At 41.0% G+C, this 72,089-nt stretch overlaps 3 protein-coding genes across 3 annotated transcripts in view; 1 reads left to right on the top strand and 2 right to left on the bottom strand.

The window, feature by feature from the left end:
- Positions 1-6,761: 6,761 nt before the first annotated feature.
- LOC117509450 (60S ribosomal protein L21) lies at positions 6,762-16,836 on the bottom strand. The gene is made up of 6 exons (XM_034169150.1): positions 16,748-16,836; positions 13,605-13,683; positions 13,410-13,471; positions 11,403-11,515; positions 9,734-9,884; positions 6,762-6,884 (listed from the first exon to the last, which is right to left on the bottom strand). The coding sequence occupies exons 2-6, from the start codon at positions 13,669-13,671 to the stop codon at positions 6,795-6,797; spliced, it is 483 nt and encodes a 160-aa protein (XP_034025041.1). The 5' UTR covers positions 13,672-13,683; positions 16,748-16,836; the 3' UTR covers positions 6,762-6,794.
- A 21,566-nt stretch (positions 16,837-38,402) lies between these two features.
- LOC117509457 (60S ribosomal protein L21-like) lies at positions 38,403-48,424 on the bottom strand. Its single transcript, XM_034169162.1, is given in 7 exon segments — positions 38,403-38,525; positions 41,360-41,415; positions 41,418-41,509; positions 43,023-43,135; positions 45,025-45,086; positions 45,219-45,297; positions 48,350-48,424. Coding segments are annotated over 6 exon segments (480 nt in total). The 5' UTR covers positions 45,286-45,297; positions 48,350-48,424; the 3' UTR covers positions 38,403-38,435.
- Positions 48,425-56,209: 7,785 nt separating this feature from the next.
- The window catches only part of usp12a (ubiquitin specific peptidase 12a), a 54,115-nt gene continuing 38,235 nt past the window's right edge, over positions 56,210-72,089 (top strand). Inside the window, 1 exon segment of the mRNA XM_034169193.1 lies at positions 56,210-56,408. Within this exon segment, the coding sequence (XP_034025084.1) occupies positions 56,361-56,408 (48 nt within the window). The 5' untranslated portion in view covers positions 56,210-56,360.

Here is a 72,089-nt window from a genome sequence, read left to right on the forward strand (position 1 = left end):
TATTTGAAAAATGGATGAAATTAATTTTTCCCTGAAACTTATACACACAATATCCCATAATGACAATGTGAACAAAAAAATTTTGTAGATTTTTTGCAAATTTATCACAAAATAAATAAATAAATAAATAAGAAATCACATATACATAAGTATTCACAGCCTTTGCCATGATGCTCAAAATTGAGCTCAGGTGCATCCTGTTTCCACTGATCATCCTTGAGATGTGTCTATCACTGATAGATTAATTTACTTTTTGTAATGCCATCACGAATTGCCATGAGACTGGGTTGGTAAATTCAGTTGATTGGACATGACTTGGAAAGGCACACACCTGTCTGGATATAAGGTTGACAGTGCATGTCAGAGCACAAATCAAGCATGAAGTCAAAGGAATTGTCTGTAGACCAGCGAGACCCAATTGTCTGGAGGCACAAACTGGGGGACGGGTACAGAAACATTTTTGCTGCTTTGAAGGCCCTAATGAGCACAGTGGCCTCCATCATCTGTAAATGGATAAAGTTCAGATCCACCAGGACTCTTCCTAGAGCTGGTCATCCATCTAAACTGAGTGGTTAGGGGAGAAAGGCCTTAGTCACGGAAGTGACCAAGAACCCGATGGTCACTTTGTCAGAGCTCCAGCATTCCTCTGTGGAGAGGAGAACCTTCCAGAAGGACAACCATGTCTGCAGAAATCCATCAATCCTGTATGATAGATTGGCCAGATGGAAGCCACTCCTTAGTTTCCAAAAGACACTTGAAGGACTTTCAGACCATAAGAAACATGCCAGGCATTATGTTTGCAGGAAACCAGACAACATCCCTACAGTGAAGCATAGTGGTGGCAGCATCATCTGTGGGGATGTTTGTCAGTGGCAGGAACCAGGAAACTAGTCAGGATTGACGGAAAGATGAATGCACAGACTTCCTGGATGAAAACCTGCTCCAGGGCACTCTTGACCTCGACTGGGGTGATGCTTCATCTTTCAGCAGGACAAGCACACAGCCAAGATATGAAAGGAGTGACTTCAGGACAACTCTGTGAATGTGCTTGAGTGGCCCAGCCAGAGCACAGACATGAATCCTATTGAACATCTGTGGAGAGATCTGAAAATGGCTGTGCACCGACGCTCCCCATCCAATCTGATGGAACCTGAGAGGTGCTGCAAAGAAGAATGGGCAAAGCTGCCCAAAGATAGGTGCACCAAGCTTGTGGCATCATATTCAAGAAGACTTGAGGCTGTAATTGCTGCCAAAGGTGCCATCAACAAAGTATTGAGCAAAGGGTGTGAATACAACCCCTGGCAATAATTATGGAATCACCGGCCTCGGAGGATGTTCATTCAGTTGTTTAATTTTGTAGAAAAAAAGCAGATCACAGACATGACACAAAACTAAAGTCATTTCAAATGTCAACTTTCTGGCTTTAAGAAACACTATAAGAAATCAGGAAAAATAATTATGGCAGTCAGTAACGGTTGCTTTTTTAGACCAAGCAGAGGGGAAAAAATACGGACTCACTCAATTCTGAGGAATAAATTATGGAATCACCCTGTAAATTTTCATCCCCAAAACTAACACCTGCATCAAATCAGATCTGCTCATTAGTCTGCATCTAAAAAGGAGTGATCACACCTTGCAGAGCTGTTGCACCAAGTGGACTGACATGAATCATGGCTCCAACACGAGAGATGTCAACTGAAACAAAGGAAATGGGATTTACATACAGAAAAGCTAAACGAAAGCCATCATTAACACCTAAACAGAAAAAACAAGGTTACAATGGGCTAAGGAAAAGCAATCGTAGACTGTGGATGACTGGATGAAAGTCATATTCAGTGATGAATCTCGAATCTGCATTGGGCAAGGTGATGATGCTGGAACTTTTTTTTGGTGCCGTTCCAATGAGATTTATAAAGATGACTGCCTGTAGAGAACATGTAAATTTCCAGTCATTGATGATATGGGGCTGCATGTCAGGTAAAGGCACTGGGGAGATGGCTGTCATTACATCATCAATAAATGCACAAGTTTACGTTGATATTTTGGACACTTTTCTTATCCCATCAAATGAAAGGATGTTTGGGGATGATGAAATCATTTTTCAAGATGATAATGCATCTTGCCATAGAGCAAAAACTGTCAAAACATTCCTTGCAAAAAAGACACATAGGGTCAATGTCATGGCCTGCAAATAGTCCGGATCTTAATCCAATTGAAAATCTTTGGTGAAGTTGAAGAAAATGGTCCATGACAAGGCTCCAACCTGCAAAGCTGATCTGGTAACAGCAATCAGAGAAAGTTGGAGCCAGATTGATGAAGAGTACTGTTTGTCACTCATTAAGTCCATGCCTCAGAGACTGCAAGCTGTTATAAAAGCCAGAGGTGGTGCAACAAAATACTAGTGATGTGTTGGAGCGTTCTTTTGTTTTTCATGATTCCATAATTTTTTCCTCAGAATTGAGTGATTCCATATTTTTTTCCCTCTGCTTGGTCTAAAAAAGTAACCGTTACTGACTGCCACAAATTTTTTTCCTGATTTCTTATAGTGTTTCTTAAAGCCAGAAAGTTGCCATTTGAAATTACTTTAGTTTTGTGTCATGTCTGTCATCTGCTTTTTTTCTACAAAATTAAACAACTGAATGAACATCCTCCGAGGCCGGTGTCATCTGCTTTTTTTCTACAAAATTAAACAACTGAATGAACATCCTCCGAGGCCGGTGATTCCATAATTTTTGCCAGGGGTTGTACTTATGTACATGTGATTTCTTAATTCAGCAAATTAACCAAGCGGGGGGGGGACTTTTGAGGGGAAAAAAGTGACTCCACTTTGGAATACATAAAATGCAGAAAAGGTGAAGTGCTGTGAATACTTTCTGGATGTACTGCAGATCTGAGGAAGCTTTTTCTTATAACTGTTGCCTATGTGCTTACTTGTGGGGTGGGTACACCATATCCATATAAGTGCCTTGAAGAAACTTGTGATTTGCTGTTACATATATAAATGTAATTGATCCTGATTCTGCCTTTGGCAGTTTACTCCTTTGATCCTTTTCAATTTTCCCTTGATCCTGGTGAGGAGGCGGATCCTGCCTTTGACCCCATTTCCTTAGTCTGTAATGACAATTGCTGATCAAAGGGCAGGATTTGATCCTGATACCGCTATCTAGATTCCAGGATCAATGTATAACATGAAAACAGCAGCAAAAACAACTCTTATTGTACAAAATAAGCACTCAGGATAAAGGTGTTCATGACTGAAATTAGGCCTTCAAATCTAAGGCCAGGAACAACAGGTACCACAGTCAATCTAAAGTTAGAAATCAGGGGACGCTAATTGCAGATGCATACCACATTCCGCTAGATGGTTTGCAGTGTTCCCAGATTTGAATCCCAGCCTGGACAGTTTATGCTGCACGCCTCCATGTCTTCCCCTATATTTGATTCAGTTTCCTCTTTACTACTACAAGTAATAAAGGCTGGAAAAATACCTCCCACACACTATATATATATATATATATATATATATATATATATATATATATATATATATATATATATATATATATAAACACTCAACAAAAATAAAAATGCAACACTTTTGGTTTTGCTCCCATTTTGTATGAGATGAACTCAAAGATCTAAAACTTTTTCCACATACACAATATCACCATTTCCCTCAAATATTGTTCACAAACCAGTCTAAATCTGTGATAGTGAGCACTTCTCCTTTGCTGAGATAATCCATCCCACCTCACAGGTGTGCCATATCAAGATGCTGATTAGACACCATGATTAGTGCACAGGTGTGCCTTAGACTGTCCACAATAAAAGGCCACTCTGAAAGGTGCAGTTTTATCACACAGCACAATGCCACAGATGTCGCAAGATTTGAGAGAGTGTGCAATTGGCATGCTGACAGCAGGAATGTCAACCAGAGCTGTTGCAATGTTGTGGATTGAGTGGCCCATGGTGGCGGTGGGGTTATGGTATGGGCAGGCGTCTGTTATGGACGAAGAACACAGGTGCATTTTATTGATGGCATTTTGAATGCACAGAGATACTGTGACGAGATCCTGAGGCCCATTGTTGTGCCATACATCCAAGAACATCACCTCATGTTGCAGCAGGATAATGCACGGCCCCATGTTGCAAGGATCTGTACACAATTCTTGGAAGCTGAAAATGTCCCAGTTCTTGCATGGCCGGCATACTCACTGGACATATCACCCATTGAGCATTTTTGGGATGCTCTGGACCAGCGTATACGACAGCGTGTACCAGTTCCTGCCAATATCCAGCAACTTCGCACAGCCATTGAAGAGGAGTGGACCAACATTCCACAGGCCACAATTGACAACCTGATCAATGTGATGTGTTGCACTGCATGAGGCAAATGGTGGTCACACCAGGTACTGACTGGTATCCCCCCCAATAAAACAAAACTGCACCTTTCAGAGTGGCCTTTTATTGTGGACAGTCTAAGGCACACCTGTGCACTAATCATGGTGTCTAATCAGCATCTTGGTATGGCACACCTGTGAGGTGGGATGGATTATCTCAGCAAAGGAGAAGTGCTCACTATCACAGATTTAGACTGGTTTGTGAACAATATTTGAGGGAAATGGTGATATTGTGAATGTGAAAAAAGTTTTAGATCTTTGAGTTCATCTCATACAAAATGGAAGCAAAACCAAAAGTGTTGCGTTTATATTTTTGTTGTGTATATATATATATATATATATATACACACACACACACACGGTTGGGTAGGATTACTTTAAATGAATACGTGCATTACATGTATGTATGTACATACATTGATCTGATTACTTTTGGATTACATTTCAAAATAATCCTACCCAACCTTGTGTGTGTATATATATATATATATATATATTTGTTTGTTCAACATGTATAGTGCTGAAAATGTGGAGAAACATGTTATAGACATCACTTGTCTTATCTGAATTTCAAGCCAATCCTGATCAATACCAAGAGCTTTGGGTGCCACTCTGTCCATTGATTGATTGCATTTCATTTTGGTTTTTATCTCCTCTGCTTGTTGGATACTTATTACTCTGCACTGATAAGCGCGTCTGAATTCCCTGACCTTATGGCCTACAGGGTTATGCAGGTTAAACCAGTGCACGTTTGTCACTGCGCAAAAAAGCGCTACACTGCCTCCATTTTTCTCCTTAGTTTACGGCATTCACAACATCTATCTTCTGTACAGATATTGTGGGAGAAAGCTGAAGAGATGCACCTAGTTCATTAGTAACTTCCTCCCTCCTGATCACACACACTTCATTCTGTCAGCTGCGGGCATTATCTGTGCAAACGCCCCGTAATGCGTGTCAATATTGGGTAAAGTGCTGAGGTGGACTGAAATAATCAATTTGTCACATTAGCAGCCATCCATTCAGTCTTCACTGATAGCAAATGTCACACGCTTCACGCACACGGTGTCGCAACTTTCAGTGGTGGTATAAAATCAACAAAGTACGATATCTTCAAAAGGAACATCCTCATGAAATGTATTCCCTGATGTCATGACAATGGTAAAAGCTTGCTAATTTGTACTAAAAAAATATGAACTGTCTGGATCCTGTGACCATGAACATAGGGTTCACATCAGTCCACGTCACCTGTGGGCAGTGACTGTTGTCAACCTTCAAAAGCATTTTCATCAATTTGGAAAATTCCTATTTAAAAAAAAAAAAAAAAAAAATCACCTTAATTTGTTTTGACTACGGCAGGCCATGGAATCATCCGTATCAGCAAAAATAATCAAAAGCCTCGTCACTGGCTCTTAAATTTACATTTGGAAGACCTCCTCAAAAATTCTCTGGTAAGTCGACTATTTTGATTAAAGTCAAATGTACGTATATGACTCTACTACCTGCATGTATGATACACTGCTTGGGTTTTGTGATGAAATACCTTGAATTGTTCAACCTCTGTATTCACGAGTCCAACCAGTGTTTATATACACATTTGAAAAATATACAAGACAAAAGTCCAATTATTCTCCTTTGAAGATGTCTGAGCTGAATTATTTTCCTTCATTCACATATTCATATGGTGTATTACCAGTGTGATTTCACTGAAATCCATAAACCGGTTTAGTTGACCTTACTATACTCTTGGACAGACTAGTCCTAACACTGTTAATGTAGTTGTCTTGTGTACCATAACTCCTGTTCGATTGCTGACAAATTAAAAGAAAGCATTGACCTTATTAAGAATTTATGTATTTCAGTTCAACTGCAGACATACGCAGACTTTTTGTTCTAAAGAGTCAGGCTTATCTTTAACTCAAATGACTATAATGCCCAACTACAGCTGGGGTTCTACAACTTATGAGGCTATTAAAATTACTTTTTTTTCCTGCAGCAAAGTTGCACACAAAGCTTAGATTGGTGTGTGTAACTAGGCAAGCACTGCCCCCTACTGGTATAAGAGGAGCACAGCAGAGACTTGCTTTTTGCATCAAATAAATTACTCAGACCACAGTCCTATCCGTTTGTCTTATCTAAAATACGCAGCAAATGACTCCAGCAGGCCCTCAAACAAGATTAAATGTTGACGCTCTAAGGTGTACAGATGCTCATGCCGTGTGCCAGCCACTCTCAGATCGCCGGTGAACGAGAGGGTGCAGTTAATTTCATTTCTGAGCAATCCAAGAATAACAATCATCACTGAGCAACAGCACTTCAGAGCAGATCATACCATCAGATGGATGAACAAACAAGACAACCATGTGTACAAATACTTGTTTTTATTCTGTAAGCACTTTAGGCCATGAACTCGTAGGGAATGGGCTCCAGCAGCTGTGGCTCATTTTTCTTGGTGCTGACAAAGTGAGCCTCACGAGGAGGAGCAGGCTGCAGAAACGAGAAACAAAAGACCTTTACGTGACTGATGAGCACTCAAAGTACAAGTACACAAACCCAAAAGAAAATAAATGTGCCTGTGTGTTTTGGAAAACTGGCACCAGTAATATATGACGGGGGTTAACAATACAGTAGTAATGTGCGGGTTAACCCTAACCCAAATGTTGGGCGGGTGCAGATAAACTTAATCAAAAAATATTGCAGTTGCTGGTGGGGTAAAAAGTGACAAAGCAGAGCTCTTACTAAGCAATAAACATACAACAGGCCCTCTAAATGGCATCATTCTCTGTCCCTCACACGTGTGTCAGAGGATGCGCTCTGCGCTGCTTGAAGTCTGCATTGTGATTACTTCCATCTTCTTTCCTTTCCCCCTTAAACATGTGCACATCAGGGGTGCACTGTGTGATGTTTGTGATAAGTAGCATAACCTACGTGTCACAAATTATGTTCGACCCGCACATCCATCATCACCCACTTTTGCTGCATCGATAACATACAAGTGTATAATATTTATTCCACTCACAGAGCCATGTGCCCCACCACAAAACAGAAAATCAGTATTTTAAATTTTAGCAAAAAGTGTAGCTTCAGCCTGGAATCAACATCTATGGAACAGCCAAATTAGGCTTCAATAAGAAAACACTATACCTCAGAGGTATGATTCCATGTTTTTTAATCCTCTATCGGCTGGGTTTGGCTCGTTAACGACTAGGGATGCATCGATCCACATTTTTTCACTTCCGATCTGATCCCGATACATGAATATGGGTATCTGCCAATACCAATATTTTTCCGATACCAGAGCTCTGTTTGCTTTAAATTATCATCATTATTGTTGAATTTTTTTGAGTATATTTTGTGTTCCCAGTTTTATAGCTTCATGATGAAATGGAATAGAGAAGGATTTTCTTGAAAAGAAGACCTGAAAGTTCAGCTACAATTTGACACAAGGTATATATATCTACAATGCAAACCTAGATATTTATTTATTGTTGGGTCAGTTTCATCTCTTGAACACTAGATGGCACACCCGCTCTGAATACATGAAGCGTTTTCAGGACGGTCACTTTAGAGCAGGGGTGGGCAATCATGTGCCATAAAGGGCTGAGACACTGCAGGTTTTCCATGCAACCAGTCACCTCAGCAGGTGATTTCATTAATGATCAGGTGTCTCAGCAGGTGATTTCATTGACAACCAGGTGTTTATGTTCAGAGGAGAAGCTCATCAGCAACCCACCTGCTGAGGTGAATGGTTGCATGGAAAACCTGCAGTGTCCCGGCCCTCGATGCCCACCCCTGCAGAGCATTACTTCATTTACAAAACAACACGAAACCACCAAATAAATAAATAAATACATAAACATACTTAATTTACTCATATTTGAAGTCAGTCTGGTTAAACTGTCTCATCCTGGCTGATTTTGTGTTTCTGCTCCAGTTAAAAAATCCTTGCGTCATTTTATGTGGCGCTTTCTCAAATGTTTGATTTGGGTCACAATGTATGGTCCACCTCTTGGTTCAACGGCTTTGGCTTTACAAATATTTCACATTGCTGTCTTGCGTCTGCGGTGCTCAGGGGACATGAAAATTCAGTACGGTATATCTTATATATTACATTCCAATTCTAAGGTGGAACTATACTAGTATATAAAGGTATATCTAAATATCTAAAAAGGAAGAGTAAAATAGGAGAGTAGAAAAGAGTAGAGTAGAGCCACTTAGGTGCCTGGTCTTGAGAACCAGGGATGGCAGGTGGTAGATGGTCAATGACAGAACTTCTCAGTGCTTGCCTGTTAGCCGGCTGCTAACCATGGAAAGGACCTCCCAAACAGAGGCATCTCACATACAGCACTCACTCCGCGTCTCAGTAAGAGACGTACCTCCATTCAGAAACCCCCTTCCCTCCCCTGTTCTACAGCAAACAGAGCAGCAAAGGCAGCACCTGTGGTTCACAGACGTTTCAGAGTTTTCCTATATCAGAAAACACCGCAGATTGTATAAAAAATTCCAATCCGTGAATTACGTCGGTATCAGAAGCAGATACTGATAATTGATCGGATCGGACCCTATTAACCACCACCTATTGTTTGTGGATTGTGCAGTTCAGACTGGCTCTCATGATGGGTCAGGTGGGTGCAGATGTTTAAAAACCTGACTCACGCATCATGACTAAAATGTGTAGGTTTTAGGGGGTTTATGCGCACAAACTGAATATAGCATTTACAGACATTTGTATATCACTGTATAATTTACCTGCAACAATAACTCGGTGTTTCCATAAGCTTATTAGGAGCCCTTCCTATCTACACAGGAGCAGACCTTCTCATGGAGGCCATCATGTTGCACCCCCTTGTTTTCAAAAGGGAACCCATGTTCCACATTTTGCAGCACAAAAAGCTTGCTGTCCTATACACAGCCTCGTGGTTTCTAGTGCAGGTTATCAGAGGTGAAATTCTGCTCTCATTTGCACACAACCTATGGCCACTCTTCATGTCCTAACAGCACTGAGAATCACAAAAAGAAAGACATTCTTATGAACTATGCTGCACATGCGTGATCACATGCCAGTCTTTTGGTCAAACATCTTCTGAACCAAATTGGTGGTTTAAATTTTATCCAAAACACATATTTCCCCCACCCCTAATCAGAAACATTTATGGATATATACTTCAAACTTTCAGTTTGATACATCATCTACTAGATAATACAACCAGCACCTGGTACATTTATATTACAACTGAGTTTTTCATGCCAAAAGTGAAAATGGTTACCAAATGATACCATACCAAAAATGAAAATCACTACATTACCAAAACAAGTCATCCAAGGTCAGTTCATACCTGACGCTTCAGTTCCACCCAGGTGCCTTTCTCCTTGGCCTCCAGCTTCTTCTTCTCGTTTTCTTTGACGCGCTGCAAGAAACTGTCTCTGCTCTTTGAGTGCTTCACATGCTCAATGCGCACGTTAATCCTCTTGGCCAGGATCTTGCCCCTGTGGCAGCCAATAATATAAATTTATTTATACCCAGACAGAAGCATGTAGCCAATTTGCACAGTAGCTTTTCCTCAAAAATCTATGAAATTTCAAAGAGCCAGCATCTCCATTTTCCTGCTGTGTCCTCAATATAACCCCAATTCAAACAGGAGTTAGTCTGGGGAGATTAAGGATGAAATATTATTCCCCACATGAATGACCACTGAGGACATAAACAATCCTAGTGGCAAAGTGAAGTGCGGGGTCACATCACGCTTCACAGACTATACATTCAGGCAGCCACATAGAGAGCTGAGGTGAAACTCTGAAGCCTCAAACATTAAAATGCTCTCTCAAGAACAATGACAAAGAATATTTTACATTGGATCGCAAATCTAAAAGTCTGTTGTGTAAGGTAGCCGTGCAAGCTCCTTCAAGAGTTCAAGAGGACTTCAAAGAATTTTTCGTTGTCACAGAATGCGATCACGTAGTTCAAAGGATTTGAGTTCCTCTCCACTCGCCTTATAAGACAGATGTACAGATTTCAGCAGTCTCATAAGTTCACTGCAAACCACACAGTGCTACATGGATTTATTAAAGTTCGGTAAGACTTTAAATTTGCACGCAGTCTGTATGATGCAACACCAGACGCGATGAAGCGTCATCAAGTCAACCCAACAACCAAGACAACAGAAAAAGAATCTTGTGTCGTATTTGCAGAAATGTCACAAAACCCTTTGATCATGCAGAAATCGGAGAGAGCTGACATTTTGCTGTCTCCGTGGAAGCAAGCAACTGAAAATGTTTTGCCTGAACATTTTCTGTGAGTGGACAGTCATGTGCCAAAGTCTCCCCAGTGAGTAGGGTCCGAGGGCATGCCCCCCTGGGAAATTTTGAAAAAATGGTGCAATTTGGTGCATTCTGAGAGAACTTTTGTCAGTTTGTCTTGGTTTAAAGCACAGTGGTATTTGACTCATACTGCAATACTTTACAATCACAAATTTTTGGAATGTGGTACAGACCTTAAATGCAGGAATGGATGTATATTAAGAAATTAAATAAAATCGGCCACACAAAACATGAAATATTGGGTTCATAACATCTATAATAAAACAGAAGTTAAAGAATCACTACTGATTGCGTGTAATTTGTATTTATCATAACGTCCCATTTTTTCTGATTTGGGGTTGTATGAACATACTAACTGCAACCCTGGATGCAAATGAACATGACAAAACGCATATTATACACATGTATAGTATTTGTCAAAATCCAACTCTCTAAATTGTAAGATAAAGCATCTTTTAAAACCCTTGCTTCATGACATTTTAAAGAACTGTGAATATCTTAACATTCAGTGATGCTTTGAGCTTTGGCAGAGGTCTGCAATCCCTTAAATTTTATAATGTGAATAAAATACAATTAAGTTTTGCTAAATGTTTTATAAGCTATTAAGTGCATTCCAGCTTCAAGATGCAGTTGTTTTGTGACTTTTAGACATCGCAATACAAATCAAAAAATGATGCTTCTACTTACTTGACCTGCTTGTTGACAATGATGCCAACAGCATGCTGGGTTACGTTGTAAACACGTCCTGTCTTGCCGTGGTAGCACTTGTGAGGCATACCTTTCTGAATAGTACCTGTGCCCTGTAAAGAAACACACATGAAAATGTTAACATACCATACCAACTTTATTTATAAAGCACCTTAAAACAGCCAGCGTTGACACAAGGTGCTATACACTACAAACATAATACAAGTTAAAACAATAAAATAAAAACAACCACTAAAATGTAATTAAAAATATAAACTAAGCCTCATTGGTGTCAAAAGCCAAGGAAAAAAGGTAAGTTTTTAAACAAACTTTAAAAATGACCAATGAGGGTGCCTTCCTAACACCCAGAGGCAGGCTGTTCCACAGTTTGGAACCGAAAAGGCCCCCTCCTCCCGGGCTTTCTCTTCAACCTAGGCACTTGCAGGTCAGCTGACCTAAGAGACTGACTAGGTACATAGGGCTGAAGAAGCCCAGAGAGGTACGATGGAGCACATAAGAATTTGAAAATGAATCGGCAACCAGTGAAGTACAGCCAGGACAGGAGTCATATGCTCCCACCTCCGAGCTCCTGTCAAAAGCCATGCCGCACCATTCTGGACCAACTGCAGACAGGAGAGAAGTGTCTGATTTACTTCCACATAAAGCAAACTGCAGCAATCCAGACGAGATGATACAAAAGCATGAATGACCAACTTGAAATGTTGCATGGAAAGAAAAGGTTTCAGTGTCACCAAACGCCTCAAATGATAAGAACCAGATTTCACCACTGCTGTAATTTGACTGTCCAATTTAAGATCGCCATCCATTTTAAAACCAAAATTAAGAATAACCGGTTTAAATATGCTTCCAGGGGCCGTTTCAATGACTGACCGTCCCTCTGAGTCACGGGCAAATAAATCTGACAGTCATCTGCATAGCAGTGAAATAAAATCCCATGTCTTCTAAAAGTAGTCCCCAGAGGCAATAAATATAGAGAGAACAACAAAGACCCCAAGATAGAGCCCAGTGGAACACCACATGACAAAGGAACTCCAGCAATTTGAAGCCATCAATATTCACAGAAAATATTCTGTCAGACAGGACTGGAACCACTCAAGCACGGTACCACCAATGCCCACCAAGTGATGTAGTCAAGATAATAAAATACCGTGGTCAACCGTAACAGTAACAAAACAGTCATTTGATTCTTCGACCTACTTCTAACCACTCTATGGAACTTACAGTGTTTAACTGCATCCTATAAAAACACAACACTGTCAGTGAACATGTAAGCAAGGGAACTACAATGTTACAAAAGAGGTAGCCAGGGTTTGCCTTCATGTAGGTTAAAAAGTCATGTTCGCTGCAAGTTCTGTTATCCAGCTGGTGATCAAATACATTTACTGTTTATAAAGCATTAAAATCTACATGGATTGGGTTTCAGCACCTTTTAGCTGAGAGCAGACAATCAAAAGCACTTTACAATGTTGTTGAAAATGAACACAGCACATTGACACTGGGAGCTGCCACATAAAATGCTCAAAGACACAACAAACAACTTTGAGATTCTGTGTGTTGCTCAATGACACACATACAGTCAGGTACATAATTATTTGGACAGTGACAAATTTTGTCATTTTTCCAATGGAGTTGAAATCAAACAAAGAGGTGACTGAAGTACAGCCTTTTTGCTTTAACTCAAAGTCCTATTCATGCGCTGAGGTCCATCGGGCATTGCTTATCCCTGGATTTCATAGTGGTGAAGCACATGAGACTCTCAGACTCCCCTTGAACAGGACGCCATCTCCCATGCACAATACAGGTTCATACCCCCCCCCCCCCCCCCCCCCAAAAAAACAAGCAGGAATTCCCACAAAACTTTCATCAATGTACACTTCTCTATGTTTACCATGAGGGCTACAAGACACGTTTTCTTTAATGGCTCCATATAAAGAAAAAAGCCAACTAAATTATATTAAAGCGTTTATTGTAGTTTAATTGGCTTACCTTTATGTCAACAATATCTCCTTTCTTGTAGATGCGCATGTATGTGGACAAGGGAACTGGGCCTACAAAATAAAAAATGAGTGGTGTTTTGAACAACTTATTAGAGAATAAACAAAATCCTTCCACAACATAAGGAAATGAGCAGTGCACTTATACTATAGACACGCAATAAAGTTAGCTTTTCAAAATACATACCATGCTTACGGAACGGCCTGCTGAACATGTACCTGGTCCCCCTCCTCTTGCCTCTGGTGTTCGTCATGATGCCTGATCACTGGGGGTGGGGATTAAAGTTAGTTAGGGGTATACACATGAGAAGATGCCTGGCAATTTAACGATAATTCTACAGCTATCAAGTTAGTTGAAAATCTGAAAGTAACTTTAAAGTGATTTACTTCTATAAGAAAAATATTTAACAGGTGTTTTGACAAAAATGCAGACCCATGAGGGAAATTTAGCTGTGTATAAACTGAACAGCTTCAGACCTGCGAAGGATTGTGGATTAATAGATATTTAACATTATTTTGTCAGTGTTAGCCTTCAGTGGTATTACTAAAAAAATACTTAGCCTGGTGGGCAGCCTGTAATGAAGGGAAACACTATAATAAATGTGAAAAGCAATGACTTTTTGCTTTCCTCGTCAAATGTGAATACTATTACACTTTTGATGCCTTCAGTTTTTGGGAACTTAATTTCATTAGCACTGGAGACCATCTCTATTGCCTTCATCATTTATTTTTTGTTTTATTTAAGTGGAACAAGATGATGTTACATCACACACAGGTACACAGTTTCTTCCCCGCTCTGCTGCAAACATGAATACATCTCACAAATGTTTATATCATAATAACTGCACAAGCTATGTCTTGTAAAACAGTATGTGTTGAAACCATAATTACCACATGTAACGAGAGTCTACAACGGTAACCTGCCCCATCCTTAAAATTTCTCAATGGATTTGCACTGATCTCAAATGATCTTGTAGGAAGAGAGAAGTCAGAAAAATCTCATGCCTGTACAGGGGTTTTTGCTGGGAAGATTTAGCAAGGACACGATACCAGATGCAAGGGAGTGGAGCAACCGAGTGAGGGGTGCAGGTGCGGCGCTTTAGAAAATTTGAGGTGAAAATGGGGCATTCTGAGGGTCCTGAAGAACTGGAACAACAACAACAGAGGGTGGGAGCTGTGTGAAATCAGACATGTTTAAGCATTCTTACTGTCATTTTACTATGTTTTTAGTATTCTGGAAAATAACATGCAGTTTATTATGACTGGACTTGCTATTTCCTGGCATTAATGTTATTTATTTACTGAAGAATTGATCACAGAGGGGAAAGGCTGTATGCTAGGAATAGCGCAACAAATAAATAAATATTTGGCATTTCAGTAAGGGGGCGTGGCACCCCTATTTCCGGGTTTAGAAAAACCCCTTCCTGTATACTATACAACTGAACATCTCCACGGTGCATTAAGAAATAAAAAGCCCTGCAGTCCAAGGTTAAAAGTTTCAAGTCAAAGTGTGCTCATCTACTGTTCTGTTAACTAAAAGACTAATCTGTAGGGATGAGAATTAAGGATTCTATCAATACTGAAACCATTTTCAATTCTGCTCACTCCTTTAATTCTTAATTCTAAATAAAATTTCTGTGTGGAAAAATGTAGGCCAACACGGGTTTTAAAATGTCCTATGCAGCGGGTTTCCTTGTTGCTCGACGTAGAGTTTGATGTCAAAATGCTAGCCATGACATCATAAAATGTACGTTTGCAACACAGAAGTGTGAAAATAACATGGCAACATTGATAAGAGGAAACGATCACGCCCGAGGCTTACAATTCCAAAGGACTGAAATATTTGGAACCAATGCTCCAGTCCCAATCATCAAATCAGAACAAATTTGATCCTTCCACTGCCGTGCAATTCAATGTGCCAATGCATCCCGCTTTGTCCCACTTGACGAACTCTGCTGATGGAGCCATTCTGTCATCGCTCCCAGAATCACAGAGAAATTATCTACAGCTGCAGGTTGTCTCATGCGCATTGTGTAGTAGAAAATGCCTTTGGAATCTTGTCTCAAAGGTAATTATTGATAATACATTGCAATGGATTGGTAAAACAGTTACATTTCCATTCCTTCTTATAAGTTATATAATGTATCTGTAAATTTACGTTCATTACAGGCAGCACCGTGGCTTAGTGATTAGCACTGTTGCCTCACAGCAAGAAGGTCATGAGATCTAGTCCCACCCGGGGCCTTTCTGTGTGGAGTTTGCATGTTCTCCCCGTGTTTGCGTGGGTTTCCTCCAGGTGCTCCAATTTCCTCCCACATTTAAAAAAAAGACACGCAGGTTAGGTGAATTTGAAACTTTAAAATTGTTCAGGTCTCCCTTGTAAAAGGGGTCTCAATCTCAATGGGACTAACTTGGTAAATAAAGGTTAAATTATAAATGCTACATCTTGTCATAATCTCAACTTGAAGTTCAGATGGCCTGCGTTTTCAAATAGGTTGCACAATGTTTTGCAAAATTAATTAATACACATTAATACATTAATACACCGTGCAGTTTATGACAGATTTACTCGCTGGCACACCAGAAGTGTCAAGGTGCCTTTTGTTGCAGTACTAAAAGCTCACGAATGTCAATGTAGTCTGGCATGCTCAGGTACTTGTGTGTGCTAAAAATAAATGTGCACAAACTGCTGAGAAATAGTCCCAGATTATGCTATAATCACAGGACAAATTGTTTCAAAACAGTCCCAGATTTTATTTTATAAGCACAAAGAAAACCATTGAGAAATATTTCAATTTTGTTTAACAATAATACAAACTATTGAACAATTTTACAATTATTCTATAAGACAAAGTGTTTCAAACAGTTCAAGTTATTTCACAACAAGAAAACTGACAACTGTTTTAGGATTATTTTATATTAGCACACAGTTCTGTCTGAGAAATAACAGCAGATTGTTTTTTAACGTAACGATTACAGGACAAACGATTGACAAATATTTTAGGATTTTTTTAAATAACAGGTCAAGCTATACCGGGTTATTTCATAAGAGGACATTGTATTGCAGACTGTTTTGGTATTACTTTAATAATAACACGATGAATGCTGAGAAATATTTCATCTTGTTATTTAATCCGGTCAGTAAAGGCCCACATGGAAAGAAGCTGTCAGCATTTAACGACCAGTACCAACGCACAGAGCGCGTTTCCAAGATATAACAACTCACATATTGGTAAAGTAAGAACTGTGAACGACGTATAACTTCTAATATGTACAAATAATGACAAAGTAAATAGAAAAAACAATATTTTATCACAGAGCACGTCTTACCCTCGGACTTTACAAGATGGCAGGTACGGCAGAAAAGAGAGATTAAGGACCCCTTAACTCCGCCTTCTGGGAAAAAATTCAGGCAGGCCGCGATGTTGCCTGAATAAAATGTTACAAACAAGGACAAAGTAGCGGCAAAGCCCGTTTTAGACATTAAAATAAATTACATTAACATAATCCCACTTTATCAGATTAATAATATTTTTGATTTACTCTTTTATAATTCCAATTCAACTTTTTTGTTTTGTTATTTCTCATTCAACTAATAAGCAAAGTACTCAAATGCATTTTCTTTTTCATTTAAAGGGAATGTACGTATTAAACATAGATTTCATGGTATCAAAAGAGGAATTTCATATTTAAAAGGGTCTTCCGATAGACTGGCGCCTGCGCTGGAACACTAAATGTCGTCACTCTCAGTATGCAGGCATCTAGAATTCCTTAATTGAGAGAGTAGCGTCAACTCAGAACTAGTGTGCCTTTATTGAGAGAGTAGCGTCAACTTAAATCATGGCGCCATTTTGGGTCCAACTGCGCTGAACGACTGAACGAATAGTGGGGCGGCATAGCAAAACAATTGTATAAAAGCATCTTGGATAAAAGCATCAAATTTCGCACACATATTCTAAATTAACTAATGTTTATTTTCAGATATGGAACCATGCTGGAGCTGACCTCCAGTGAGCTACAGGGGTCAATAAAGAATTACACAGGGGTCAAAATTTTAAAATGCTCTAATCATGTTGAAAACTACACCACATTATTTGACTGATCATAACGATTCCAAAAAGGTATAGTTTGGACTATCTATGACTGAATGTTGAAGAGTTATGGGGTAAAAACAGCAAAAATGGTGACAAAGGTCAGTTTGTGGGTGATTCTTTAACTACGGGCACTATTGGCCTTGTAAATGTAATTTCCACCACACCATTGCCTTACAATATAAAGCACCTTGGGGCAACTGTTTGTTGTGATTTGGCGCTATATACATGTGCTCTGATGTCACTGTTTATCTCCATAGAAACTACCCAAACAATCTTTCATACAAACTGTTTAAAGGGACATTACAGTGTTGTGGTGGAAATTACGGCAATAGTGTGGGATAACTACATTTTGTTTAAAAAAATCACAACAGTTGTATGACATTGAATACCCCAATTATGTTTTGATTATTTTACTGATATTTTATTCAGAGATATTTTAAAACATTAGAAAAAACGTTTTACCATTCATTTTTATCATTGAAGATCAAAAGTCTGGGTGTGGGACAAGCACAAAATGGCAATATTTGCATATAATGATGCTGAGAAATGGTGAAAAAGTCATCATAGACTACTAGAACAAATTTCTTAACACACTTTCATTGTAAAGATAACTATAAAAGTGTGAAATTTCCCCTTTTTTCTGTTTTTCATGCAATATGATCAAAGGACATAATAAGTGCCCGTAGTCTAAGAATCACCCTTGTACAGGGGTCAGAAGTTTTTGGTAAAAAGTGATGCAAGCTGGGTTTACTTCTTTCCAGTATTGAGAGGTGTGCTGGTGTCTGAAAGAGAGTGCCTTCCCTCCACTTCTGCAAAATGACCAATGCTCATAGAAGAGATGGATCTTCAAGAATTTCTTGAAGATAGAAACTGACACCCCTACTGTGATAACAACTGGTAGTTCGATCCGTCATGGTAGAGTTACGGCTGAGAAGAGTCTGGACTGAGACTGCATTATGTGTATGATAGAGTTAAAGTAGCTGGGAGAGTGTAAAGTAGTAGTCACACTATATAAGCATGAGTGATTTGAATTGGATCTAGCCAATGAAGGCCAGTGACCAGTGGGGTAATATGACCTTTTGGACTGATAAAAAGTCTAACATTAGTTCTACCTTTGAAATCCATCATTTGACCTTGTGTCACTTGCACAGTTAAATAAATTAAATATAAATATGAATACTGTTGAGTAAAACTGACTAGCAAGTAAAATCTGCCATGGAATTATATCAAGTTAATCACTCAAATACAATTCATTTAAACGACAATAGAGATGACTTAAAAAACACACACACACAAATTTCCTTTGAATTCCTCCAATTTTGCTCAGGGTCACCACAGCTGCAGATCAAGTGCAGATCTGCATCTGATTTGCCGCAAGTTCGACGTGTGATGTCCTTCTTGATGCAACTCCATTTTGCTTAACACATGACATAATTAGCAATATTAACACTGACTGAAGCGGCTTTAAATGTGCTCCTGCAGAGTGTAAATTGTGGAATTATTTTGTTTTCTTCACAAATACACCCTAATTCTGCCTTTTGTTACATCTCTACTTTATCATTCATTCAGTTTCATTCAATTCAATTTTGCAGAGAATATGAATGATAACACAAAAACTTTTTTTCCACTAGGGCATTTATTGTCAACAACTGTGTTACTCTGTAAATCATAATGACAACAGAAACTAACCAAATGACTCTGATCAAAGTTTACATACCCTGGTAATTTTGACCTGATATCATGCACACAGGTTGTCACAAACAGATTTGAATGGCTACTAAAGATAGCCATCCTCAACCTGTGATCTGTTTGCTTGTAATCAGTGTGTGTGTATAAAAGGTCAGTGAGTTTCTGGACTCTTGACAGACCCTTGCATCTTTCATCCAGTGCTCCACTGATGTTTCTGGTTTCTGAGTCATAGGGAAAGCAATAACTTGTCAAAGAAAAGGTAATTGAGCTCTATAAAACAGGAAAGGGATATAAAAAGATATTCAAGGGACTGATCATCAATCAGCACTTTTCAAACTCTAATTAAGAAGTGGAAAATGCGGGATTCTGTTGGAACCAAAGCACAGTCAGGTACACCAACAAAAATCTCAGCAACAGCTGCCAGGAAATTGTTTGGGATGCAAAGAAAAACCCACAAATTTTATTTAATTTTTCATTTATATAGCGCCAAATCACAACAAGGTTGCCTCAAGGCACTTCACACAAGTAAGGTCTAACCTTACCAACCCTCAGAGCAACAGTAGTAAGGAAAAATGGGGAGTTACTTGCTTTTAATATCTTACATAGATCAAAAGATACATTTTCCCTACCTTGCTATAGTGATTGTAAAATCCAAGGTCTCCGTCATTGAGATGGTTGTACTTGACTGCAAATTTGGACCTCTTCCACCAAATATATTGATCTATATTTTAGTATGTTATTTTCACATGTTTAGGAACAAAATAAAACAGGAATGAAAACATTTGCAATGTGTTCTACCTCAAGCCAATTTTACCATAGAAATGCCTGGACTACATGACACCATAAGTGAGTGGTTGGGGTGCATTATGTGCTTCAAATTCTTAGCTTTGTTGTTGTTGTTGGCTTCCTGTTCTGTCCTGATGCTGCTCCTCTCTCCTGCACAGGCGGCACGCCGCAGGCTGATCGACACAACCTGATTCCCATCTAATCAGCATCAGCTTATGAACCCCGGCTCCTCATTCCATCTTTGCCAGAAACTCTGCAAACCTTCCATAGTAAGACTGGTCATTTTGTTCATGGTGATATAGTTTTTTCTCTCGGTGTTCCACACTCCAGCCTGAAAGAGCCGCAGCTTGTCTCTGATGCAACCTGTTGCTACCAAGACTCATCTGCCGCATTGATACTGAGCTCCACGCTCCACATCTGCCAAGTTTATTGTTTATATTTTCAATAGTATCAAAGTCATAAGGTGTCGTGACACAAATTAACTGCACACAACAGGGGGTGTCCTGCAGATTATACTACAAGGCTCAGTTTGGAAAAAAAGTAATTTTAAAAAATTTTGGAGAATTTTTATTGTTTCAAATTTTCAATAGCATCAAAGTCATTAGTGTAGTGACACAAATTAACTGCAGGACAACAGTGATGTCCTACTGAATATACTACAACACTCAATTTGGGAAAAAGTCATTTAAAAAAAATGTGGGGGGATTATTCATTTTATATTTTCAATAGCATCAAAGTCATTAGGTGTAGGGACACAAATTACCTGCACACAAACAGTGGTGTCCTGCGATTATACAACAGAACTCGCTTTGAAAAAGTAATTTTCAAAAATTTTGGAGAAGTTTTTTATTGTTTATATTTTCAATAGCATCAACTCAATCAATCAATCAATCAACTTTTTCTTATATAGCGCCAAATCACAACAAACAGTTGCCCCAAGGCGCTCCACATTGCAAGGCAAGGCCATACAATAATTATGAAAAAATTATGAAAAACCCCAACGGTCAAAACGACCCCCTATGAGCAAGCACTTGGCCACAGTGGGAAGGAAAACTCCCTTTTAACAGGAAGAAACCTCCAGCAGAACCAGCTCAGGGAGGGGCAGTCTTCTGCTGAGACCTGGTTGGGGCTGAGGGAAAGAACCAGGAAAAAGAGAATCGATCACTAATGATTAAATGCAGAGTGATGCATACGGAGCAAAAAGAGAAAGAAACAGTGCATCATGGGAACCCCCCCACAGTCTACGTCTAAAGCAACATAACCAAGGGATGGTCCAGGGTCACCCGATCCAGCCCTAACTATAAGCCTTAGCGAAATGGAAAGTTTTAAGCCTAATCAATCAATCAATCAATTTCAATCAATTTTTTTTTTATATAGCGCCAAATCACAACAAACAGTTGCCCCAAGGCGCTTTATATTGTAAGGCAAGGAATACAATAATGATGTAAAACCCCAACGGTCAAAACGACCCCCTGTGAGCAAGCACTTGGCTACAGTGGGAAGGAAAAACTCCCTTTTAACAGGAAGAAACCTCCAGCAGAACCAGGCTCAGGGAGGGGCAGTCTTCTGCTGGGACTGGTTGGGGCTGAGGGAGAGAACCAGGAAAAAGACATGCTGTGGAGGGGAGCAGAGATCGATCACTAATGATTAAATGCAGAGTGGTGCATACAGAGCAAAAGAGAAAGAAACAGTGCATCATGGGAACCCCCCAGCAGTCTACGTCTATAGCAGCATAACTAAGGGATGGTTCAGGGTCACCTGATCCAGCCCTAACTATAAGCTTTAGCAAAAAGGAAAGTTTTAAGCCTAATCTTAAAAGTAGAGAGGTGTCTGTCCTCCTGATCTGAATTGGGAGGCTGGTTCCACAGGAGAGGAGCCTGAAAGCTGAAGGCTCTGCCTCCCATTCTACTCTTACAAACCCTAGGAACTACAAGTAGCCGCAGTCTGAGAGCGAAGCGCTCCTAATTGGGGTGATATGGTACTACGAGGTCCCTAAGATAAGATGGGACCTGATTATTCAAAACCTTATAAGTAAGAGAAAGAATTTTAAATTCTATTCTAGAATTAACAGGAAGCCAATGAAGAGAGGCCAATATGGGTGAGATATGCTCTCTCCTTCTAGTCCCCGTCAGCACTCTAGCTGCAGCATTTGAATTAACTGAAGGCTTTTTAGGGAACTTTTAGGACAACCTGATAATAATGAATTACAATAGTCCAGCCTAGAGGAAATAAATGCATGAATTAGTTTTTCAGCATCACTCTGAGACAAGACCTTTCTGATTTAGAGATATTGCGTAAATGCAACAAAAGCAGTCCTACATATTTGTTAATATGCGCTTTGAATGACAATACCTGATCAAAAATGACTCCAAGATTTCTCACAGTATTACTAGAGGTCAGGGTAATGCCATCCAGAGTAAGGATCTGGTTAGACACCATGTTTCTAAGATTTGTGGGGCCAAGAACAATAACTTCAGTTTTATCTGAGTTTAATAAGCAGGAAATTAGAGGTCATCCATGTCTTTATGTCTGTAAGAAATCCTGCAGTTTAGCTAATTGTGTGTGTCCTCTGGCTTCATGGATAGATAAAGCTAACAATGAAATTTAAGCAATACCGTCTAATAATACTGCCCAAGGGAAGCATATATAAAGTGAATAAAATTGGTCCTAGCACAGAACCTTGTGGAACTCCATAATAACTTTAGTCTGTGAAGAAGATTCCCCATTTACATGAACAAATTGTAATCTATTAGACAAATATGATTCAAACCACCCGCAGCGCAATGCCTTTAATACCTATGGACATGCTCTAATCTCTGTAATAAAATTTTATGGTCAACAGTATCAAAAGCAGCACTGAGGTCCAACAGAACAAGCACAGAGATAAGTCCAGTGTCCGAAGCCATAAGAAGATCATTTGTAACCTTCACTAATGCTGTTTCTGTACTATGATGAATTCTAAAACCTGACTGAAACTCTTCAAATAGACCATCAAAAGTCATATGGTTGTAGTGACACAAAATTTACTGCACACAACAGCTGTGTCCTGTTGATTGCAGTAAATTTGATCAATCAATATATATATATATATATATATATATATATATATATATATACGAGGTCTGTCCATAAAGTATAGGTCCTTTTTATTTTTTTCAAAAACTATATGGATTTCATTCATATGTTTTTATGTCAGACATGCTTGAAACCCTCGTGCGCATGCGTGAGCTTTTCCACGCCTGTCGGTGACGTCATTCGCCTGTGAGCACTCCTTGTGGGAGTTGTCATCCAGCCCCTCGTCGGAATTCCTTTGTCTGAGAAGTTGCTGAGAGACTGGCGCTTTGTTTGATCAAAATTTTTTCTAAACCGGTGAGACACATCGAGTGGACATGGGTTCGAAAAATTAAGCTGGTTTCAGTGAAAATTTTAACGGCTGATGAGAGATTTTGAGGTGATACGGTCGCTTTAAAAGGACTTCCCACGGTGCGAGACGTCACGCAACCTCTCAGGCGCCATCATCAGCCTGTTTCAAGCTGAAAACCTCCACATTTCAGGCTCTATTGATCCAGGACATCGTGAGAGAACAGAGAAGTTCAGAAGAAGTCGGTTTCAGCATTTTATCCGATATTCCACTGTTAAAGGAGATTTTTTTTAATGAAAGACGTGCGGACGGGTCCGCGCGTCGGGACGCAGCCGGCGCGGTGCGGCGGCACAGGAAAAACACCTCCGTGTTGATAACCATTTGTAAAATCCAGGTGGCTTTTGATGGCTTTCAGTGGAGTGGAGTATATGAGAAATTGTTTAAACAGCTGGACATGTTCAACTTGTCCTTAAGGCTTCCAACGGAGGTGTTTTTCCTGTGTCGGAGCGTCGCGCAGCTGCGACCCGACGCGCGACCCGTCCGCACGTCTTTCATTAAAAAATCTCCTTTAAACAGTGGAATATCCGGAATAAAATGCTGAAACCGACTTCTTCTGAAACTTCTCTGTTCTCTCACGATGTCCTGGATCAATAGAGCCTGAAATGTGGAGGTTTCAGCTTGAAACAGGCTGATGATGGCGCCTGAGAGCGCTGCGCGACGTCTCGCACCGTGGGAAGTCCTTAAAGCGACAGTATCACCTCAAAATCTCTCATCAGCCGTTAAAATTTTCACTGAAAACCAGCTTAATTTTTCGAACCATGTCCACTTAGATGTGTCTCACAGGTTTAGAAAAAAATGTATGATCAAACAAAGCGCCAGTCTCTCAGCAACTTCTCAGACAAAGGAATTCCGACGAGGGGGCTGGACGACTCCTCCCACAAGGAGTGCTCACAGGCGAATGACGTCACCGACAGGCGTGGAAAAACTCACGCATGCGCACGAAGGTTCATGCATGACTGACGTAAAAACATATGAATGAAATCCATATAGTTTTGAAAAAAAATAAAAAGGACCTATACTTTATGGACAGCCCTCGTATATATCATACACTCTATATATAGCCTACACTCTATATGCCCAAAAGTGAGAAATATAGTAGAGAACGACAAAGATGATGTGGCTACTTGAGGTTTATTCTGAAACAATTTTATTTATCCAAGAAGAAAACATTCTTGGGGTAAAATAAATTAAAGGTGTGCTAAGGTAGCTGCTTCAACAAAACGAACACGGAAGTTTGCGGGAGTGATGTCTCCTAATTTTGTTGCGAGCTCTCTGCCTGCTGTCGCCTCACGCGAGGAGCAGTGACGCGCGCGGCGGTGTGGTGGAAGATGGCGTTAGCCGAATGGAAATCCTAATGACAGTCTCCAAATTTGCCTCTTTTGTACCATGGTGAGTGCACTCCTGTCCTTCTAATGTCGTTATACAGTCTATCAGAAGCTAACGCAACCGTGGGCGAACCGTGGGAGAGGGTTTACACTGGTAAAACAATTAAACCGCATAATATGGTGTGTGCTAACCAAAGCAGTTTTCCCGTCAAAGCAGCAGCCACCCACTGCATTCTCGGCGGTGTGCTAACAGCGAGCGGAAGGACAGCCGCCTTTACTGTCCTTTCGTGTGTCTACTGTGGAGGTGTTTATTATTTATCGCGACCCTTCCGGGCACTGTGACGGTCCAGATGCTGCAACTGGGACGCGTAGCTAACTGGCTAATGTTAAGCTAAATCAGCAGCTGGAGCACAGCTGGCTAAAACATACGCCATTTATTTGCACTATATTTAAAGAGTGCACAAAAAAGCCCCAAAAAAATGCCAGCGAGACGTGCTTGGTCTCAGAGAAGACGTAGAATTTATGATCGCAAATAATGACATAGTAGTTTGACAGAGCTGCTGCGCACTTGTGGACTTCTTTCAGGTCCACAGTTTGTTGCTGCCAACACATTATATAACAAAGTTTAAAAAAAAAAAAAAAATCACACCAGTAGTATGTGTTTATTGTTTTCCCCAAAACAACCACCTCATCCTGGGTTTGAAACTATTTTTTTCTAATGGTAGTTTGTTTAGCATTAACAGCTCCTGTGGATGACATCAGCTGAGAAAAACTAAACTACTGTCAGTGAAAGGTGGTGTGTTGATGTTTTAAGTAAAAAAGGATTTTTGTTTTTTTCAGTATGGATTGCTGATTAAAACAAGAAAAAAATACCTGCACATTAAGTAAATGCTGTTGATAGAAAGCCAACAGACTAAAAAAAAACACCACTATAATTTTGTTTGAAAGGATTTGCAAACTATCAAAATTAACCTAGTATGGGATCAGTTACAGTTTTGACCAACATGGACTAAAATACGGTGGCAAGATACCATGATTGATTGGGCCGCTGTGGCCAACCCTCAAGGGCTGCTGCACCATATATGGTGCAGCAGCATCCTTCATCCTATTGAGGTTTTAAATCAAATCTGAGAGGTGGCCGCACAATGAGATGCAACAACATTGAGAAATGCATTGAGATGCTCAGATAAAGCTGCAATTTAACTGCTGCACACCGACTGGCATAAACATGGTAAGGTCAAACTCTTTGTATATTGTGCCTAAAACTCCTGTGAATATATTGGGCAGCGCAGTCTTCTTTGAGGGCAAGTGCTAAAGGATTAAAATATGACGCAATTATCCTACATCCGGGGACAGCCCTCATATGTCCCCATCAGAAACATGGCACTTTCTCTGAGTTCTTTGGCAAATTACATGGCAAACAAAGTGAAAATGCAAAGAAAATCTTTCAGTTTTTTTTTATGACCCAGAGCTCAAACGTGTAGAGGTGGTTGTGCAGGCGAGAGACCACAGCTACTATGTCAGTGTGTAACCTCTCCCATTTGTTGTCTTCCCTTCTCCAAGTGAAACCGGAAAAAACTTTCACTTTTTGCGACTGCTTTGGTGATTGCAGCAAAAAACAAAACAGTACACCATTTTTCCATTAGAAGTAATGCCCTGTTTGTATTGCGCAATGGCAGGCTGTCCCCAGAAGTGGTCAAATCCAGCAATATCATGCAGGGGTTCCATTGAGACTGCGCTGCCCTGTTAGTCAAGTTATTAGATGTTATTGTGTTTGTATTATGTAAACATGCAAGCTTGTGTGATTTCACTGTTATGTGTAATGGGAATTGCTGCGACCACGACCCTTTCACACTAAAACCAAGTGCACTAACCACTGGGCCACCACCCCTGCAATATGCTGTTCAGTTGGTACGTGGCTCTTTTGACTGGTCACAGAGGCTGTGGGCCCGTACGTTTGTTTTCTATCCGTGGGTAGGGTCAAAATGGTTTTGAAGTGACAGTCTTAAACACTATCTGATTCTAAAATATTTGTAATTATCTATGGTTATGATGAATGAATAAGTTTTATTCAGCACACACATAAACAAAACACCAACATAAAAACTCTTACTAAGAAAACAAATAAAAAAACAGAAGAAAACAACAATAACTCAAACGATTTCCCAATTAGGTGCGGCCGAAAGGGCATGGGCATGGTAACAATCAGAAAAATGACGGAACTTAACAGAACAGAACAATCAGTAATATGATGTGACAAAAACAGTTAGCCTAATATAGCATACTATAGTAAGAAATTACATTATTTTTTAAGTCTTTTAACACCTACCAATGTACCAGATGATTTAATACTATCAGAACAATTATTCCAGATTGTAACACTTTACAGAAATACAATGACTTTTAACAGTAGTTCAAATGTTTCTTCTCTCGAATATCAGTGTTCCTCACAAATGATAACTGGACTCCCTCATTTTAAACAACTCCTGAACGTGTAGAGGCAAAAGTTTATTTTTAACTTTGTTCATGATCTGTATCGTGAAATAATTCACCAAATCTTGAAATTTCAAAATATGCAGACAAGCAAACAGTTGGTTTGTTGGTTCATAATATGTTTTTTTTTTTTACTTATAACTCTTATAGCTTTCTTTTGTAACAGAAAAACTGAATTTTTTTTTTTTTTTTTTTTGTTTCCCTAAACCTCAATACAATAGGTCATATATGGGACCTATTGATGACTGTCATATACGAGGTTTGTTAGAAAACTATCTGACCTTTTTATTTTTTGCAAAAACTATATGGATTTTAATCATGTGCGCTTGCATCAGCCAAGCTTGAACCTTCGTGCGCATGTGTGAGTTTTTTCACGCCTGTCGGTTGCGTCATTCGCCTGTGAGCACGCCTTGAGTGAGCAGTGGTCCACCCCCCTCGTCGGATTTTCATTGCGAGGAAAATGTCTGAACGATTTGGAGCTTTGCTGCATCAAATTTTTCCAGAAACTGTGAGAGACAGCCAGGTGGAAACCATTCGGAAGATTCAGACGGCTTTCAGGGACGATTCTATGGGGATCACACAGATTAAGGAGTGTTACAACTGGTTTAAAGACGGCGCACAATGGCGGAGGGCGCGCCGCGCTCCGAGCGGTGATCGACAGGCTGAAACGACCAGATCATTTCCAAACTGAACGCTGTGTTGATCCGGGACGTCGTCTGACTACTACAGAAATGGCAGAAGATGTGGACATAGCACTTTTTCAGCACATTCCACTGTTAACAGTAGCTTTTGTCATGAAAAGATGTGCTGAGGAATTTGCGCGTCGGGACGGAGCCACTAATGGCGGAGAACAAAAACCAATGCCGTGAGAAGCCTCACAGGACATGTTGTGGCATGTCGAGCTCGTCCACAATTTCTCGATAGTCACACGACTGAAAAGTCCCCGAAAGCCGTCTGAATCTTCCGAATGGTGCAAGAGCTGGGCATGTGTACAACATGTCCTGGTGAGACCAACACGGAGGTGCTTTGTGCCGCGCCATGAACGGCACGGTGGCGCATCCGTCCGCTTTTCTTTCCATGAAAAAAACTCCTGTAACAGTGGAATGTGCGAGAAAGTGCTGATGTCCACGCCTTCTGCCTTTTTGTGAAAGTCAGACAATGTCCCGGATCAACAAAGCCTTCACGTTGGAAATGATCTGGTTGTTTCAGCGGGGTTGAGCCTGTCAATCGGTGCTCGGAGCGCGGCGCGCTCTCAGCAGTTGTGGGCGGTCTTTTAAAACCTCTGTATCACATCCTTAACCTGTGTAATCCCATAAAATTCGTCCCTGAAAGCCATATTAATTTTCCGAATGGTGTCCACCTGGAGGTCTCTTACAGTTTCTGGAAAAAAATTGATGCGCAAAGCTCCAAATTGTTCGACATTTATTCGCAATAAAAAAACGGAGAGGGTGGAACCAGTGCTCACACAAAGCCTGCCTCGCAGGCGAATGATGCACCGACAGGCGTGAACAAAACTCACGCATACGCACGAAGGTTCAAGCTTGCTGATGCAATCACACGTGATCCAAATCCATATGGTTTTTGAAAAAAATAAAAAAGGTCCTATACTTTTCTACAGACCTCGTACACTGCTGCAGGATTGTAGGAGGAAAATTCAGCCGACTCTCAAATTTATTCAACTTAGAGCGCCAATCACAACAGCGTCACCTCAAGGCGCTTCACAGAAAACACTCAAAAAAACAAACAAAAAAACATAATGGACCAAAAGATCAAAGAGTATAATTAAAAGATTAAGAGTAAAAAAAAAAGCATAATAAATATGCTAATCATATAAGAGAAAACAAATACGTGTTAAATCTGGACTTGAAAGTTTCCACAGAGTCCGACAGTCTCACTGACGCAGGATATATACTCTCACTTTTTTTTGTCGTCTTGCTGCTGCTTCTGTAACAAATTGAGTAGTGTCTTAGTGGCACACTTTGTTTGGTTGTTTTGGTTGTTTCTTCTTTTTTACTATTTCTAACCGTACCCTTAGTGATAATGTCCATCATTAACGTTATTGAATTTTGTGTGCACTACTGTGGGATTGTGAAAGAAAACTCAGCCGGCTCTCACTTCTTTTTGTCGTCCCGCTGCTGCTTCTGTAATGAAATGAGTGTTTTAGTGGCGCAGTTTTTTTTTTTTTTTTTTTTATATTTCTAACTATCTTTTAGTGATAATGCCTGTCATTAACTTTATTGAATTTGTGTACGCTGCTGCAGGATTGTGGAAGAAAACTCAGCCTATTCTCAGATTATTTCATCATGCCTCTGTTGCTTCTGTAATAAAATGAGTAATGTCTTAGTGGCACAGTTTTTTTTTTGTTTGTTTTTTTTAGTATTTCTATCTGTACCCTTAGTGATAATGTCTGTCATTAACTTTATTGAATTTTGTGTATGCTGCTGCATGATGGTGGAAGAAACTCAGCCAACTCACTTTTTTTGTCGTCCCACTGCTGCCCCTGTAACAAAATGAGTAATGTCTTAGTGGCACCTTATTTTTTTTATTTTTTTTATTTTAGTATTTCTAACCGTTCCCATGGTGTAGTGGCGGGTGAAAAACCGAGGAAAGACGAGTTGAGATGGCTTGTTTACACAGCCAAATGTATTGTGACCGGCTAAACTTGACCTTCAACTGTGCATGGCACCGCTCTGCACGTGACCTGTGACATCACGTGCAAAGCCTCTCCAGCAATATGTGTGCAGTTAATTGCACCATTTACATTAGAGAACCCGGCTCTCGCAGCAAATTGCGTTTTAATGTTGGAATGTGATGTACCTGGATGACATTCGGATGATTGCAATCCACACGGGTGGCATGGCTCGGCTCAAGGTTGACTGGCATACTCCAGACTGATTGGCATGCCCCTGTTGCCAGGAAGCCCAGCATGGTCAGAACCTGTGTGGGCACAGACAACCCCTGGCTCCTTGCCGTATTGCACTCTCGGGGCGGCCGCAGTTCTGTGCACAACTCCGGTAACCATTGCCTTGGTAATCGAATTCGGCTTATGAGCCAATTATTATCATTTAGTCAATCCTCGCATTTCCTGAAGACACGCTCATATTGGATTGCACCATTTGTAAGGTCCTCTAATTGGCCTTTCACACTGAATCCGTCAGGCCAATCCGTCAACGCATGGGAATCCGTCGGATCCGTCGGAAAACGCATCCGACGCATGACGTCAGACGCGTCGTTTTGGAAGCGGCAAAAAAAACAAAAAAAAAAGGTGGGGGGCGGAGATTTCCACGTCACACTCTGGCTGTTTCCACAATCTGGAAAAAGTTCAGCGATCGCCATCTTGAAGTTGGGTCGCCTGAACCACAAAAAAAGCTTTAAAAAACAGCAGTAGAACGATTCTCCCGTCACCCTGCTGAGAGAAGCTTTTTTTCAGCTACTTTCGGAGTGACGCCGACTGAGGGAGGACCGACGACTTGGTGGGATATCGATCGAACCGAGGGACAGCGGGCCGACCTGCACGGAGAAGCCGGCCTTCAGGCATCATCACTGGGCAGACCGAGGCAGCAGCCGATAGGGATGGAGCAAACCCCACTCAGTCCGAAATCTCCCACTTTTTGGATATATGCGAAGTCACAGTTTGCCCAACGGAGTTTAGTTCTGCAGCTTTATCGAGGTGAGAATAAAAATAAAAGTGACGTTACTGAACTGCTTTGAAGGTTTAATGATCGGCTAACGTTAGTATAGCCTTTTAGCATAGTTGATCTGAGTGAACACTTTAATTTCTAAATGGTTCAGTCTTTTTATTTTTTCACCAAATAAAGCTACAGCTTTTTCAGACAAAACAAATGCTCAGCTTTAAATAACTATTTTTTCGGGCGTTATTCCATCGTTTTTTTTTTTTTACTGTGTTTTCCCCTTTTTATATATAAACTGTTAGTGTTTCTTTATATTTAAAGAAATATTTTTATTTGTCCCAATCAGGAACATTTGCTGTGCAGACAACCAAACTTCCATTGAGCTGAACACCACGAAGTCCAGTCGAAAGAAAACATCTCTGCTTTTCAGCAAAACCACCAGAGTTCAAAGCTGCAGAAGAGGACCTTCATCTGGTCCTGAGAATACAGCAGAACATCACCTGCTTCTAAATAAAAGGCTCTTTGAACAGCAACTATTTTATTATTTTTTAAAAAGCTGTTTCATTTTATATTTTAACAATAATGAACAGATCATTAAAAATGTCCACGAATCAAAGTCAAAAGACATTTGCACAGGTAGAAGCTCGTCCACTTATAGTGCTCAAATTCATATTTTAGAAATGACTCTGTCCTGATAACATTAAAGGCAATTACATATTTTGGCGAAATTACAAGTTGAAATGACTATATATATATATAAAAAAAAAATCATCATGAGGTTTATGTCACAGAAATCCTACTTTACAATCACACTGCAGTCCATTAATTTATTTCCTGTTGCATTTATAATAAACATTAGTATTTATTTAGTGTCTGTTTTTCTGGTTAAAATGAGATATAAATAATCTACCAGACTTAAAAAAAAAAAAAAAAGTACAAATTTCCATGTTATTTTGTCTAAAAAATAAATGTCTGAGGTTCCTTATGTTAAACAAGAAATTATATAATCTGAAATAACAGGTGGTTTTAATTTACAGACGAAAGGTTTCTAAGAACCATTTATTGATTTATTTAGCTATTTTAATTACAAGTGTTCTAAAACTTTTTTTTTTAACAGTAATCAGAATAATGAGGTAACAACAAAAAACATTTCGAAGGATTTTTCTTCAGAAAAACTGCTCCATAAATGAGGAGTCCTGTGACACGTATGTTTTACACAGATCAGTGGTTTCTGCACCGTCCATTTTATAGAGATCAGTGGTTTCTGCCACCCGTCTTCGTGTTTTGGCCCGATGCGTTGTTCCTATTGGACAACGCAAAGGTACGTCACAGCTCAGCAAGTCGGAAGTTGGATTGGATTGAACTTTGACTCCGTCAGCCTGCTGACAAGCGGCAATGCGCGCTCCCGTCAGATGCGTCGGTTTAGCTCTGCTTTGACGCGACGCATCTGACGCATGTGAAACGCAACGCTTCTCATTGAAAATAATGCTTTTTAGACCAATTTTTGACACATCTGATGCATTCAGTGTGAAAGGCCCTTGACAATGCTAATGCAGCCATTATTAATACCATTTTCTTAATCACTTTGCACATGCTTTTATATCCACCCTATAATTACAAACATATGATCTGTTAAATGTTCATGAGTGTGTCTCCGATATGCACATCGCTCTGATAGCTGATTGTTTTCACACTATTAACCATTCCCCAGCATCACCTCTATGTGTCAGCAGAGGAACAATACCTGTGGAAATATGCGTACGCCAGATATAACTTTGGTGTGAGACACCACACATTTCCACGGTCATTTCACTTTTGATACATCTAAACATTAGCATAGAGACGGACGTACACCATTGTTTTTCTGCGTACGTAGCCTTTGTACATGAGGCCCCAGGGCATCACTTGGCTCCTGGACAGTCTGAGATGCAGCCAGGTGGCAGCGGATGAACCGAAACATAATGTCCCAGTGGTGTTCTGTGGGATTTAGGTCAGGTGAGCATGGGGGGGCCAGTCAATGGTATCAATTCCTTCATTTTCCAGGAACTGCCTGTATATTCTCGCCTCATGAGGCCAGGCATTGTGCACCAAGAGGAACCTAGGACCTGATGCACCAGAGTGGGGTCCGACAATAGATCAGAGGATTTCATCTCGATACCTAATAGCAGTCAGGGTACCGTTGTCTAGTCTATAGAGGTCTGTGCGTCCTTCCAGTGATATGCCTCCTCAGAACATAACTGGATAACTGCCCCACCACCAAACCAGGACCAAAGGACCAGATACACTATGGGCCATGCATGGCATGAATTGGCTAGAAAGTCATTCTTGTGACCCCCTCCTGCACACTACCTGAATTGGGTCTTAAAATGTGGGCCGGAACTCCACGTGCCGGCCCGGGCTTTGCGGTCGCAGGATGCGGGACTTCTCTGTGTTCCCAGGGTGAAGAAGAAGTCAGCAGGTCAAAGAGCCTTTTCGTATCGTGCACCCACCCTGTGGAACAGTCTTCCTGCGACTGTGAGGCAGTCTGAGTCTGTGGACATTTTTAAGTCAAGACTCATAACCTATTTTTATTCTCTTTCTTATGGATAGTTTTTATTTTTGTTTTATTCTTTTACTTCTGTTTTTATTCATGTATTTGAATTTTTTATTCATTTTTAATTATTCAATTTTATGTTGACTTGTTTTATGTAAGGCGCCTTGAGACGGCTTTATCTGTGATTTGGCACATTATAAGCTAATTAAATTAACTACCAACATTTCCCATGCCAGATGGTGGAGCATTTCCCGGGATTTCCCACCTAATTGAAATACCAAAAAAACAAGTAGTTCGGTCTACAGTCTCAGGAAATACGAGGTCTATTAGAAAAGTATCCGACCTTATTTTTTTCAAAAACCATATGGATTTGAATCACGTGTGATTACATCAGACATGCTTGAACCCTTGTGGGCATGCGAGAGTTTTTTCACGCCTATCGGTTACGTCATTCGCCTGTGGGCAGTCTTTGAGTGAGGAGTCGCCCACCCTCTCATCGATTTTTTTTTTTTTTTTTTTTTTTTTTTTTTTTTTTTTTTTCATTGTTTAGGAATGGCTCAGACTGCTGCTTTGTTTGATCAAAATTTTTTCAAAACTGTAAGGCACAACTGAGTGGACACCATTCGATAAATTCAGCTGGTTTTCGGTAAAAATTTTAATGGCTGAGAGATTTTGGTCTGGTAGTGTCACCGTAAGGACAGCCCACGGTGCCTGACAGCGATCTGCGCTTCGAGGCGGCAGCGTCTCGCCGTTTCAAGTTGAAAACTTACACATTTCTGGCTCTGTTGACCCAGTAAGTCATCAGAGAACAGAGAACTTTCAGAAGAAGTCGGCATGAGGAGTTTATTCGGGCATTCCATTGTTAACGGACATTTTGTAATGAACGTGCGGGCAGAGTCGCATGTCGGGCCGGACCCGACCGCGGGGGGTCGCGACAGGAAAAACACCTCCGTTGGAAACCTTAATGGGCAAGTTGGAACATGCCCAAGTGTTAAACAATTTCTCAGTTACTCACTTGTTGAAAGCCATCAAAAGCCACCTGAATTTACAAATGGTTTTCAACACGGAGGTGTTTTTCCTGTTGCGGCGCACACAGATTCGCCGAGTCGTCACGGAAACGACTCGGCGAATTTGCCCGCACGTCTTTCATTAAAAATGTCCTTAAACAGTGGAATGTCCACATAAAGTGCTCATGCCAGCCTCTTCTGAATCTTCTCTGTTCTCTCACGACATCCTGTGTGAATTAAGCCTTAAATTAGGATGTTTTCAGGTCGAAACAGGCTGACGACGGCACCTGGAAGCGCTGCACGACGTCCCGCTGTGTGGGAAGTCTTTACAGCGACAGAAACACCCATAATCTCTCATCAGCTGTTAAACTTTTCACCGAAAACCAGCTTAATTTCTCGAATAGTGTCCACTCGGATATTCCTCACAGGTCCAGAAAAAATTTTGATAAAGCAACGCGCGCCGTCTCGAGCAGTGTGTGAAACAAAGGAATTCAGCCGAGAGGGCGGGACCACATCTCTAAGAGCAAGACTAGTGTAAAAGTTTAGTGTCTATGTACCATTGGCTGTTGAGAAAGAATTCATCAGTTAATTAATAGTTCTACATTAGCTTACTGTCAGGTCCATTGCCCTAACTGGACCTGGCACTTAAACTGTGCCTGAGATCGTATCCTACAAAACACAGTTTCTCAAAGCACAATCACATAAAAAGAGACAACATTAGACAGAGATCTCTTTTGTGAGCTTCGCGCAAAGGGGAGAAGCTTTGGAGAGAGCGTACAAACCTAAGACCAACCTTGCTTTCCCTGCTCCTCTCCGCCGCCCCCCGCGCTTGCTCTTTTATTAGAAAAGAAAAAATCATAAACAATACAACGTAGCATTAGGGTACATTGCGTTTGGGGAAGGGAGGGTGAACGGTTGCTTGTGAGTTACGGTTTCCTGTGAAACATGCTCGTTTCTTTCACAGAAAGAAGGGAGTAAGCAGTTAAGTTTCGATGTCAACAGAGTCCTGAAACAACCTTTAGTTCATCACTGTGGCTGAGCAATCATTTAGCTTAAATGCAGCATATATGAATGGGTACATAATTATTATGATTGAATGAGTAAATGAAGTATAAAAGAATATAATTCAGACAATAATAAATGTAGAATCCTTTAACAAGTCAGCTAAGACACATATTCTTTCAGTCTTGTGGCTGGTTTCACTCCCACATCACACAGATAACAGTTGATACAGTTCATTTCACAAGAAGCAGAAACTTAACTCAGACTACTTTTGATTACATTGAATATCATGTAAGCAGGCAATGATTAATTAAATAAATGGTAACAACTCATAAAATCCCCATCACTTACCTCGAAAGATTCTTCGGCTTCAAAGTTGTCATCATCATGATCATCAGGCTCATCCTCATTGTCAAATCATCAGCACTGTCAGACTCATCCTCAACTGGTCGGATGGTGTTTTCACAGTTCTTGCAAGTACACAGTTGTGTACACACCAGACCCAAAGAAACGCAACATTGCTCATCTGCCTTTTCGCAGTTGCACTTTGTTTTCTTGCATGAACATCGCGAGAGGTTGAGAATGCTTTGTTGGGCTGGCTGCATGTCCATCCAGTCTATCCCCAGCATGTTGTTGATCAGTTTCCAACCATTTCTGACTGGGGATGGTATTTCTGGTTGACTCTCATAACTAAGCACTATGTATGGCAACTGGGTAGTTGTCACGAGCGATATGCTTTAGCAACACATCTTGGTTAGGTGGCATCAAGAACTCGTTCCTGGTAGACAATGAAAACTGTGCATACCGCACATCATTCACTTGCTTGTCTTTCTTGTGGCCATACAAATGACAAATAAATTCCTCCAGTGCAGCCGGGACTTCATTACTTGGGTTGAAGTTGTTGCCAAGCATCTGCAATGCAGACAGGAAATGGGCATGTTGTTTAGCTAATTTGAATGCTCTTGTCTTCTCTTGGTTCATTCAGTGATATCCTTTGACGTAAATATTTTAGCCACCAATTGGAACAATCAACTACAACAGCATTAGCTGGCAACAAAGATCAATGAAACAGAGAATTTAATTGGTTGGAATTCACTTCAGTAATATTTTTCGATAATAAATTTATTAATTGACTTTTATTATTTAAAAAAATCCTCCACTTCCTGATGCAGGAAACACACTTATAAAATTTAATAAATTCATTTGTGCATTTTAATACCAAATTTAGGTAGTGTGCATATGGGGGTCACAGGGAATGTGTTCTGATCGGCATGGCCCATAGTATAATACTGGACCCGCTGGTGGTTAAGGACCTTCTACAGCCCAGAACCAGCTCTTTTAGAATAACTGCCTGTCTGCTGGAGTTTCCTTCATGCTCTTGAACTGTGTTGGGAGACAGGGCAAACCTTCTGGAAGTATTGATGTTCCATCATGGAGGAGTTGGACAACCTATGGAACCTGTGCAGGGTCTCAGTACCGTACCATGCTATCAGTCGTGACATTGATCCTAGCCAAATCTAGTACTGAGTGAAAATTCAGTAAGAGATGATGTGAAAACAGTGCCTGTGACCTCCACTTGTAAAATCATTCCTGTTTGGGTATTGTCTCATTGTTGCTCCTCTCGTGCACCTGTTGTTAATTTAATTACACCAAAGCAGCTAAAATTGATCAACAACCCCTTCTGCTACTACTGACCCACGTTGAACGGGTGTCGCAACTTTCAGTGGTGGTATAAAATCAACAAAGTACGATATCTTCAAAAGGAACATCCTCATGAAATGTATTCCCTGATGTCATGACAATGGTAAAAGCTTGCTAATTTGTACTAAAAAATATGAACTGTCTGGATCCTGTGACCATGAACATAGGGTTCACATCAGTCCACGTCACCTGTGGGCAGTGACTGTTGTCAACCTTCAAAAGCATTTTCATCAATTTGGAAAATTCCTATTTAAAAAAAAAAAAAAAAAATCACCTTAATTTGTTTTGACTACGGCAGGCCATGGAATCATCCGTATCAGCAAAAATAATCAAAAGCCTCGTCACTGGCTCTTAAATTTACATTTGGAAGACCTCCTCAAAAATTCTCTGGTAAGTCGACTATTTTGATTAAAGTCAAATGTACGTATATGACTCTACTACCTGCATGTATGATACACTGCTTGGGTTTTGTGATGAAATACCTTGAATTGTTCAACCTCTGTATTCACGAGTCCAACCAGTGTTTATATACACATTTGAAAAATATACAAGACAAAAGTCCAATTATTCTCCTTTGAAGATGTCTGAGCTGAATTATTTTCCTTCATTCACATATTCATATGGTGTATTACCAGTGTGATTTCACTGAAATCCATAAACCGGTTTAGTTGACCTTACTATACTCTTGGACAGACTAGTCCTAACACTGTTAATGTAATTGTCTTGTGTACCATAACTCCTGTTCGATTGCTGACAAATTAAAAGAAAGCATTGACCTTATTAAGAATTTATGTATTTCAGTTCAACTGCAGACATACGCAGACTTTTTGTTCTAAAGAGTCAGGCTTATCTTTAACTCAAATGACTATAATGCCCAACTACAGCTGGGGTTCTACAACTTATGAGGCTATTAAAATTACTTTTTTTCCTGCAGCAAAGTTGCACACAAAGCTTAGATTGGTGTGTGTAACTAGGCAAGCACTGCCCCCTACTGGTATAAGAGGAGCACAGCAGAGACTTGCTTTTTGCATCAAATAAATTACTCAGACCACAGTCCTATCCGTTTGTCTTATCTAAAATACGCAGCAAATGACTCCAGCAGGCCCTCAAACAAGATTAAATGTTGACGCTCTAAGGTGTACAGATGCTCATGCCGTGTGCCAGCCACTCTCAGATCGCCGGTGAACGAGAGGGTGCAGTTAATTTCATTTCTGAGCAATCCAAGAATAACAATCATCACTGAGCAACAGCACTTCAGAGCAGATCATACCATCAGATGGATGAACAAACAAGACAACCATGTGTACAAATACTTGTTTTTATTCTGTAAGCACTTTAGGCCATGAACTCGTAGGGAATGGGCTCCAGCAGCTGTGGCTCATTTTTCTTGGTGCTGACAAAGTGAGCCTCACGAGGAGGAGCAGGCTGCAGAAACGAGAAACAAAAGACCTTTACGTGACTGATGAGCACTCAAAGTACAAGTACACAAACCCAAAAGAAAATAAATGTGCCTGTGTTTTGGAAAACTGGCACCAGTAATATATGACGGGGGTTAACAATACAGTAGTAATGTGCGGGTTAACCCTAACCCAAATGTTGGGCGGGTGCAGATAAACTTAATCAAAAAATATTGCAGTTGCTGGTGGGGTAAAAAGTGACAAAGCAGAGCTCTTACTAAGCAATAAACATACAACAGGCCCTCTAAATGGCATCATTCTCTGTCCCTCACACGTGTGTCAGAGGATGCGCTCTGCGCTGCTTGAAGTCTGCATTGTGATTACTTCCATCTTCTTTCCTTTCCCCCTTAAACATGTGCACATCAGGGGTGCACTGTGTGATGTTTGTGATAAGTAGCATAACCTACGTGTCACAAATTATGTTCGACCCGCACATCCATCATCACCCACTTTTGCTGCATCGATAACATACAAGTGTATAATATTTATTCCACTCACAGAGCCATGTGCCCCACCACAAAACAGAAAATCAGTATTTTAAATTTTAGCAAAAAGTGTAGCTTCAGCCTGGAATCAACATCTATGGAACAGCCAAATTAGGCTTCAATAAGAAAACACTATACCTCAGAGGTATGATTCCATGTTTTTAATCCTCTATCGGCTGGGTTTGGCTCGTTAACGACTAGGGATGCATCGATCCACATTTTTTCACTTCCGATCTGATCCCGATACATGAATATGGGTATCTGCCAATACCAATATTTTTCCGATACCAGAGCTCTGTTTGCTTTAAATTATCATCATTATTGTTGAATTTTTTTGAGTATTTTGTGTTCCCAGTTTATAGCTTCATGATGAAATGGAATAGAGAAGGATTTTCTTGAAAAGAAGACCTGAAAGTTCAGCTACAATTTGACACAAGGATATATATCTACAATGCAAACCTAGATATTATTTATTGTTGGGTCAGTTTCATCTCTTGAACACTAGATGGCACACCCGCTCTGAATACATGAAGCGTTTTCAGGACGGTCACTTTAGAGCAGGGGTGGGCAATCATGTGCCATAAAGGGCTGAGACACTGCAGGTTTTCCATGCAACCAGTCACCTCAGCAGGTGATTTCATTAATGATCAGGTCTCAGCAGGTGATTTCATTGACAACCAGGTGTTTATGTTCAGAGGAGAAGCTCATCAGCAACCCACCTGCTGAGGTGAATGGTTGCATGGAAAACCTGCAGTGTCCCGGCCCTCGATGCCCACCCCTGCAGAGCATTACTTCATTTACAAAACAACACGAAACCACCAAATAAATAATAATAAATACATAAACATACTTAATTTACTCATATTTGAAGTCAGTCTGGTTAAACTGTCTCATCCTGGCTGATTTTGTGTTTCTGCTCCAGTTAAAAAATCCTTGCGTCATTTTATGTGGCGCTTTCTCAAATGTTTGATTTGGGTCACAATGTATGGTCCACCTCTTGGTTCAACGGCTTTGGCTTTACAAATATTTCACATTGCTGTCTTGCGTCTGCGGTGCTCAGGGGACATGAAAATCAGTACGGTATATCTTATATTTACATTCCAATTCTAAGGTGGAACTATACTAGTATATAAGGTATATCTAAATATCTAAAAAGGAAGAGTAAAATAGGAGTAGAAAAGTAGAGTAGAGCCACTTAGGTGCCTGGTCTTGAGAACCAGGGATGGCAGGTGGTAGATGGTCAATGACAGAACTTCTCAGTGCTTGCCTGTTAGCCGGCTGCTAACCATGGAAAGGACCTCCCAAACAGAGGCATCTCACATACAGCACTCACTCCGCGTCTCAGTAAGAGACGTACCTCCATTCAGAAACCCCCTTCCCTCCCCTGTTCTACAGCAAACAGAGCAGCAAAGGCAGCACCTGTGGTTCACAGACGTTTCAGAGTTTTCCTATATCAGAAAACACCGCAGATTGTATAAAAAATTCCAATCCGTGAATTACGTCGGTATCAGAAGCAGATACTGATAATTGATCGGATCGGACCCTATTAACCACCACCTATTGTTTGTGGATTGTGCAGTTCAGACTGGCTCTCATGATGGGTCAGGTGGGTGCAGATGTTTAAAAACCTGACTCACGCATCATGACTAAAATGTGTAGGTTTTAGGGGGTTTATGCGCACAAACTGAATATAGCATTTACAGACATTTGTATATCACTGTATAATTTACCTGCAACAATAACTCGGTGTTTCCATAAGCTTATTAGGAGCCCTTCCTATCTACACAGGAGCAGACCTTCTCATGGAGGCCATCATGTTGCACCCCCTTGTTTTCAAAAGGGAACCCATGTTCCACATTTTGCAGCACAAAAAGCTTGCTGTCCTATACACAGCCTCGTGGTTTCTAGTGCAGGTTATCAGAGGTGAAATTCTGCTCTCATTTGCACACAACCTATGGCCACTCTTCATGTCCTAACAGCACTGAGAATCACAAAAAGAAAGACATTCTTATGAACTATGCTGCACATGCGTGATCACATGCCAGTCTTTTGGTCAAACATCTTCTGAACCAAATTGGTGGTTTAAATTTTATCCAAAACACATATTTCCCCCACCCCTAATCAGAAACATTTATGGATATATACTTCAAACTTTCAGTTTGATACATCATCTACTAGATAATACAACCAGCACCTGGTACATTTATATTACAACTGAGTTTTTCATGCCAAAAGTGAAAATGGTTACCAAATGATACCATACCAAAAATGAAAATCACTACATTACCAAAACAAGTCATCCAAGGTCAGTTCATACCTGACGCTTCAGTTCCACCCAGGTGCCTTTCTCCTTGGCCTCCAGCTTCTTCTTCGTTTTTCTTTGACGCGCTGCAAGAAACTGTCTCTGCTCTTTGAGTGCTTCACATGCTCAATGCGCACGTTAATCCTCTTGGCCAGGATCTTGCCCCTGTGGCAGCCAATAATATAAATTTATTTATACCCAGACAGAAGCATGTAGCCAATTTGCACAGTAGCTTTTCCTCAAAAATCTATGAAATTTCAAAGAGCCAGCATCTCCATTTTCCTGCTGTGTCCTCAATATAACCCCAATTCAAACAGGAGTTAGTCTGGGGAGATTAAGGATGAAATATTATTCCCCACATGAATGACCACTGAGGACATAAACAATCCTAGTGGCAAAGTGAAGTGCGGGGTCACATCACGCTTCACAGACTATACATTCAGCAGCCACATAGAGAGCTGAGGTGAAACTCTGAAGCCTCAAACATTAAAATGCTCTCTCAAGAACAATGACAAAGAATATTTTACATTGGATCGCAAATCTAAAAGTCTGTTGTGTAAGGTAGCCGTGCAAGCTCCTTCAAGAGTTCAAGAGGACTTCAAAGAATTTTTCGTTGTCACAGAATGCGATCACGTAGTTCAAAGGATTTGAGTTCCTCTCCACTCGCCTTATAAGACAGATGTACAGATTTCAGCAGTCTCATAAGTTCACTGCAAACCACACAGTGCTACATGGATTTATTAAAGTTCGGTAAGACTTTAAATTTGCACGCAGTCTGTATGATGCAACACCAGACGCGATGAAGCGTCATCAAGTCAACCCAACAACCAAGACAACAGAAAAAGAATCTTGTGTCGTATTTGCAGAAATGTCACAAAACCCTTTGATCATGCAGAAATCGGAGAGAGCTGACATTTTGCTGTCTCCGTGGAAGCAAGCAACTGAAAATGTTTTGCCTGAACATTTTCTGTGAGTGGACAGTCATGTGCCAAAGTCTCCCCAGTGAGTAGGGTCCGAGGGCATGCCCCCCTGGGAAATTTTGAAAAATGGTGCAATTTGGTGCATTCTGAGAGAACTTTTGTCAGTTTGTCTTGGTTTAAAGCACAGTGGTATTTGACTCATACTGCAATACTTTACAATCACAAATTTTTGGAATGTGGTACAGACCTTAAATGCAGGAATGGATGTATATTAAGAAATTAAATAAAATCGGCCACACAAAACATGAAATATTGGGTTCATAACATCTATAATAAAACAGAAGTTAAAGAATCACTACTGATTGCGTGTAATTTGTATTTATCATAACGTCCCATTTTTTCTGATTTGGGGTTGTATGAACATACTAACTGCAACCCTGGATGCAAATGAACATGACAAAACGCATATTATACACATGTATAGTATTTGTCAAAATCCAACTCTCTAAATTGTAAGATAAAGCATCTTTTAAAACCCTTGCTTCATGACATTTTAAAGAACTGTGAATATCTTAACATTCAGTGATGCTTTGAGCTTTGGCAGAGGTCTGCAATCCCTTAAATTTTATAATGTGAATAAAATACAATTAAGTTTTGCTAAATGTTTTATAAGCTATTAAGTGCATTCCAGCTTCAAGATGCAGTTTTGTGACTTTTAGACATCGCAATACAAATCAAAAAATGATGCTTCTACTTACTTGACCTGCTTGTTGACAATGATGCCAACAGCATGCTGGGTTACGTTGTAAACACGTCCTGTCTTGCCGTGGTAGCACTTGTGAGGCATACCTTTCTGAATAGTACCTGTGCCCTGTAAAGAAACACACATGAAAATGTTAACATACCATACCAACTTTATTTATAAAGCACCTTAAAACAGCCAGCGTTGACACAAGGTGCTATACACTACAAACATAATACAAGTTAAAACAATAAAATAAAAACAACCACTAAAATGTAATTAAAAATATAAACTAAGCCTCATTGGTGTCAAAAGCCAAGGAAAAAAGGTAAGTTTTTAAACAAACTTTAAAAATGACCAATGAGGGTGCCTTCCTAACACCCAGAGGCAGGCTGTTCCACAGTTTGGAACCGAAAAGGCCCCCTCCTCCCGGGCTTTCTCTTCAACCTAGGCACTTGCAGGTCAGCTGACCTAAGAGACTGACTAGGTACATAGGGCTGAAGAAGCCCAGAGAGGTACGATGGAGCACATAAGAATTTGAAAATGAATCGGCAACCAGTGAAGTACAGCCAGGACAGGAGTCATATGCTCCCACCTCCGAGCTCCTGTCAAAAGCCATGCCGCACCATTCTGGACCAACTGCAGACAGGAGAGAAGTGTCTGATTTACTTCCACATAAAGCAAACTGCAGCAATCCAGACGAGATGATACAAAAGCATGAATGACCAACTTGAAATGTTGCATGGAAAGAAAAGGTTTCAGTGTCACCAAACGCCTCAAATGATAAGAACCAGATTTCACCACTGCTGTAATTTGACTGTCCAATTTAAGATCGCCATCCATTTTAAAACCAAAATTAAGAATAACCGGTTTAAATATGCTTCCAGGGGCCGTTTCAATGACTGACCGTCCCTCTGAGTCACGGGCAAATAAATCTGACAGTCATCTGCATAGCAGTGAAATAAAATCCCATGTCTTCTAAAAGTAGTCCCCAGAGGCAATAAATATAGAGAGAACAACAAAGACCCCAAGATAGAGCCCAGTGGAACACCACATGACAAAGGAACTCCAGCAATTTGAAGCCATCAATATTCACAGAAAATATTCTGTCAGACAGGACTGGAACCACTCAGCACGGTACCACCAATGCCCACCAAGTGATGTAGTCAGATAATAAAATACCGTGGTCAACCGTAACAGTAACAAAACAGTCATTTGATTCTTCGACCTACTTCTAACCACTCTATGGAACTTACAGTGTTTAACTGCATCCTATAAAAACACAACACTGTCAGTGAACATGTAAGCAAGGGAACTACAATGTTACAAAAGAGGTAGCCAGGGTTTGCCTTCATGTAGGTTAAAAAGTCATGTTCGCTGCAAGTTCTGTTATCCAGCTGGTGATCAAATACATTTACTGTTTATAAAGCATTAAAATCTACATGGATTGGGTTTCAGCACCTTTTAGCTGAGAGCAGACAATCAAAAGCACTTTACAATGTTGTTGAAAATGAACACAGCACATTGACACTGGGAGCTGCCACATAAAATGCTCAAAGACACAACAAACAACTTTGAGATTCTGTGTGTTGCTCAATGACACACATACAGTCAGGTACATAATTATTTGGACAGTGACAAATTTTGTCATTTTTCCAATGGAGTTGAAATCAAACAAAGAGGTGACTGAAGTACAGCCTTTTTGCTTTAACTCAAAGTCCTATTCATGCGCTGAGGTCCATCGGGCATTGCTTATCCCTGGATTTCATAGTGGTGAAGCACATGAGACTCTCAGACTCCCCTTGAACAGGACGCCATCTCCCATGCACAATACAGGTTCATCCCCCCCCCCCCCCCCCCCAAAAAAACAAGCAGGAATTCCCACAAAACTTTCATCAATGTACACTTCTCTATGTTTACCATGAGGGCTACAAGACACGTTTTTTTTAATGGCTCCATATAAAGAAAAAAGCCAACTAAATTATATTAAAGCGTTTATTGTAGTTTAATTGGCTTACCTTTATGTCAACAATATCTCCTTTCTTGTAGATGCGCATGTATGTGGACAAGGGAACTGGGCCTACAAAATAAAAAATGAGTGGTGTTTTGAACAACTTATTAGAGAATAAACAAAATCCTTCCACAACATAAGGAAATGAGCAGTGCACTTATACTATAGACACGCAATAAAGTTAGCTTTTCAAATACATACCATGCTTACGGAACGGCCTGCTGAACATGTACCTGGTCCCCCTCCTCTTGCCTCTGGTGTTCGTCATGATGCCTGATCACTGGGGGTGGGGATTAAAGTTAGTTAGGGGTATACACATGAGAAGATGCCTGGTCAATTAACGATAATTCTACAGCTATCAAGTAGTTGAAAATCTGAAAGTAACTTTAAAGTGATTTACTTCTATAGAAAATATTTAACCGGTGTTTTGACAAAAATGCAGACCCATGAGGGAAATTTAGCTGTGTATAAACTGAACAGCTTCAGACCTGCGAAGGATTGTGGATTAATAGATATTTAACATTATTTTTCAGTGTTAGCCTTCAGTGGTATTACTAAACAAAATACTTAGCCTGGTGGGCAGCCTGTAATGAAGGGAAAACACTATAATAAATGTGAAAAGCAATGACTTTTTGCTTTCCTCGTCAAATGTGAATACTATTACACTTTTGATGCCTTCAGTTTTGGGGAACTTAATTTCATTAGCACTGGAGACCATCTCTATTGCCTTCATCATTTATTTTTTGTTTTATTTAAGTGGAACAAGATGATGTTACATCACACACAGGTACACAGTTTCTTCCCCGCTCTGCTGCAAACATGAATACATCTCACAAATGTTTATCTAATAACTGCACAAGCTATGTCTTGTAAAACAGTATGTGTTGAAACCATAATTACCACATGTAACGAGAGTCTACAACGGTAACCTGCCCCATCCTTAAAATTTCTCAATGGATTTGCACTGATCTCAAATGATCTTGTAGGAAGAGAGAAGTCAGAAAAATCTCATGCCTGTACAGGGGTTTTTGCTGGGAAGATTTAGCAAGGGACACGATACCAGATGCAAGGGAGTGGAGCAACCGAGTGAGGGGTGCAGGTGCGGCGCTTTAGAAAATTTGAGGTGAAAATGGGGCATTCTGAGGGTCCTGAAGAACTGGAACAACAACAACAGAGGGTGGGAGCTGTGTGAAATCAGACATGTTTAAGCATTCTTACTGTCATTTACTATGTTTTTAGTATTCTGGAAAATAACATGCAGTTTATTATGACTGGACTTGCTATTTCCTGGCATTAATGTTATTTATTTACTGAAGAATTGATCACAGAGGGGAAAGGCTGTATGCTATGAATAGCGCAACAAATAATAAATATTTGGCATTTCAGTAAGGGGGCGTGGCACCCCTATTTCCGGGTTTAGAAAAACCCTTCCTGTATACTATACAACTGAACATCTCACGGTGCATTAAGAAATAAAAGCCCTGCAGTCCAAGGTAAAAGTTTCAAGTCAAAGTGTGCTCATCTACTGTTCTGTTAACTAAAAGACTAATCTGTAGGGATGAGAATTAAGGATTCTATCAATACTGAAACCATTTTCAATTCTGCTCACGCCTTTAATTCTTAATTCTAAATAAAATTTCTGTGTGGAAAAATGTAGGCCAACACGGGTTTTAAAATGTCCTATGCAGCGGGTTTCCTTGTTGCTCGACGTAGAGTTTGATGTCAAAATGCTAGCCATGACATCATAAAATGTACGTTTGCAACACAGAAGTGTGAAAATAACATGGCAACATTGATAAGAGGAAACGATCACGCCCGAGGCTTACAATTCCAAAGGACTGAAATATTTGGAACCAATGCTCCAGTCCCAATCATCAAATCAAGAACAAATTTGATCCTTCCACTGCCGTGCAATTCAATGTGCCAATGCATCCCGCTTTGTCCCACTTGACGAACTCTGCTGATGGAGCCATTCTGTCATCGCTCCCAGAATCACAGAGAAATTATCTACAGCTGCAGGTTGTCTCATGCGCATTGTGTAGTAGAAAATGCCTTTGGAATCTTGTCTCAAAGGTAATTATTGATAATACATTGCAATGGATTGGTAAAAACAGTTACATTTCCATTCCTTCTTATAAGTTATATAATGTATCTGTAAATTTACGTTCATTACAGGCAGCACCGTGGCTTAGTGATTAGCACTGTTGCCTCACAGCAAGAAGGTCATGAGATCTAGTCCCCCCGGGGCCTTTCTGTGTGGAGTTTGCATGTTCTCCCCGTGTTTGCGTGGGTTTCCTCCAGGTGCTCCAATTTCCTCCCACATTTAAAAAAAAGACACGCAGGTTAGGTGAATTTGAAACTTTAAAATTGTTCAGGTCTCCCTTGTAAAAGGGGTCTCAATCTCAATGGGACTAACTTGGTAAATAAAGGTTAAATTATAAATGCTACATCTTGTCATAATCTCAACTTGAAGTTCAGATGGCCTGCGTTTTCAATAGGTTGCACAATGTTTTGCAAATTAATTAATACACATTAAGACATTAATACACCGTGCAGTTTATGACAGATTTACCTCGCTGGCACACCAGAAGTGCAAGGTGCCTTTTGTTGCAGTACTAAAAGCTCACGAATGTCAATGTAGTCTGGCATGCTCAGGTACTTGTGTGTGCTAAAAACTAATGTGCACAAACTGCTGAGAAATAGTCCCAGATTATGCTATAATCACAGGACAAATTGTTTCAAAACAGTCCCAGATTTTATTTTATAAGCACAAGAAAACCATTGAGAAATATTTCAATTTTGTTTAACAATAATACAAACTATTGAACAATTTTACAATTATTCTATAAGACAAAGTGTTTCAAACAGTTCAAGTTATTTCACAACAAGAAAACTGACAACTGTTTTAGGATTATTTATATTAGCACACAGTTCTGTCTGAGAAATAACAGCAGATTGTTTTTAACCGTAACGATTACAGGACAAACGATTGACAAATATTTTAGGATTTTTTAAATAACAGGTCAAGCTATAACCGGGTTATTCATAAGAGGACATTGTATTGCAGACTGTTTTGGTATTACTTAATAATAACACGATGAATGCTGAGAAATATTTCATCTTGTTATTTAATTCCGGTCAGTAAGAGGCCCACATGGAAAAGAAGCTGTCAGCATTTAACGACCAGTACCAACGCACAGAGCGCGTTTCCAAGATATAACAACTCACATATTGGTAAAGTAAGAACTGTGAACGACGTATAACTTCTAATATGTACAAATAATGACAAAGTAAATAGAAAAAACAATATTTTATCACAGAGCACGTCTTACCCTCGGACTTTACAAGATGGCAGGTACGGCAGAAAAGAGAGATTAAGGACCCCTTAACTCCGCCTTCTGGGAAAAAATTCCAGGCAGGCCGCGATGTTGCCTGAATAAAATGTTACAAACAAGGACAAAGTAGCGGCAAAGCCCGTTTTAGACATTAAAATAAATTACATTAACATAATCCCACTTTATCAGATTAATAATATTTTGATTTACCTCTTTTATAATTCCAATTCAACTTTTTTGTTTGTATTTCTCATTCAACTAATAAGCAAAGTACTCAAATGCATTTTCTTTTTCATTTAAAGGAATGTACGTATTAAACATAGATTTCATGGTATCAAAAGAGGAATTTCATATTTAAAAGGGTCTTCCGATAGACTGGCGCCTGCGCTGGAACACTAAATGTCGTCACTCTCAGTATGCAGGCATCTAGAATTCCTTAATTGAGAGAGTAGCGTCAACTCAGAACTAGTGTGCCTTTATTGAGAGAGTAGCGTCAACTTAAATCATGGCGCCATTTTGGGTCCAACTGCGCTGAACGACTGAACGAATAGTGGGGCGGCATAGCAAAACAATTGTATAAAAGCATCTTGGATTAAAAGCATCAAATTTCGCACACATATTCTAAATTAACTAATGTTTATTTTCAGATATGGAACCATGCTGGAGCTGACCTCCAGTGAGCTACAGGGTCAATAAAGAATTACACAGGGTCAAAATTTTAAAATGCTCTAATCATGTTGAAAACTACACCACATTATTTGACTGATCATAACGATTCCAAAAAAGGTATAGTTTGGACTATCTATGACTGAATGTTGAAGAGTTATGGGGTAAAAAACAGCAAAAATGGTGACAAAGGTCAGTTTGTGGGTGATTCTTTAAACTACGGGCACTATTGGCCTTGTAAATGTAATTTCCACCACACCATTGCCTTACAATATAAAGCACCTTGGGGCAACTGTTTGTTGTGATTTGGCGCTATATACATGTGCTCTGATGTCACTGTTTATCTCCATAGAAACTACCCAAACAATCTTTCATACAAACTGTTTAAAGGGACATTACAGTGTTGTGGTGGAAATTACGGCAATAGTGTGGGATAACTACATTTTGTTTAAAAAAATCACAACAGTTGTATGACATTGAATACCCCAATTATGTTTTGATTATTTTACTGATATTTTATTCAGAGATATTTTAAAACATTAGAAAAAACGTTTTACCATTCATTTTTATCATTGAAGATCAAAAGTCTGGGTGTGGGACAAGCACAAAATGGCAATATTTGCATATAATGATGCTGAGAAATGGTGAAAAAGTCATCATAGACTACTAGAACAATTTCTTAACACACTTTCATTGTAAAGATAACTATAAAAGTGTGAAATTTCCCCTTTTTCTGTTTTTCATGCAATATGATCAAAGGACATAATAAGTGCCCGTAGTCTAAGAATCACCCTTGTACAGGGGTCAGAAGTTTTGGTAAAAAGTGATGCAAGCTGGGTTTACTTCTTTCCAGTATTGAGAGGTGTGCTGGTGTCTGAAAGAGAGTGCCTTCCCTCCACTTCTGCAAAATGACCAATGCTCATAGAAGAGATGGATCTTCAAGAATTTCTTGAAGATAGAAACTGACACCCCTACTGTGATAACAACTGGTAGTTCGATCCGTCATGGTAGAGTTACGGCTGAGAAGAGTCTGGACTGAGACTGCATTATTGTGTATGATAGAGTTAAAGTAGCTGGGAGAGTGTAAAGTAGTAGTCACACTTATAAGCATGAGTGATTTGAATTGGATCTAGCCAATGAAGGCCAGTGACCAGTGGGGTAATATGACCTTTTGGACTGATAAAAAGTCTAACATTAGTTCTACCTTGAAATCCATCATTTGACCTTGTGTCACTTGCACAGTTAAATAAATTAAATATAAATATGAATACTGTTGAGTAAAACTGACTAGCAAGTAAAATCTGCCATGGAATTATATCAAGTTAATCACTCAAATACAATTCATTTAACGACAATAGAGATGACTTAAAAAACACACACACACAAATTTCCTTTGAATTCCTCCAATTTTGCTCAGGGTCACCACAGCTGCAGATCAAGTGCAGATCTGCATCTGATTTGCCGCAAGTTCGACGTGTGATGTCCTTCTTGATGCAACTCCATTTTGCTTAACACATGACATAATTAGCAATATTAACACTGACTGAAGCGGCTTTAAATGTGCTCCTGCAGAGTGTAAATTGTGGAATTATTTTGTTTTCTTCACAAAATACACCCTAATTCTGCCTTTTGTTACATCTCTACTTTATCATTCATTCAGTTTCATTCAATTCAATTTTGCAGAGAATATGAATGATAACACAAAAACTTTTTTCCACTAGGCATTTATTGTCAAACAACTGTGTTTACTCTGTAAATCATAATGACAACAGAAACTAACCAAATGACTCTGATCAAAAGTTTACATACCCTGGTAATTTTGACCTGATATCATGCACACAGGTTGTCACAAACAGATTTGAATGGCTACTAAAGATAGCCATCCTCACCTGTGATCTGTTTGCTTGTAATCAGTGTGTGTGTATAAAAGGTCAGTGAGTTTCTGGACTCTTGACAGACCCTTGCATCTTTCATCCAGTGCTCCACTGATGTTTCTGGTTTCTGAGTCATAGGGAAAGCAAATAACTTGTCAAAGAAAAGGTAATTGAGCTCTATAAAACAGGAAAGGGATATAAAAAGATATTCAAGGGACTGATCATCAATCAGCACTTTTCAAACTCTAATTAAGAAGTGGAAAATGCGGGATTCTGTTGGAACCAAAGCACAGTCAGGTACACCAACAAAAATCTCAGCAACAGCTGCCAGGAAAATTGTTTGGGATGCAAAGAAAAACCCACAAATTTTATTTAATTTTTCATTTATATAGCGCCAAATCACAACAAGGTTGCCTCAAGGCACTTCACACAAGTAAGGTCTAACCTTACCAACCCTCAGAGCAACAGTAGTAAGGAAAAATGGGGAGTTACTTGCTTTTATATCTTACATAGATCAAAAGATACATTTTCCCTACCTTGCTATAGTGATTGTAAAATCCAAGGTCTCCGTCATTGAGATGGTTGTACTTGACTGCAAATTTGGACCTCTTCCACCAAATATATTGATCTATATTTTTAGTATGTTATTTTCACATGTTTAGGAACAAAATAAAACAGGAATGAAAACATTTGCAATGTGTTCTACCTCAAGCCAATTTTTACCATAGAATGCCTGGACTACATGACACCATAAGTGAGTGGTTGGGGTGCATTATGTGCTTCAAAATTCTTAGCTTTGTTGTTGTTGTGGGCTTCCTGTTCTGTCCTGATGCTGCTCCTCTCTCCTGCACAGGCGGCACGCCGCAGGCTGATCGACACACCTGATTCCCATCTAATCAGCATCAGCTTATGAACCCCCGGCTCCTCATTCCATCTTTGCCAGAAACTCTGCAAACCTTCCATAGTAAGACTGGTCATTTTGTTCATGGTGATATAGTTTTTTCTCTCGGTGTTTCCACACTCCAGCCTGAAAGAGCCGCAGCTTGTCTCTGATGCAACCTGTTGCTACCAAGACTCATCTGCCGCATGATACTGAGCTCCCACGCTCCACATCTGCCAAGTTTATTGTTTATATTTTCAATAGTATCAAAGTCATAAGGTGTCGTGACACAAAATTAACTGCACACAACAGGGGTGTCCTGCAGATTATACTACAAGGCTCAGTTTGGAAAAAAGTAATTTTAAAAAATTTTGGAGAATTTTTTATTGTTTAAATTTTCAATAGCATCAAAGTCATTAGGTGTAGTGACACAAAATTAACTGCAGACAACAGTGATGTCCTACTGAATATACTACAACACTCAATTTGGGGAAAAAGTCATTTAAAAAAAATTTGGGGGGATTATTCATTTTTTATATTTTCAATAGCATCAAAGTCATTAGGTGTAGTGACACAAAATTAACTGCACACAACAGTGGTGTCCTGCTGATTATACAACAGAACTCGCTTTGAAAAAGTAATTTTCAAAAATTTTGGAGAATTTTTTATTGTTTATATTTTCAATAGCATCAATCAATCAATCAATCAATCAACTTTTTTCTTATATAGCGCCAAATCACAACAAACAGTTGCCCCAAGGCGCTCCACATTGCAAGGCAAGGCCATACAATAATTATGAAAAATTATGAAAAACCCCAACGGTCAAAACGACCCCCTATGAGCAAGCACTTGGCCACAGTGGGAAGGAAAAACTCCCTTTTAACAGGAAGAAACCTCCAGCAGAACCAGGCTCAGGGAGGGGCAGTCTTCTGCTGAGACTGGTTGGGGCTGAGGGAAAGAACCAGGAAAAAGAGATCGATCACTAATGATTAAATGCAGAGTGATGCATACGGAGCAAAAAGAGAAAGAAACAGTGCATCATGGGAACCCCCCCACAGTCTACGTCTAAAGCAACATAACCAAGGGATGGTCCAGGGTCACCCGATCCAGCCCTAACTATAAGCCTTAGCGAAATGGAAAGTTTTAAGCCTAATCAATCAATCAATCAATTTCAATCAATTTTTTTTTTATATAGCGCCAAATCACAACAAACAGTTGCCCCAAGGCGCTTTATATTGTAAGGCAAGGCCATACAATAATGATGTAAAACCCCAACGGTCAAAACGACCCCCTGTGAGCAAGCACTTGGCTACAGTGGGAAGGAAAAACTCCCTTTTAACAGGAAGAAACCTCCAGCAGAACCAGGCTCAGGGAGGGGCAGTCTTCTGCTGGGACTGGTTGGGGCTGAGGGAGAGAACCAGGAAAAAGACATGCTGTGGAGGGGAGCAGAGATCGATCACTAATGATTAAATGCAGAGTGGTGCATACAGAGCAAAAAGAGAAAGAAACAGTGCATCATGGGAACCCCCCAGCAGTCTACGTCTATAGCAGCATAACTAAGGGATGGTTCAGGGTCACCTGATCCAGCCCTAACTATAAGCTTTAGCAAAAAGGAAAGTTTTAAGCCTAATCTTAAAAGTAGAGAGGGTGTCTGTCTCCCTGATCTGAATTGGGAGCTGGTTCCACAGGAGAGGAGCCTGAAAGCTGAAGGCTCTGCCTCCCATTCTACTCTTACAAACCCTAGGAACTACAAGTAAGCCTGCAGTCTGAGAGCGAAGCGCTCTATTGGGGTGATATGGTACTACGAGGTCCCTAAGATAAGATGGGACCTGATTATTCAAAACCTTATAAGTAAGAAGAAGAATTTTAAATTCTATTCTAGAATTAACAGGAAGCCAATGAAGAGAGGCCAATATGGGTGAGATATGCTCTCTCCTTCTAGTCCCCGTCAGCACTCTAGCTGCAGCATTTTGAATTAACTGAAGGCTTTTTAGGGAACTTTTAGGACAACCTGATAATAATGAATTACAATAGTCCAGCCTAGAGGAAATAAATGCATGAATTAGTTTTTCAGCATCACTCTGAGACAAGACCTTTCTGATTTTAGAGATATTGCGTAAATGCAAAAAAGCAGTCCTACATATTTGTTTAATATGCGCTTTGAATGACATATCCTGATCAAAAATGACTCCAAGATTTCTCACAGTATTACTAGAGGTCAGGGTAATGCCATCCAGAGTAAGGATCTGGTTAGACACCATGTTTCTAAGATTTGTGGGGCCAAGAACAATAACTTCAGTTTTATCTGAGTTTAAAAGCAGGAAATTAGAGGTCATCCATGTCTTTATGTCTGTAAGACAATCCTGCAGTTTAGCTAATTGGTGTGTGTCCTCTGGCTTCATGGATAGATAAAGCTAACAATGAAAATTTAAGCAATACCGTCTAATAATACTGCCCAAGGGAAGCATATATAAAGTGAATAAAATTGGTCCTAGCACAGAACCTTGTGGAACTCCATAATTAACTTTAGTCTGTGAAGAAGATTCCCCATTTACATGAACAAATTGTAATCTATTAGACAAATATGATTCAAACCACCGCAGCGCAATGCCTTTAATACCTATGACATGCTCTAATCTCTGTAATAAAATTTTATGGTCAACAGTATCAAAAGCAGCACTGAGGTCCAACAGAACAAGCACAGAGATAAGTCCAGTGTCCGAAGCCATAAGAAGATCATTTGTAACCTTCACTAATGCTGTTTCTGTACTATGATGAATTCTAAAACCTGACTGAAACTCTTCAAATAGACCATCAAAGTCATATGGTGTAGTGACACAAAATTTACTGCACACAACAGCTGTGTCCTGTTGATTGCAGTAAATTTTGATCAATCAATATATATATATATATATATATATATATATATATATATATATACGAGGTCTGTCCATAAAGTATAGGTCCTTTTTATTTTTTTCAAAAACTATATGGATTTCATTCATATGTTTTTATGTCAGACATGCTTGAACCCTCGTGCGCATGCGTGAGCTTTTCCACGCCTGTCGGTGACGTCATTCGCCTGTGAGCACTCCTTGTGGGAGTTGTCATCCAGCCCCTCGTCGGAATTCCTTTGTCTGAGAAGTTGCTGAGAGACTGGCGCTTTGTTTGATCAAAATTTTTTCTAAACCTGTGAGACACATCGAAGTGGACATGGTTCGAAAAATTAAGCTGGTTTTCAGTGAAAATTTTAACGGCTGATGAGAGATTTTGAGGTGATACTGTCGCTTTAAGGACTTCCCACGGTGCGAGACGTCACGCAACACTCTCAGGCGCCATCATCAGCCTGTTTCAAGCTGAAAACCTCCACATTTCAGGCTCTATTGATCCAGGACATCGTGAGAGAACAGAGAAGTTTCAGAAGAAGTCGGTTTCAGCATTTTATCCGGATATTCCACTGTTAAAGGAGATTTTTTTTAATGAAAGACGTGCGGACGGGTCCGCGCGTCGGGACGCAGCCGGCGCGGTGCGGCGGCACAGGAAAAACACCTCCGTGTTGATAACCATTTGTAAAATCCAGGTGGCTTTTGATGGCTTTCAGTGGAGTGAGTATATGAGAAATTGTTTAACAGCTGGACATGTTCCAACTTGTCCTTAAGGCTTCCAACGGAGGTGTTTTTCCTGTGGCGGAGCGTCGCGGCAGCTGCGACCCGACGCGCGGACCCGTCCGCACGTCTTTCATTAAAAAAATCTCCTTTAACAGTGGAATATCCGGATAAAATGCTGAAACCGACTTCTTCTGAAACTTCTCTGTTCTCTCACGATGTCCTGGATCAATAGAGCCTGAAATGTGGAGGTTTTCAGCTTGAAACAGGCTGATGATGGCGCCTGAGAGCGCTGCGCGACGTCTCGCACCGTGGGAAGTCCTTAAAGCGACAGTATCACCTCAAAATCTCTCATCAGCCGTTAAAATTTTCACTGAAAACCAGCTTAATTTTTCGAACCATGTCCACTTAGATGTGTCTCACAGGTTTAGAAAAAATTATGATCAAACAAAGCGCCAGTCTCTCAGCAACTTCTCAGACAAAGGAATTCCGACGAGGGGCTGGACGACTCCTCCCACAAGGAGTGCTCACAGGCGAATGACGTCACCGACAGGCGTGGAAAAACTCACGCATGCGCACGAAGGTTCATGCATGACTGACGTAAAAACATATGAATGAAATCCATATAGTTTTTGAAAAAAATAAAAAGGACCTATACTTTATGGACAGCCCTCGTATATATCATACACTCTATATATAGCCTACACTCTATATGCCCAAAAGTGAGAAAATATATAGAGAACGACAAAGATGATTGGGCTACTTGAGGTTTAATTCTGAAACAATTTTATTTATCCAAGAAGAAAACATTCTTGGGGTAAAATAAATTAAAGGTGTGGCTAAGGTAGCTGCTTCAACAAAACGAACACGGAAGTTTGCGGGAGTGATGTCTCCTAATTTTGTTGCGAGCTCTCTGCCTGCTGTCGCCTCACGCGAGGAGCAGTGACGCGCGCGGCGGTGTGGTGGAAGATGGCGTTAGCCGAATGGAAATCCTAATGACAGTCTCCAAATTTGCCTCTTTTTGTACCATGGTGAGTGCACGCCTGTCCTTCTAATGTCGTTATACAGTCTATCAGAAGCTAACGCAACCGTGGGCGAACCGTGGAGAGGGTTTACACTGGTAAAACAAATTAAACCGCATAATATTGGTGTGTGCTAACCAAGCAGTTTTCCGTCAAAGCAGCAGCCACCCACTGCATTCTCGGCGGTGTGCTAACAGCGAGCGGAAGGACAGCCGCCTTTACTGTCCTTTCGTGTGTCTACTGTGGAGGTGTTTATTATTTATCGCGACCCTTCCGGGCACTGTGACGGTCCAGATGCTGCAACTGGGACGCGTAGCTAACTGGCTAATGTTAAGCTAAATCAGCAGCTGGAGCACAGCTGGCTAAAACATACGCCATTTATTTGCACTATATTTAAAGAGTGCACAAAAAAGCCCCAAAAAAATGCCAGCGAGACGTGCTTGGTCTCAGAGAAGACGTAGAATTTATGATCGCAAATAATGACATAGTAGTTTGACAGAGCTGCTGCGCACTTGTGGACTTCTTTCAGGTCCACAGTTTGTTGCTGCCAACACATTATATAACAAAGTTTAAAAAAAAAAAAAAAATCACACCAGTAGTATGTGTTTATTGTTTTCCCCAAAACAACCACCTCATCCTGGGTTTGAAACTATTTTTTTCTAATGGTAGTTTGTTTAGCATTAACAGCTCCTGTGGATGACATCAGCTGAGAAAAACTAAACTACTGTCAGTGAAAGGTGGTGTCTGTTGATGTTTTAAGTAAAAAAGGATTTTTGTTTTTTTCAGTATGGTATTGCTGATTAAAACAAGAAAAAAATACCTGCACATTAAGTAAATGCTGTTGATAGAAAGCCAACAGACTAAAAAAAAACACCACTATAATTTTGTTTGAAAGGATTTGCAAACTATCAAAATTAACCTAGTATGGGATCAGTTACAGTTTTGACCAACATGGACTAAAATACGGTGGCAAGATACCATGATTGATTGGGCCGCGGTGTGGCCAACCCTCAAGGGCTGCTGCACCATATATGGGTCAGTAGCATCCTTCATCCTATTGAGGTTTTAAATCAAATCTGAGAGGTGGCCGCACAATGAGATGCAACAACATTGAGAAATGCATTGAGATGCTCAGATAAAGCTGCAATTTAACTGCTGCACACCGACTGGCATAAACATGGTAAGGTCAAACTCTTTGTATATTGTGCCTAAAACTCCTGTGAATATATTGGGCAGCGCAGTCTTCTTTGAGGGCAAGTGCTAAAGGATTAAAATATGACGCAATTATCCTACATCCGGGGACAGCCCTCATATGTCCCCATCAGAAACATGGCACTTTCTCTGAGTTCTTTGGCAAATTACATGGCAAACAAAGTGAAAATGCAAAGAAAATCTTTCAGTTTTTTTTTATGACCCAGAGCTCAAACGTGTAGAGGTGGTTGTGCAGGCGAGAGACCACAGCTACTATGTCAGTGTGTAACCTCTCCCATTTGTTGTCTTCCCTTCTCCAAGTGAAACCGGAAAAAAACTTTCACTTTTTGCGACTGCTTTGGTGATTGCAGCAAAAAACAAAACAGTACACCATTTTTCCATTAGAAGTAATGCCCTGTTTGTATTGCGCAATGGCAGGCTGTCCCCAGAAGTGGTCAAATCCAGCAATATCATGCAGGGGTTCCATTGAGACTGCGCTGCCCTGTTAGTCAAGTTATTAGATGTTATTGTGTTTGTATTATGTAAACATGCAAGCTTGTGTGATTTCACTGTTATGTGTAATGGGAATTGCTGCGACCACGACCCTTTCACACTAAAACCAAGTGCACTAACCACTGGGCCACCACCCCTGCAATATGCTGTTCAGTTGGTACGTGGCTCTTTTGACTGGTCACAGAGGCTGTGGGCCCGTACGTTTGTTTTCTATCCGTGGGTAGGGTCAAAATGATGTTTTGAAGTGACAGTCTTAAACACTATCTGATTCTAAAATATTTGTAATTATCTATGGTTATGATGAATGAATAAGTTTTATTCAGCACACACATAAACAAAACACCAACATAAAAATCTCTTACTAAGAAAACAAATAAAAAAACAGAAGAAAACAACAATAACTCAAACGATTTCCCAATTAGGTGCGGCCGAAAGGGCATGGGCATGGTAACAATCAGAAAAATGACGGAACTTAACAGAACAGAACAATCAGTAATATGATGTGACAAAAACAGTTAGCCTAATATAGCATACTATAGTAAGAAATTACATTATTTTTTAAGTCTTTTAACACCTACCAATGTACCAGATGATTTAATACTATCAGAACAATTATTCCAGATTGTAACACTTTACAGAAATACAATGACTTTTAACAGTAGTTCAAATGTTTCTTCTCTCGAATATCAGTGTTCCTCACAAATGATAACTGGACTCCCTCATTTTAAACAACTCCTGAACGTGTAGAGGCAAAAGTTTATTTTTAACTTTGTTCATGATCTGTATCGTGAAATAATTCACCAAATCTTGAAATTTCAAAATATGCAGACAAGCAAACAGTTGGTTTGTTGGTTCATAATATGTTTTTTTTTTTTACTTATAACTCTTATAGCTTTCTTTTGTAACAGAAAAACTGAATTTTTTTTTTTTTTTTTTTTTGTTTCCCTAAACCTCAATACAATAGGTCATATATGGGACCTATTGATGACTGTCATATACGAGGTTTGTTAGAAAACTATCTGACCTTTTTATTTTTTGCAAAAACTATATGGATTTTAATCATGTGCGCTTGCATCAGCCAAGCTTGAACCTTCGTGCGCATGTGTGAGTTTTTTCACGCCTGTCGGTTGCGTCATTCGCCTGTGAGCACGCCTTGAGTGAGCAGTGGTCCACCCCCCTCGTCGGATTTTCATTGCGAGGAAAATGTCTGAACGATTTGGAGCTTTGCTGCATCAAATTTTTCCAGAAACTGTGAGAGACAGCCAGGTGGAAACCATTCGGAAGATTCAGACGGCTTTCAGGGACGATTCTATGGGGATCACACAGATTAAGGAGTGTTACAACTGGTTTAAAGACGGCGCACAATGGCGGAGGGCGCGCCGCGCTCCGAGCGGTGATCGACAGGCTGAAACGACCAGATCATTTCCAAACTGAACGCTGTGTTGATCCGGGACGTCGTCTGACTACTACAGAAATGGCAGAAGATGTGGACATAGCACTTTTTCAGCACATTCCACTGTTAACAGTAGCTTTTGTCATGAAAAGATGTGCTGAGGAATTTGCGCGTCGGGACGGAGCCACTAATGGCGGAGAACAAAAACCAATGCCGTGATGAAGCCTCACAGGACATGTTGTGGCATGTCGAGCTCGTCCACAATTTCTCGGATAGTCACACGACTGAAAAGTCACCGAAAGCCGTCTGAATCTTCCGAATGGTGCAAGAGCTGGGCATGTTACAACATGTCCTGTGAGACCAACACGGAGGTGCTTTTGTGCCGCGCCATGAACGGCACGGTGGCGCATCCGTCCGCTTTTCTTTCCATGAAAAAAACTCCTGTAACAGTGGAATGTGCCGAGAAAGTGCTGATGTCCACGCCTTCTGCCTTTTTGTGAAAGTCAGACAATGTCCCGGATCAACAAAGCCTTCACGTTGGAAATGATCTGGTTGTTTCAGCGGGGTTTGAGCCTGTCAATCGGTGCTCGGAGCGCGGCGCGCTCTCAGCAGTTGTGGGCGGTCTTTAAACCGTCTGTATCACTCCTTAACCTGTGTAATCCCCATAAAATCGTCCCTGAAAGCCATATTAATTTTCCGAATGGTGTCCACCTGGAGGTCTCTTACAGTTTCTGGAAAAAAATTGATGCAGCAAAGCTCCAAATTGTTCAGACATTTATTCGCAATAAAAAAACGATGAGAGGGTGGACCAGTGCTCACACAAAGCCTGCTCGCAGGCGAATGATGCAACCGACAGGCGTGAAAAAACTCACGCATACGCACGAAGGTTCAAGCTTGGCTGATGCAATCACACGTGATCCAAATCCATATGGTTTTTGAAAAAAATAAAAAGGTCCGATACTTTTCTAACAGACCTCGTACACTGCTGCAGGATTGTAGAGGAAAATTCAGCCGACTCTCAAATTTATTCAACTTAGAGCGCCAAATCACAACAGCGTCACCTCAAGGCGCTTCACAGAAAACAACTCAAAAAAACAAACAAAAAAACATAATGGACCAAAAGATCAAAGAGTATAATTAAAAGATTAAGAGTAAAAAAAAAAAGCATAATAAATATGCTAATCATATAAAGAGAAAACAAATACGTGTTAAATCTGGACTTGAAAGTTTCCACAGAGTCCGACAGTCTCACTGACGCAGGATATATACTCTCACTTTTTTTTGTCGTCTTGCTGCTGCTTCTGTAACAAATTGAGTAGTGTCTTAGTGGCACACTTTGTTTGGTTGTTTTGGTTGTTTCTTCTTTTTTACTATTTCTAACCGTACCCTTAGTGATAATGTCCATCATTAACGTTATTGAATTTTGTGTGCACTACTGTGGGATTGTGAAAGAAAACTCAGCCGGCTCTCACTTCTTTTTGTCGTCCCGCTGCTGCTTCTGTAATGAAATGAGTGTTTTAGTGGCGCAGTTTTTTTTTTTTTTTTTTTTTATATTTCTAACTATCTTTTAGTGATAATGCCTGTCATTAACTTTATTGAATTTTGTGTACGCTGCTGCAGGATTGTGGAAGAAAACTCAGCCTATTCTCAGATTATTTCATCATGCCTCTGTTGCTTCTGTAATAAAATGAGTAATGTCTTAGTGGCACAGTTTTTTTTTTGTTTGTTTTTTTTAGTATTTCTATCTGTACCCTTAGTGATAATGTCTGTCATTAACTTTATTGAATTTTGTGTATGCTGCTGCATGATGGTGGAAGAAAACTCAGCCAACTCACTTTTTTTGTCGTCCCACTGCTGCCCCTGTAACAAAATGAGTAATGTCTTAGTGGCACCTTATTTTTTTTATTTTTTTTATTTTAGTATTTCTAACCGTTCCCATGGTGTAGTGGCGGGTGAAAAACCGAGGAAAGACGAGTTGAGATGGCTTGTTTACACAGCCAAATGTATTGTGACCGGCTAAACTTGACCTTCAACTGTGCATGGCACCGCTCTGCACGTGACCTGTGACATCACGTGCAAAGCCTCTCCAGCAATATGTGTGCAGTTAATTGCACCATTTACATTAGAGAACCCGGCTCTCGCAGCAAATTGCGTTTTAATGTTGGAATGTGATGTACCTGGATGACATTCGGATGATTGCAATCCACACGGGTGGCATGGCTCGGCTCAAGGTTGACTGGCATACTCCAGACTGATTGGCATGCCCCTGTTGCCAGGAAGCCCAGCATGGTCAGAACCTGTGTGGGCACAGACAACCCCTGGCTCCTTGCCGTATTGCACTCTCGGGGCGGCCGCAGTTCTGTGCACAACTCCGGTAACCATTGCCTTGGTAATCGAATTCGGCTTATGAGCCAATTATTATCATTTAGTCAATCCTCGCATTTCCTGAAGACACGCTCATATTGGATTGCACCATTTGTAAGGTCCTCTAATTGGCCTTTCACACTGAATCCGTCAGGCCAATCCGTCAACGCATGGGAATCCGTCGGATCCGTCGGAAAACGCATCCGACGCATGACGTCAGACGCGTCGTTTTGGAAGCGGCAAAAAAAAAAAAAAAAAAAAAGGTGGGGGGCGGAGATTTCCACGTCACACTCTGGCTGTTTCCACAATCTGAAAAAGTTCAGCGATCGCCATCTTGAATTTGGGTCGCCTGAACCACAAAAAAAGCTTTAAAAAACAGCAGTAGAACGATTCTCCCGTCACCCTGCTGAGAGAAGCTTTTTTTCAGCTACTTTTCGGAGTGACGCCGACTGAGGGAGGACCGACGACTTGGTGGGATATCGATCGAACCGCGACAGCGGGCCGACCTGCACGGAGAAGCCGGCCTTCAGGCATCATCACTGGGCAGACCGAGGCAGGCAGCCGGAGGGATGGAGCAAACCCACTCAGTCCGAAATCTCCCACTTTTTGGATATATGCGAAGTCACAGTTTGCCCAACGGAGTTTAGTTCTGCAGCTTTATCGAGGTGAGAATAAAAATAAAACGTGACGTTTACTGAACTGCTTTGAAGGTTTAATGATCGGCTAACGTTAGTATAGCCTTTTAGCATAGTTGATCTGAGTGAACACTTTAATTTCTAAATGGTTCAGTCTTTTTATTTTTTCACCAAATAAAGCTACAGCTTTTTTCAGACAAAACAAATGCTCAGCTTTAAATAACTTATTTTTTCGGGCGTTTATTCCATCGTTTTTTTTTTTTTTACTGTGTTTTCCCCTTTTTATATATAAACTGTTTAGTGTTTCTTTATATTTAAAGAAATATTTTTATTTGTCCCAATCAGGAACATTTGCTGTGCAGACAACCAAACTTCCATTGAGCTGAACACCACGAAGTCCAGTCGAAAGAAAACATCTCTGCTTTTCAGCAAAACCACCAGAGTTCAAAGCTGCAGAAGAGACCTTCATCTGGTCCTGAGAATACAGCAGAACATCACCTGCTTCTAAATAAAAGGCTCTTTGAACAGCAACTATTTTATTATTTTTTAAAAAGCTGTTTCATTTTATATTTTAACAATAAATGAACAGATCATTAAAAATGTCCACGAATCAAAGTCAAAAGACATTTGCACAGGTAGAAGCTCTCCACTTATAGTGCTCAAATTCATATTTTAGAAATGACTCTGTCCTGATAACATTAAAGGCAATTACATATTTTGGCGAAATTACAAGTTGAAATGACTATATATATATATAAAAAAAAAATCATCATGAGGTTTATGTCACAGAAATCCTACTTTACAATCACACTGCAGTCATTAATTTATTTCCTGTTGCATTTATAATAAACATTAGTATTTATTTAGTGTCTGTTTTTCTGGTTAAAATGAGATATAAATAATCTACCAGACTTAAAAAAAAAAAAAAAAGTACAAATTTCCATGTTATTTTGTCTAAAAATAAATGTCTGAGGTTCCTTATGTTAAACAAGAAATTATATAATCTGAAATAACAGGTGGTTTTAATTTACAGACGAAAGGTTTCTAAAGAACCATTTATTGATTTATTTAGCTATTTTAATTACAAGTGTTCTAAACTTTTTTTTTTAACAGTAATCAGAAATAATGAGGTAACAACAAAAAACATTTCGAAGGATTTTTCTTCAGAAAACTGCTCCATAAATGAGGAGTCCTGTGACACGTATGTTTTACACAGATCAGTGGTTTCTGCACCGTCCATTTTATAGAGATCAGTGGTTTCTGCCACCCGTCTTCCGTGTTTTGGCCCGATGCGTTGTTCCTATTGGACAACGCAAAGGTACGTCACAGCTCAGCAAGTCGGAAGTTGGATTGGATTGAACTTTGACTCCGTCAGCCTGCTGACAAGCGGCAATGCGCGCTCCCGTCAGATGCGTCGGTTTAGCTCTGCTTTTGACGCGACGCATCTGACGCATGTGAAACGCAACGCTTCTCATTGAAAATAATGCTTTTTAGACCAATTTTTGACACATCTGATGCATTCAGTGTGAAAGGCCCTTGACAATGCTAATGCAGCCATTATTAATACCATTTTCTTAATCACTTTGCACATGCTTTTATATCCACCCATATAATTACAAACATATGATCTGTTAAATGTTCATGAGTGTGTCTCCGATATGCACATCGCTCTGATAGCTGATTGTTTTCACACTATTAACCATTCCCCAGCATCACCTCTATGTGTCAGCAGAGGAACAATACCTGTGGAAATATGCGTACGCCAGATATAACTTTGGTGTGAGACACCACACATTTCCACGGTCATTTCACTTTTGATACATCTAAACATTAGCATAGAGACGGACGTACACCATTGTTTTTCTGCGTACGTAGCCTTTGTACATGAGGCCCCAGGGCATCACTTGGCTCCTGGACAGTCTGAGATGCAGCCAGGTGGCAGCGGATGAACCGAAACATAATGTCCCAGTGGTGTTCTGTGGGATTTAGGTCAGGTGAGCATGGGGGGGCCAGTCAATGGTATCAATTCCTTCATTTTCCAGGAACTGCCTGTATATTCTCGCCTCATGAGGCCAGGCATTGTGCACCAAGAGGAACCTAGGACCTGATGCACCAGAGTGGGGTCCGACAATAGATCAGAGGATTTCATCTCGATACCTAATAGCAGTCAGGGTACCGTTGTCTAGTCTATAGAGGTCTGTGCGTCCTTCCAGTGATATGCCTCCTCAGAACATAACTGGATAACTGCCCCACCACCAAACCAGGACCAAAGGACCAGATATACACTATGGGCCATGCATGGCATGAATAAGTGGCTAGAAAGTCATTCTTGTGACCCCCTCCTGCACACTACCTGAATTGGGTCTTAAAATGTGGGCCGGAACTCCACGTGCCGGCCCGGGCTTTGCGGTCGCAGGATGCGGGACTTCTCTGTGTTCCCAGGGTGAAGAAGAAGTCAGCAGGTCAAAGAGCCTTTTCGTATCGTGCACCCACCCTGTGGAACAGTCTTCCTGCGACTGTGAGGCAGTCTGAGTCTGTGGACATTTTTAAGTCAAGACTCATAACCTATTTTTATTCTCTTTCTTATGGATAGTTTTTATTTTTGTTTTATTCTTTTACTTCTGTTTTTATTCATGTATTTGAATTTTTTATTCATTTTTAATTATTCAATTTTATGTTGACTTGTTTTATGTAAGGCGCCTTGAGACGGCTTTATCTGTGATTTGGCACATTATAAGCTAATTAAATTAACTACCAACATTTCCCATGCCAGATGGTGGAGCATTTCCCGGGATTTCCCACCTAATTGAAATACCAAAAAACAAGTAGTTCGGTCTACAGTCTCAGGAAATACGAGGTCTATTAGAAAAGTATCCGACCTTATTTTTTTCAAAAACCATATGGATTTGAATCACGTGTGATTACATCAGACATGCTTGAACCCTTGTGGGCATGCGAGAGTTTTTTCACGCCTATCGGTTACGTCATTCGCCTGTGGGCAGTCTTTGAGTGAGGAGTCGCCCACCCTCTCATCGATTTTTTTTTTTTTTTTTTTTTTTTTTTTTTTTTTTTTTTTTTTTCATTGTTTAGGAATGGCTCAGACTGCTGCTTTGTTTGATCAAAATTTTTTCAAAACTGTAAGGCACAACTGAGTGGACACCATTCGATAAATTCAGCTGGTTTTCGGTAAAAATTTTAATGGCTGAGAGATTTTGGTCTGGTAGTGTCACCGTAAGGACAGCCCACGGTGCCTGACAGCGATCTGCGCTTCGAGGCGGCAGCGTCTCGCCGTTTCAAGTTGAAAACTTACACATTTCTGGCTCTGTTGACCCAGTAAGTCATCAGAGAACAGAGAACTTTCAGAAGAAGTCGGCATGAGGAGTTTATTCGGGCATTCCATTGTTAACGGACATTTTGTAATGAACGTGCGGGCAGAGTCGCATGTCGGGCCGGACCCGACCGCGGGGGGTCGCGACAGGAAAAACACCTCCGTTGGAAACCTTAATGGGCAAGTTGGAACATGCCCAAGCTGTTAAACAATTTCTCAGTTACTCACTTGTTGAAAGCCATCAAAAGCCACCTGAATTTTACAAATGGTTTTCAACACGGAGGTGTTTTTCCTGTTGCGGCGCACACAGATTCGCCGAGTCGTCACGGAAACGACTCGGCGAATTTGCCCGCACGTCTTTCATTAAAAAATGTCCTTAAACAGTGGAATGTCCACATAAAGTGCTCATGCCAGCCTCTTCTGAATCTTCTCTGTTCTCTCACGACATCCTGTGTGAATTAAGCCTTAAATTAGGATGTTTTCAGGTCGAAACAGGCTGACGACGGCACCTGGAAGCGCTGCACGACGTCCCGCTGTGTGGGAAGTCTTTACAGCGACAGAAACACCCCATAATCTCTCATCAGCTGTTAAACTTTTCACCGAAAACCAGCTTAATTTCTCGAATAGTGTCCACTCGGATATTCCTCACAGGTCCAGAAAAAATTTTGATAAAGCAACGCGCGCCGTCTCGAGCAGTGTGTGAAACAAAGGAATTCAGCCGAGAGGGCGGGACCACATCTCTAAGAGCAAGACTAGTGTAAAAGTTTAGTGTCTATGTACCATTGGCTGTTGAGAAAGAATTCATCAGTTAATTAATAGTTCTACATTAGCTTACTGTCAGGTCCATTGCCCTAACTGGACCTGGCACTTAAACTGTGCCTGAGATCGTATCCTACAAAACACAGTTTCTCAAAGCACAATCACATAAAAAGAGACAACATTAGACAGAGATCTCTTTTGTGAGCTTCGCGCAAAGGGGAGAAGCTTTGGAGAGAGCGTACAAACCTAAGACCAACCTTGCTTTCCCTGCTCCTCTCCGCCGCCCCCCGGCGCTTGCTCTTTTATTAGAAAAGAAAAAAATCATAAACAATACAACGTAGCATTAGGGTACATTGCGTTTGGGGAAGGGAGGGGTGAACGGTTGCTTGTGAGTTACGGTTTCCTGTGAAACATGCTCGTTTCTTTCACAGAAAGAAGGGAGTAAGCAGTTAAGTTTCGATGTCAACAGAGTCCTGAAACAACCTTTAGTTCATCACTGTGGCTGAGCAATCATTTAGCTTAAATGCAGCATATATGAATGGGTACATAATTATTATGATTGAATGAGTAAATGAAGTATAAAAGAATATAATTCAGACAATAATAAATGTAGAATCCTTTAACAAGTCAGCTAAGACACATATTCTTTCAGTCTTGTGGCTGGTTTCACTCCCACATCACACAGATAACAGTTGATACAGTTCATTTCACAAGAAGCAGAAACTTAACTCAGACTACTTTTGATTACATTGAATATCATGTAAGCAGGCAATGATTAATTAAATAAATGGTAACAACTCATAAAATCCCCATCACTTACCTCGAAAGATTCTTCGGCTTCAAAGTTGTCATCATCATGATCATCAGGCTCATCCTCATTGTCAAATCATCAGCACTGTCAGACTCATCCTCAACTGGTCGGATGGTGTTTTCACAGTTCTTGCAAGTACACAGTTGTGTACACACCAGACCCAAAGAAACGCAACATTGCTCATCTGCCTTTTCGCAGTTGCACTTTGTTTTCTTGCATGAACATCGCGAGAGGTTGAGAATGCTTTGTTGGGCTGGCTGCATGTCCATCCAGTCTATCCCCAGCATGTTGTTGATCAGTTTCCAACCATTTCTGACTGGGGATGGTATTTCTGGTTGACTCTCATAACTAAGCACTATGTATGGCAACTGGGTAGTTGTCACGAGCGATATGCTTTAGCAACACATCTTGGTTAGGTGGCATCAAGAACTCGTTCCTGGTAGACAATGAAAACTGTGCATACCGCACATCATTCACTTGCTTGTCTTTCTTGTGGCCATACAAATGACAAATAAATTCCTCCAGTGCAGCCGGGACTTCATTACTTGGGTTGAAGTTGTTGCCAAGCATCTGCAATGCAGACAGGAAATGGGCATGTTGTTTAGCTAATTTGAATGCTCTTGTCTTCTCTTGGTTCATTCAGTGATATCCTTTGACGTAAATATTTTAGCCACCAATTGGAACAATCAACTACAACAGCATTAGCTGGCAACAAAGATCAATGAAACAGAGAATTTAATTGGTTGGAATTCACTTCAGTAATATTTTTCGATAATAAATTTATTAATTGACTTTTATTATTTAAAAAAATCCTCCACTTCCTGATGCAGGAAACACACTTATAAAATTTAATAAATTCATTTGTGCATTTTAATACCAAATTTAGGTAGTGTGCATATGGGGGTCACAGGGAATGTGTTCTGATCGGCATGGCCCATAGTATAATACTGGACCCGCTGGTGGTTAAGGACCTTCTACAGCCCAGAACCAGCTCTTTTAGAATAACTGCCTGTCTGCTGGAGTTTCCTTCATGCTCTTGAACTGTGTTGGGAGACAGGGCAAACCTTCTGGAAGTATTGATGTTCCATCATGGAGGAGTTGGACAACCTATGGAACCTGTGCAGGGTCTCAGTACCGTACCATGCTATCAGTCGTGACATTGATCCTAGCCAAATCTAGTACTGAGTGAAAATTCAGTAAGAGATGATGTGAAAACAGTGCCTGTGACCTCCACTTGTAAAATCATTCCTGTTTGGGTATTGTCTCATTGTTGCTCCTCTCGTGCACCTGTTGTTAATTTAATTACACCAAAGCAGCTAAAATTGATCAACAACCCCTTCTGCTACTTAACTGACCCAGACGTTGAACTAAAGCTTGGCTTACACTGTGCGAGTTTTGGCCCTTTTTCAGCCGATTATTCACTCGTGCAAGAATTTTTTGGATTGCGCCGAGTTTCAGCTTAATCGCACGTCCTGCATCGTGTAGTATACACGGTGTAACGAGCTGCGTTTAACATCTCACAACCACCTCCCGATCGGCAGTCATATGGTCGTATGAAAATCAAACCTGTTTGATATTCTGGTCGGCCATCATGAGGGTTCTGCGCTGTTGAAGAGCACTACAAGCGTCTCTTGCACTGTGCATGTGCAATCACCGGAGAGAGCATAAACAGTGATCATCTCCTTGAGAAAACAGCTTCTGTTTCTTTTTTCCCCATTATTGTTCAACTCATTTAAAGTCTTGTATTTTTAATTTTTTTTTTTTTTTATCTCCCATCGAGAGTTTTTGTAAAAGCAGAGAGCTGTAAGAGCATCAGGTCGTACAGTGTGAGAACATTAAACATGCGCTCTGAACTTTTAAACCCTGCAGTTTTGTCGCACAGTTTGAGCTGGAGCCAAGTACGATTGGAAAATATCGTACAGTGTCTGCCCAGCTTTTACTTGATGCTATACTCTTGATTTAAAGTGGTCCTTTTAATTTTTTTTAAGGTGTGTGTGTGTGTCCATCCATCCATCCATTTTCTTCCGCTTTATCCGGAGTCGGGTCGCGGGGGCAGCAGCTCAAGCAAAGCCGCCCAGACCTCCCGATCGACACACACCTCCCCCAGCTCCTCCGGGGGAACCCCAAGGCGTTCCCAAGCCAGCCGAGAGATGTAATCCTTCCAGCGTGTCCTGGGTCTTCCCCGGGGCCTCCTCCCAATGAGATGTGCCCGGAACACCTCTCCAGCGAGGCGTCCAGGGGGCATTCGGAAAAGATGTCCGAGCCACCTCAACTGACTCCTTTCAACGTGGAGGAGCAGCGGCTCGACTCCAAGCTCCTCCCGAGTGACCGAGCTCCTCACCCTATCTCTAAAGGAGCATCCAGCCACCCTGCGGAGGAAACTCATCTCGGCCGCTTGTACCCGCGATCTCGTTCTTTCGGTCATGAGCCAAATCTCATGACCATAGGTGAGGATCGGAACGTAGATCGATCGGTAAATCGAGAGCTTTGCCCCCCCTACTCAGCTCTCTCTTCACCACGACGGTCCGATACAGCGACCGCATTACTGCAGACGCTGCACCGATCCGTCTATCGATCTCACGCTCCATCCGCCCGTCACTCGTGAACAAGACCCCGAGATACTTAAACTCCTCCACTTGAGGCAAGGACACTCCACCGACCTGAAGAGGGCAAAGCACCTTTCTCCGGTCGAGAACCATGGCCTCGGATTTGGAGGTGCTGATTTTCATCCCGGACACCTCACACTCAGTTGCAAACCGCCCCAGTGCACGCTGAAGGTCCTGATTTGACGAAGCCAACAGAACCACATCGTCCGCAAACAGCAGAGACGAGATTCTGTGGTTCCCAAACCAGACCCTCTCTACACCCTGGCTGCGCCTAGAAATTCTGTCCATAAAAATAATGAACAGAACCGGTAACAAAGGGCAGCCCTGGCGGAGGCCAACGTGCACTGGAAACAGGTTTGACTTACTACCAGCAATGTGAACCAAGCTCCTGCTGCGGTTGTACAGGGACCGGATAGCCCTTAGCAAAGGACCCCGTACTCCCAGAGCACTCCCCACAGGGTGCCCCGAGAGACACGGTCGAAAGCCTTCTCCATATCCACAAAACACATGTGGACTGGTTGGGCGAACTCCCATGAACCCTCGAGCACCCGATGGAGTGTGTAGAGCTGGTCCAGTGTGCTGCGACCAGGACGAAAACCACACTGCTCCTCCTAAATCCGAGGTTCGACCATCTGTCGAATTCTCCTCTCCAGTACTCTGGAATAGACCTTACTGGGGAGGCTGAGGAGTGTGATCCCCCTATAGTTGGAACACACCCTCTGGTCCCCCTTCTTAAACAGAGGGACCACCACCCTGGTCTGCCAATCCACAGGCACTGTCCCCGATCGCCACGCGATGTTGCAGAGGCGTGTCAGCCAAGACAGTCCCACAACATCCAGAGACTTAAGGTACTCAGGACGGATTTCATCCACCCCAGGAGCCTTGCCACCGAGGAGCTTTCTAACCACCTCGGTGACTTCTGCCTGGGTAATGGATGAGTCCGCCTCTGGGTCCCCAGTCTCTCCCTCCTCTTCGGAAGACGTGACGATGGGATTGAGGAGATCCTCGAAGTACTCCTTCCACTGCCCAACAACATCCCCAGTGAGGGTCAACAGCTCGCCACCTGCACCGTAAACAGTGCCAGTGGAGAGCTGCTTCCGCCTCCTGAGGCGTCGGACGGTTTGCCAGAATCTCTTCGAGGCCGACCGATAGTCCTCCTCCATAGCCTCCCCAAACTCCTCCCAGACCCGAATTTTTGCCTCTGCGCCTGCACGGGCTGCGGCACGCTTGGCCTGCCGGTACCTGTCAGCTGCCTCTGGGGTCCCACCTACCAACAAAGATAAGTAGGACTCCTTCAGCTTGACGGCATCCCTTATTTCCGGTGTCCAACACCGGGTTCGGGGATTGCCGCCGCGACAGGCACCACAGACCTTGCGACCACAACTACGAGCGGCCGCATCAGCAATGGAGGTGGAGAACACGGCCCACTCGGACTCCATGTCTGCAACCTCCCCCGGGATCTGGGAGAAGCTCTCCCGCAGGTAGGAGTTGAAGACCTCCCTGACAGAGGGTTCCGCCAGTCGTTCCCAGCAGACCCTCACAATACATTTGGGCCTGCCAGGTCTGACCAGCTTCCTCCCCTCCCAGCGAATCCAACTCACCACCAGGTGGTGATCGGTCAACAGCTCTGCCCCTCTCTTTACTCGAGTGTCCGAGACACGTGGCCGAAGGTCAGATGATACGACTACAAAGTCGATCATCGATCTCCGGCTCAGAGTGTCCTTGTGCCACGTGCACTTATGGACACCCTTGTGCTCGAACATGGTGTTCGTGATGGACAAACTGTGACTAGCACAGAAGTGCAACAACTGAACACCACTCGGGTTCAGATCGGGGAGGCCGTGCTTCCTGATCACCCCCCTCCAGGTCTCACTGTCGCCGCCTACGTGGGCGTTGAAATCCCCCAGGAGAACAATGGAGTCCACAGTCGGAGCACTATCTAGTACCCCTCCCAGGGACTCCACGAAGGTCGGGTACTCTGCACTGCTGCTCGGCCCGTAGGCCGAGACGACGTTGAGAGACCTGTCCCCGACCTGAAGGCGTAGGGACACGACCCTCTCGTTCACCGGAGTGAACTCCAACACATGGCG

The sequence above is a fragment of the Thalassophryne amazonica genome, chromosome 1 (assembly GCF_902500255.1).
Source record: "Thalassophryne amazonica chromosome 1, fThaAma1.1, whole genome shotgun sequence".
In the NCBI taxonomy this organism is placed as follows: Eukaryota; Metazoa; Chordata; class Actinopteri; order Batrachoidiformes; family Batrachoididae; genus Thalassophryne; species Thalassophryne amazonica.

Excerpts from the sequence above, each read along its gene's own strand:
- LOC117509450 (XM_034169150.1), bottom strand. The coding sequence starts at position 13,671 with ATGACGAACACCAGAGGCAAGAGGAGGGGGACCAGGTACATGTTCAGC. Across the intron at positions 11,516-13,409 it reads GAGATATTGTTGACATAAAG|GGCACAGGTACTATTCAGAA; the intron begins GTAAGCCAATTA and ends GTTTCTTTACAG. Across the intron at positions 9,885-11,402 it reads ATTGTCAACAAGCAGGTCAA|GGGCAAGATCCTGGCCAAGA; the intron begins GTAAGTAGAAGC and ends TGGCTGCCACAG.